Raw genomic sequence first — 71,349 nt, 5'->3', positions numbered from 1 at the left:
AGGGAACATCATCAGTGCTAGGAGGAAGAGGAAGGAAGGAAGGAAGGAAGGAAGGAAGGAAGGAAGGAAGGAAGGAAGGAAGGAAGGAAGGAAGGAAGGACTGTGGGGTCCTGGGTGCTGTCTGAGCTGGGTGGTTTTCTTCCTTCAGCACCCTGAAGGACAAAGGCCGAGGACAAAAGATCTGGAAAGAAGGAGAGCTAAAGTCGTGGGTGGGGGCAGCGGGGGCGGGGGGGGAATGAACCAAGATAGACCACTGATGTGGCTGCCGAGACTAAAAAAAAATTGCACCTGATGCCAACCCGGAACAATTTTCAAGCTCCACTCCGCAAGCAGGAAGCGACCGGCATCCGGTGGAGATGGGGAAATGGGTTGAGGCAGTTCAGATGAGGATAGGATAAAAATAAAGCCCCAAGGACAGCTGTCCATCAACCAAACCAAGAAGCCAGGGGGAAGAGAGCATGGAAATTTTATTCCGGTGAAGAAAAAAGGAAAATTAAGGGAGGCTTGCACAAAAGAGCTGGAGGAAGATAGGAAGGACACAGAAATGCCTTTTCAGCTGACTAATATCAAACCATAACGTTGGTTTCCCACCGCTTGAGAAACGGGCCCTGCAAGTTTTAAACTGTTAAACTACTAAGCCTGTTTACAAATTGTTATGCCTGTCATCTGTAAACTATATCAATAATAAAATAGTTAACAGAGAAAATTACCGTATATGTTGACACTCTAGAAAGAGTGCAGAGAAGAGCAAGAAAGATGATTAGGGGACTGGAGGCTCAAACGTGTAAGGAATGGTTGCTGGAATTGGGTCTGTCTAGTTTAATAAAGAGAAGGATGAGGGGGGACATGAGAGCAGTCTTCCAGTATCTGAGGGGCTGCCCCAAAGAAGAGGCAGTCAAGCTATTGTCCAGAGTGCCTGAAGGCAGGACAAGAAGCAACGGATGGAAACTCATCAAGGAGAGAAACAGCCTAGAACAGGGGTAGGCAACCTTGGCTCTTTTATGACTCATGGACTTCAACTCCCAGAATTCCTCAGTCAGCTGACTGAGGAATTCTGGGAGTTCAAGTCCATGAGTCATAAAAGAGCCGAGGTTGCCTACCCCTGGCCTAGAACTAAGGAGAAACTTCCTGACTTTTAGAACAATTAACCAGTGGAACCACCTGCCTCCAGAAGCTGTGAATGCTCCAATGCTGGAAGCTTTTAAGAAGAGACTGGACAACCAGTCTCTTCTGTCTGAAATGGTATAGGGTTTCCTGCCTGAGCAGGGGGTTGGACTAGATGACCTCCAAGGTCCCTTCCAACTTTTTTATTATTATTATTTTTTATTATTATTATTATTATTATTATTATTATTATTAAGCTTTTGACTAGGGAGGATCATATGTGTATGCGCGTTGATTTTTTTAAAAGACACTTTTAAAATGTCTTTTTTGCTGTGTGTTTTTTATTCCTTTGTCCTTTTTTAAAAAATATTTTGGTACTGTAGTTAGTATTTTAACCTTCTTTTAATAAAAATTCGAGCTCCCGTTTGCTGATCGTGGAATGCTTTAAATTGCAGAAGGCACAGTACATTAGATAGGAATGCAGAACAGCAGGAAATGAAACAAAAGGTCAAAGGAAGACCAAAGAGATTGCTGGGTTGCTGAATTAAATCTGTACCTTTTACTTAGCTTTTTTCTGCCAAGTTTATGCAGTGTGTACTGAAGGCGGTTACCCTTTGAGAGCTATAGGCATTTTAATGTATGCTGATTAGTGTACATTTAAAGTGACAATAAAGTTATTTTTATATTCTCTTCTCTTCTGTACTGTTCTACTCTATTCCATTCTGTCCTATTCTATTCTGTATTTCTATTTGTAATTCTATTCTGTATTTCTATTTATAATTCTATTCTATGCTATTCTGTATTTCTGTTCTGTAATTCTATTTATTTCTATTCTATTCTGTATTTCTGCTCTGTAATTCTATTCTATTCTATTCTATTCTATTCTATTCTATTCTATTCTATTCTATTCTATTCTATTCTATTCTATTCTATCCTATCCTATCCTATCCTATCCTATTCTATTCTATTCTATTCTATTCTATTCTATTCTATTCTATTCTATTCTATTTTTCCTAATTCTATTCTATTCTATTCTATTCTATTCTATTCTATTCTATTCTATTCTATTCTATTCTATTCTATTCTGTATTTCTGCTCTGTAATTCTATTCTATTCTATTCTATTCTATTCTATTCTATTCTATTCTATTCTATTCTATTCTATTCTATTCTATTCTATTCTATATTTTTCCTAATTCTATTCTATTCTATTCTATTCTATTCTGTATTTCTGCTCTGTAATTCTATTCTATTCTATTCTATTCTATTCTATTCTATTCTATTCTATTCTATCCTATCCTATCCTATCCTATCCTATCCTATCCTATTCTATTCTATTCTATTCTATTCTATTCTATTCTATTCTATTCTATTCTATTTTTCCTAATTCTATTCTATTCTATTCTATTCTATTCTGTATTTCTGTTCTGTAATTCTGTTCTGTTCTGTTCTGTTCTAGAACTTAAAAGGGAACTCAGAATGGGCGAAATCTTGATAATAAGCGTGCCAAATCCAGTCTGAACAGCTGGTTGACTTCAATGAATCATAATAATGATAAAGAATGAATTGGCTCCTGGAGTCAGCTGGAGTCCATCCATGAATTTTAAAACCTGAAATATGAAATTGCTCATTTTGATACCAAGCCTTCCTCTGAAGGCTTGGAAAATATCATCGGACGCTGCCTTTTTTTTGTAAATTACGTGCATGTTTTAATTTCCTGTGTTTCCAGATCCTCCTTTGACGGGCAGCTTTTCAAAAGAAAGGAATAAAGGTTCTCAAACGTATCCTCGTAAGCTGCCCAGAGTTGCTAAGAGTGGGTTGGGCAGCTATAAAAAAATTCTTTAAAAAGATATGGATATATAAATGGTCCTTGACTTTTACGACCACAATTGAGCCCAAAATTTTTGTTGTAAAGTGAGACACTCGTCAGGTGAGTTTTGCCCCATTTTACGACCTTCCTCGCCTCGGTGGTTAAGTGAATCACTGCAGTTGTTAAGTCAGTGACACGGTTGTTAATCTGGCTTCCCCTATTTGTGTTTGCTGGTCAGAAAGTCGCAAAAGGGAATCACAAGACCCTGGGATAGGGCGACCGTCATAAATGTGAACCGGTTGCCATGCGTCTGGATTTTGATCGCAGGGATGCTGCAACGGTCATAAGTGTGAAAAACAGGTCACAAGTCGCTTTTTCAGGGCTGTTGTATCTTCGGTCACTAAATAGAATAGAATAGAATAGAAAATGGAGTAGAATAGAGCTGGAAGGGACCTTGGAGGTCATCTAGTCCAACCCGCTGCTCAGGCAGGAAACCCTATACCATTTCAGACAAATACCTCTTCTTAAAAACTTCCAGTGTTGGAGCATTCACCACCTCTGGAGGCAGGTTGTTCCACGGGTGAATTGTCCTCACTGTCAGGAAGTTTCTCCTTAGTTCCAGGTTGCTTCTCTCCTTCATTAGTTTCCATCTGTTGCTTCTTGTCCTGCCTTCAGGGGCTTTGGAGAATAGAATAACAGAATAACAGAGTTGGAAGGGACCTTGGAGGTCATCTAGTCCAGTGTTTTTCAACCACTGTTCCGCGGCACACTAGTGTGCCGCGAGATGTTGCCTGGTGTGCCGTGGGAAAAATTGAAAAGTAATTATAAAATACTTTCTTTGTGTTTATTTGATTCCTATTCAAGAGAATTACTTTATATATAGTCAATATAGGCACAGAGTTAATTTTTTTAACATTTTCTAATGGTGGAGTGCCTCGTGATTTTTTTCATGAAACAAGTGTGCCTTTGCCCAAAAAAGGTTGAAAAACACTTCTAGTCCAACCCCCTGCTAAGGCAGGAAACCCTGCACCATCTCAGACAAATGGCTGTCCAGTCTCTTCTTAAAAACTTCCAGTGTTGGAGCATTCACCGCTTCTGGAGGCAGGTTGTTCCACTGGTTAGTTGTCCTCACTGTCAGGAAATTTCTCCTTAGTTCCAGGTTGCTTCTCTCCTTGGTGAGTTTCCCTCCGTTGTTTCTTGTCCTGCCTTCAGGTCCTTTGGAGAATAGCTTGACTCCCTCTTCTTTGGGGCAGCCCCTGAGATACTGGAAGACTGCTCTCCTTTCACCCCTCGTCCTTCTCTTCATTAGACTAGACTGTGGCGAGAAAGGTTGTAAAAATGGGGCAAAACTCACTTACCAAACGTCTCACTTAGCGACGTAAATTCTGGGCTCAACTCTAGCTGTAAGTTGAGGACCATCTCAACATAAGACGAGTTACAAAGAAGCAGGCTCAAGAGTGGCCATCAGCTGAGTCACCTGCACGGAGGCTGTTTGGTTGTAGTTCAAGGCCACAAACCCAACGGAGGAAAAGTGAAAGTAGAGCTTTGGGTACAAAGTTTAAGAAAGGTTTGTTTTGGCATTGCTGTTTTATTTCTTTAGAAACACACACACAAACACACACACACACACACACACAAAGCCTTGGTGGAGCAGTGGGCTAATGCCTCCTTAAGTAACACCAGCTGCCTGCCATTAGTGCAGGTTCGCATCCCACCAGGCTCAAGGTTGACTCAGCCTTCCATCCTTCCCAGGTAGGTAAAATGAGGACCCAGATTGTTGGGGGCAATAAGCTGACTTTGTAATAATGCTGCTTGGGGTGTGTGTGTGAAAGCCCTAATAAGCAGGCATAGACATAGAATGAAGGCTACTGCTAAGCACATCGATTTGTGCTTGGATTGTAAGCCGCCCTGAGTCTTCGGAGAAGGGTGGGATATAAATAGGATTTAAAATTAAAAAAAAAAAGCATGGATACAGAACACAGAATAAAAATCTCTTAAGGTAGCCAAACGTCTCATGCTACGGGTGGTACCTGATTTACGACCATTCGTTTAGTGACTTTGCGAAGTCACGTTGAAAGAAAGGGAGCAGCTACAGATGGTCCTCGATTTACGACAGTTCACTTTCAGTGACCATTCGGAGTTACAACGGCACTGAAAAAAAAGCAGCCTAGGATCCTTTTTTCACACTTACGACCGTCACAGCATCCCCATGTGGCTCATGTGATCAAAATTCAGATGCTTGGCAACTGACTCATATTTAGAATAGGGGTCACGTGATCCCCTTTTGCGACCACCTGACGAGCAGAGTCCATGGGGGACGCCCGATTTGCTTAACGACTGCGTTACTAACTTAATAGCTGCGGTGATTCACTTAACGACTGTGGCAAGGAAGGTGGTAAAATGGGGCAAAATTCACTTAACAACTTGTCTCACTTAACAACGGAAATTTTGGGCTTAATTGTGGTTGTGAGTCAAGGACTTCCTTCATTTAACTGAAAGGCAAGTGCGCCTGTATTATTTTTCAGGGTGGAAAGCTCGTAACGACAGAATGCTGGGAAAGCCGTAAACTTTTATACCTGAATTTCTTTATAAAGTTGATTAAACTTGGACAAACAGATCTGACTCGTCTTGTTTAAGTCCAGAAAGTCTGGGTGTCTCTTAGCACCAGGCAGATAAGGCAGCCAAGTTTTCACCCTGGTGTTTCTTTCTTTTTTTTCATTTTATCCATTTTTTTTTTATTAATTTGCTATTACTACATTTGATTATTGCTTAATAAACATCCTGTTGTCTGGGTTAATCTGTTTGCTTAACAAATACAAGTTACATTCTTAGTCTCTGCCCCTTTTTTCCCCCAACCCTTGATAAAATAAAAGTCCACGTTTGTAAATATTCTGTAGCTTCTTTCTCTTTGATCCTCAATGTTGAGGATTAATTTATTTTAATTGGGGTTTTATTTGTACAGGGACAAATTTAATCTTTTTTAAACTGGTTTTAACTTTTGTATTTTTTGGTTTTTAATTCCCTGTAAACCGCCCTGAGTCCTCCGGGAAAGGGCGGTATATAAATGTAATAAAATAAATAAATAAAATAAATAAATGTAAGTCTGTCCATTTCAGCCCAGCCCGGTATTTTCCTGATTATCTCTTCACCCAATGGTGCTTTTTCATTCTTCTGGTGCTGAGCAAATGCAATACAATCCCCGCTGCTGTTAGGACGTGCAATATTAAAATGTACACTTTGCTTATCAGTTTTTTGTTTTTTTTTGGCATTTGTGCCTAATAAGAAAAGTTCAGCTTTAAAATCTACATGTTTTTCCTAACCTCTTTTCTAACCCTGGTTGCGCGTATTTACAGCCACTCGTGAAGGAGAGGAAACCCCTTGCTCGGTTTAACATAAAATAATTGCTTGCCACGCAACCCGCAACCAAACGGTAAAGCTGCATCATCGGTGGTCAATGACTGTGATTTACGCTCCTTGCTGTTGTTAAATTTCCAATTACATTCAGCAGGGCGTATAATTCAAGTCACCCACGGTAGATTACAAAACAGAAGAATAAATGGCCAGGGACCGATTAAAACGGCAATCAAAATGCAGCATGCAGAAGCTTTCAGCTCTTTTAGATGCCGTGTCAGGAATCGGAATCAGAACGGAGCCGGGAGGGGCCCTGAAGGTCTTCTAGTCCAGCCCCCTGCTCAAGCAGCAGAGCCTTACAGAAGAACGGAGCCGGAAGGGGCCCTGAAGGTCTTCTAGTCCAGCCCCCTGCTCAAGCAGGAGAGCCTTACAGAAGAACGGAGCCGGAAGGGGCCCTGAAGGTCTTCTAGTCCAGCCCCCTGCTGAAGCAGGAGAGCCTTACAGAAGAACGGAGCCGGGAGGGGCCCTGAAGGTCTTCTAGTCCACACACCCCCTGCTCAAGCAGGAGAGCCTTACAGAAGAACGGAGCCGGAAGGAGCCCTGAAGGTCTTCTAGTCCAGCCCCCAGCTCAAGCAGGAGAGCCTTACAGAAGAACGGAGCCGGAAGGGGCCCTGAAGGTCTTCTAGTCCAGCCCCCTGCTCAAGCAGGAGAGCCTTACAGAAGAACGGAGCCGGAAGGGGCCCTGAAGGTCTTCTAGTCCAGTCCCCTGCTCAAGCAGGAGAGCCTTACAGAAGAACGGAGCCGGAAGGGGCCCTGAAGGTCTTCTAGTCCAGCCCCCTGCTCAAGCAGGAGAGCCTTACAGAAGAACGGAGCCGGAAGGGCCCCTGAAGGTCTTCTAGTCCAGCCCCCTGCTCAAGCAGGAGAGCCTTACAGAAGAACGGAGCCAGAAGGGGCCCTGAAGGTCATCTAGTCCACACACCCCCTGCTGAAGCAGGAGAGCCTTACAGAAGAACGGAGCCGGAAGGGGCCCTGAAGGTCTTCTAGTCCAGCCCCCTGCTCAAGCAGGAGAGCCTTACAGAAGAACGGAGCTGGAAGGGGCCCTGAAGGTCTTCTAGTCCAGCCCCCTGCTCAAGCAGGAGAGCCTTACAGAAGAACGGAGCCGGAAGGGCCCCTGAAGGTCTTCTAGTCCAGCCCCCTGCTCAAGCAGGAGAGCCTTACAGAAGAACGGAGCCGGGAGGGGCCCTGAAGGTCATCTAGTCCACACACCCCCTGCTCAAGCAGGAGAGCCTTACAGAAGAACGGAGCCGGAAGGGGCCCTGAAGGTCTTCTAGTCCAGCCCCCTGCTCAAGCAGGAGAGCCTTACAGAAGAACGGAGCCGGAAGGGGCCCTGAAGGTCTTCTAGTCCAGTCCCCTGCTCAAGCAGGAGAGCCTTACAGAAGAACGGAGCCGGAAGGGGCCCTGAAGGTCTTCTAGTCCAGCCCCCTGCTCAAGCAGGAGAGCCTTACAGAAGAACGGAGCCAGAAGGGGCCCTGAAGGTCATCTAGTCCACACACCCCCTGCTGAAGCAGGAGAGCCTTACAGAAGAACGGAGCCGGAAGGGGCCCTGAAGGTCTTCTAGTCCAGCCCCCTGCTCAAGCAGGAGAGCCTTACAGAAGAACGGAGCTGGAAGGGGCCCTGAAGGTCTTCTAGTCCAGCCCCCTGCTCAAGCAGGAGAGCCTTACAGAAGAACGGAGCCGGAAGGGCCCCTGAAGGTCTTCTAGTCCAGCCCCCTGCTCAAGCAGGAGAGCCTTACAGAAGAACGGAGCCGGAAGGGCCCCTGAAGGTCTTCTAGTCCAGCCCCCTGCTCAAGCAGGAGAGCCTTACAGAAGAACGGAGCCGGGAGGGGCCCTGAAGGTCTTCTAGTCCAGCCCCCTGCTCAAGCAGGAGAGCCTTACAGAAGAACGGAGCCGGAAGGGGCCCTGAAGGTCATCTAGTCCAGCCCCCTGCTCAAGCAAGAGACTATACCATTTCAACGCGTGGGTGTCCAGTCTTTTTTTTTAAACGCCTCTTGTTTTGCTGGCTTCAGGTGTGGCTTGGTATAAAGAAAAGCAGAGTCCAGGTGTTTACCTTGAGAAGCCTACGTGTTTAGTTACCTGAATAAGGACACCCCGCCCGCTTAGCAAGAAGAAACCTTGAACACATTTTGACACTCATATTACATTATCCACTTCACCCAGACAAGCTGGCACACTTCAGATAAGAGAAATAAGTACAGACATAAACCACCGCCGTCCTTGGAGGCCTTCCAAGGACTTTGGGAATAATAATAATAATGATGATGATGATGATGGGGGTGGGGACCTTGGAGGTCTTCTAGTAGTCTAATCCCTGTTCAGGCAGGAGACCGTGTAGCATCTCAAACAAATTATTATCCCATCTCTTCTTTAAAACGTCCAGTGATGGAGGCAAATCGTTCCACTGATTAATTGTTCTCACTGTCCAGGCTATTTCTTCTTATTTCTAGGTTGGATCTTTTCTGCCTGAGCAGGGGGTTGGATTAGAAGACCTCCAAGGTCCTATTCTAGTCTATTCTATTCTATTCTATTCTAGTCTAGTCTAGTCTATTCTCTATTTTATTCTGTAATACTAGTCTAGTTTAGTCTGTTCATATTCCATTCTGTTCATAATTCTATTCTATTCTATTCTATTATTCTATTCTATTCTATTCTATTCTATTCTATTCTATTCTATTCTATTCTATTCTATTCTATTCTATTCTATTCTATTCTACTCTACTCTACTCTACTCTACTCTACTCTATTCTACTCTACTCTACTCTACTCTACTCTACTCTACTCTACTCTACTCTACTCTACTCTACTCTACTCTAGAGCCTTGGTGGAGCAGTGGGCTAATGCCTCCTTAAGTAACACCAGCTGCCTGCAATTAGTGCAGGTTCGCATCCCACCAGGCTCAAGGTTGACTCAGCCTTCCATCCTTCCCAGGTAGGTAAAATGAGGACCCAGATTGTTGGGGGCAATAAGCTGACTTTGTAATAATGCCGCTTGGGGTGTGTGTGTGAAAGCCCTAATAAGCAGGCATATACATAGAATGAAGGCTACTGCTAAGCTTGTAAGCCGCCCTGAGTCTTCGGAGAAGAGCAGGATATAAATGGAATTAAAATAAAATAAATAAATAAAAAATACTCTACTCTTCTCCTTGATAAATAACAGAATAATAGAGTTGAAAGGGACCTTGGAGGTCTGCTAGCCCACCCCCCCTGCTCAAGTTAAGCGTCAAGTGAATTTTGCCCCATTTTACGACCTATCTTGCCACAGTTGTTCAGCGAATCACCGCAGCTGTTAAGCTAGTAACAAGGTTGTAAAATGAACCGGGTTTCCCCCCCCCCCCATTGTCAGAAGGTCACAAAAGGGGAAAACGCAACCCCGGGATGCTGCGACCGTCATAAACAGGAGTCAGTTGCCAAGCGTCTGAATTCTGATCACCTGACCCTGGGGATGCTGCAACGGTCGTAAGCGTGAAAAATGGTCATAAGTCATTTTCCCCCCCAGTGACATCGTAATTTCGAACAGTTGCTAAACGAACGGTTGTAAGTCAAGGACCTACCTGCAATTTAATGAAAAGCAACCACTTCCATCTGTTTGAGGTGTCTTCCCTGCACCGTGGGTGCAAATGCCATGTGTAGCTAAAGAGGGGAAAAATTGAGAGCGCTCCTTAAAACGTGGGAAAACTTTCTTGAAAAACACATTTTGCAAGAGTTTTCCTGCAGAGGTCCCCCCGTGACAGCGAGTAGGATGGATATAAAGGACTGGATATAAATTCCCATTTTCCATTTTGCTGCAAAGATGTGACCGCCATGCTTGAAGGGCACCATGCTCTGCCTCTCCAGCTGCCAGTCAAGCCCAAGCCCCTCCCCTTTGCAGAATTCCATTGAGACCTTGATCCACCGGGCGGGACCTCAAGCACAGCCGGATGGGGAATTCTGGGAATTGAAGTCCACCCTTCTGAAAGTTGCCCAGGTGGAGAAGCCCTGATCTAGAGGGAGAAAGGTGACTAGAGCAGTAGTTCTCTACCTCAGCAGCTTTTAAGATGGCTGGACTCCAACTCCCAGAATTCCCCAGCCAGCTATGCTGGGATAGAGTCTTCTTAGCCCGTTGTCCGTCTTGATTCTCGTCTTGATTTTGCTGTATTTATAAACTCGGTATAAATTTGTTTCAGCTTCCATGTTTAGACGGCCTAGGGTAGGCAACCTGGGCTCTTTTATGACTCGTGGACTTCAACTCCCAGAATTCCTGAGTCAGCTATGCTGACTCAGGAATTCTGGGAGTTGAAGTCCACGAGTCATAAAAGAGCCCAGGTTGCCCACCCTTGGCCTAGACATTGATATCTTTTTAACGTTCATATTTCTACAGATAGCCCTTGACTTATGACCACAATTGAGCCCAAAATTTATATTGCTAAGTGAGGAAGTCTTAAGTGAGTTTTGCCCCATGTTATGACCTGTCTTGCCGTAGTTGTTCAGCGAATCACTGCACTTGTTAAGCTAGAACTAAGGAGAAACTTCCTGACAGTCAGAACAATTAACCAGTGGAACAACCTGCCTCCAGAAGTGGTGAATACTCCAACACTGGAGGTTTTTAAGAAGAGACTGGACAGCCATTTGTCTGAAATGGTATAGGGTTTCCTGCCTGAGCAGGGGGTTGGACTAGATGACCTCCAAGGTCCCTTCCAACTTTATATTATTATTATTATTATTAGTAGTAGTAAGCTAAGGTTGTAAAATGAACCAGGCTTCCCCCCCCCCCGCCCCTTGTCAGAAGGTCGCAAGAGGGAAAAACGTGACCCTGCGACCGTCATAAACCCAAGTCAGTTGCCAAGGGTCCAAATTTTGATCACATGACTGTGGGGATGCTGCAATGGTCATAAGTATGAAAAAGGGTTGTAAGTCCCATTTTTCGGTGCTGTCGTAACTTCGAATGGTCACTAAATGAATTGTCGTAAGTCGAGGGACTACCCATGCTGTTTTTCCATCTAGGTGAAATGCTAAAGAGAGATGGCGAGGCCATGTACAACTTGCCATACGCCAAATAAATAAATAGACATTGTTTCTGAGATGGTGGCAGAAGCTTCACTGCCTTTCCGCAACCGGTGTGTGTGTGTGTGTGTGTTTGCGTGTGTGTGTGTGATGTAATATTTCCGCAAAAGGAAGAGTAATTTTGCAAGAAGCCGATGGGAATAGCTGAAGGAGATCAATTCTTCAAGAAGTTTGTTAAGCCCTTTCTGCTTGGTTGTCTATGAATGTCAGCTGCACATCAATAGGAAATGCAAATAATGGTCACAAAAAAGGGGGGGAAACATCATTTTATTTGAAGAATGGAGAGCCCAAGGGAAGAAACGGGATATTTTAACCTAACGGCGGAAGATTCCACTGAAAAATGTCTCTGTGTGTGTGTGTGTGTGTGTGTGTGATTAGATCTAGGTGGCGAAAGTGACGTCTAATCTGGATTTCCCAGCTCTGGAGGTAGACATGGCGCTTTTTAATTCGGGGCTTTTCACGTATGGGACACTTCTTTCATTTTGGACTGAAACGGTAGTTTTGGACTTTTGGAGCCTGACGGAGGACGTGCTTCTCAAACCGCTACGCGACCGCTTCATGCCGCTCTTTGAGGATTTGCCTCTCAGGGCTCTCTGGAAGAGACAAAGGGGGAAAAAATAGGGTTATTGTAACCTAGGTGGGCGACTAATTCAACTTTACGACCCGTGGACTTCAACTCCCACAATTCCTGAGCTGATTATGGCCCCTTTATGATCTCTGGACTTCAACTCCCAGAATTCCTGAGCCAACTATGGCACCTTTATGACCTTTGGACTTCAACTCCCAGAATTCCTGAGCCAACTATGACCCCATTATGACCTCTGGACTTCAACTCCCAGAATTCCTGAGGCAATTATGGCCCCATTATTATTATTATTTTTAATACCATTTATATCCCGCCTTTCTCTGAAGACTCAGGGGGGCTTACAATCTAAAGCACAAACCAATGTGCTTAGCAGTAGCCTTCATTCTATGTATATGCCTGCTTATTAGGGCTTTTGCACCCCCCCAAGCGGCATTATTACAAAGTCAGCTTAATTGCCCCCAACAATCTGGGTCCTCATTTTACCTACCTGGGAAGGATGGAAGGCTGAGTCAACCTTGAGCCTGGTGGGACTCAAACTAAGGCTCATAATTTACAGCCGTAATTGGGAATTTCCAAGGCGAAGGGGAGTGAAGCTTCTGCCGCCATCTCAGAAATAATATTTATTTATTTATTCAGTGTGTGGGACATCATATAGGACCTCTGGACTTCAACTCCCAGAATTCCTGAGGCAATTATGAGCCTTGGTGGAGCAGTGGGCTAATGCCTCCTTAAGTAACACCAGCTGCCTGCCATTAGTGCAGGTTCGAGTCCCACCAGGCTCAAGGTTGACTCAGCCTTCCATCCTTCCCAGGTAGGTAAAATGAGGACCCAGATTGTTGGGGGCAATAAGCTGACTTTGTAATAATGCCGTTTGGGGTGTGTGTGAAAGCCCTAATAAGCAGGCATATACAAAGAATGAAGGCTACTGCTAAGCTTGTAAGCCGCCCTGAGTCTTCGGAGAAGGGCAGGATATAAATGGGATTAAAATAAATAAAATAAATAAATAAATAAAAATTATGGCCCCCAGAATGACCTCTAGACTTCAACTCCCACAATTCCTGAGCCAGCCTTTTTTGTTTTTATTTTCAGTGAAATTCTAATATCTACTGCAAGTCCATATATGATGTCCCACACACTGAATAAAAATAAATAAATATTATTTCTGAGATGGCGGCAGAAGCTTCACTCCCCTTCGCCTTGGAAATTCCCAATTATGGCTGTAAATTATGGACCGCCTGTCAGAACATACAGGTGGTCTTCGCCTTATGACGACAATTGAGCCCAAAAAATTTCCACGAGAGCCTTGTTAACTGAGTTTTGCCCCATTTTACGACCCTTCTTGCCGCCGTTGTGAAGTGAATCACTGCAGTTGTTAAGTTAGTAACACCGTTGTTAAGTGAATCTGGCTTCCCCCCCCACTGACTTTGCTTGTCAGAAGGTCGCCAAAGGGGATCACATGACCCCGGGACAATGCAGCCGTCATAAGTATGAACCGGTTGCCGAGCATCTGAATGTTGATCACGTGACTTTGGGGAGGCTGCAATGGTCGTAAGTGTGAAAAGCAGTCATGTCCCTTTTTTCACTGCCGTTGTAACTTTCAATGGTCACTGAACGAATGGCTGTAACTCGAGGACTTCCTGTACAGGTGTACTCCAACATTTGCCTTCTAAAACAGGGCTGGGCAGTGTGTGCGCATGTACACCCTCACTTGCGTTAGGGCCGTGGCCCCAGGGCGCAAAAACGGGCTGCTGTGCTGCCGTGCTTCAGGGCGCGAAAATGGGACGCCGCCATGCATCGGGGTGCAAAAATGGCCGCCGCCATGCTGTGGGGTAGACAAACGGGCTGCTGCCACATTGCAGGTGCAAAAATGGCTGCTGCCGTGCCACGGGGCGCGGAATTGGGCCGCTGCTGCACTGTGGGACACAAAAATGGGGCACCACTGTGCCACGGGGCACAAAACTAGGCTGCTGCTGCATTGCAAAGTGCAAAAATGGCTGCTGCCACGCCACAGGGTGCAGAAACGAGGCGCTGCGCCACACAGGAACAAGGCAGGGCTGGGGAGTGTCACACGGGCGCTAGGCCCGCCCCCATTTGCAGGGCGTACGTGCTTGCGGCCCCGTGTGCGGGTGCACCCACGCGTGTAAAATGCTTTTCCCCTCCCTTGTCCTCCGGTCCGCCCACCGGCAAAGGTTGGTGACCTCTGTTCTGAAAGGCTGGTAGAATGGGAGGGGGGATTAGGGGTGAGCCACCCCCAACCACAAAAGGTGGGTCCTTTCCATCACTTACTTTACTGGCGGATTTTTGGGGACGCCGTTTGGGAATGGCTGCAATCAGTTTAAAGCTGGAAAGAAAAGAGAAGGGTGAAGCTTTTGCGGAGTCTCAGCAGGCACCCACCCCACCTTGTACGCCGAGGATTCGAACACGAGCCCCTCCAGCCACCACCACCTCCTCCTCCTCCTCCTCCTCCTCCTCCTCCTCCTCCTATATCCTGGCATCAGGAGGGCCATTGACTTACAAGACGTCCACGTGACGCGAGATGAAGACCCCTACTACCAGGAGGACCAGCCCGGTCAGGGTGAACAGTCCGACTATGACGATGGTGGGCACTGGGGACGAAAGAGAGATGGACCGTGATCAGCGGTTGTGAAAGGAAGACGTTCCCTTGGGTGTGTTGGTTCACAACCGCAGTTTGGGGGCAAGGGGTCAGGGGGTGAGGAAGCAAAGCTGGCAGCTGCCGAAGGGGCCCCGGCCATTGCACGACACCAGGACGTGGTGAGTGCTAGCCCAACTTGTCAGGAGAGTAATTTGGGGGTTCCCAACTGGAGCCGGGGCTGCGCAAGAGTGAGTAAAAATGAGATCCAGACGGCTGCGAGGAAAGAAGGAATATTTGCGCCTAAAAGCAAGGAGATTTTCTTTAGGGGCAGCGACAGAGAAACGGGGACCAGCGACAGAGTTTTATAAGGGGAGCTGGTGCTGGGTGTGGAAATGTCTAGGTGCTGATTCTAGGCTGACCCTTGAGGAGCGTGTGTGTGTGTGTGTGTGTGTGTGTGTGTGCGCGCGTGTATGTGTGTGTGTGTGTGTAAGTACGTATTCTTGTGAGCATGCAGTTCCTCTGGGAGACCCAATTTAATTGACTTTGGGCCAATCACCAGGAGACGGTGAGTTCTAGTCCCGCCTTAGCCATGAAACCCCACTGGGTGACTCTGGGCCAATCACCAGGAGACAGAGAGTTCTAGTCCCACCTTAGCCATAAAAGCCGACTGGGTGACTTTGGGCCAATCACCAGGGGATGGTGAGTTCTAGCTCCACCTTAGGCATGAAGGCCGACTGGGTGACTCTGGGCCAATCACCAGGTGACGGTGAGTTCTAGTCCCGCCTTAGCCATGAAAGCCGACTGGGTGACTGTAGGCCAGTCACCAGGTGACGGTGAGTTCTAGTCCCGCCGTAGGCAGGAAAGACGGCTGGTCTGAACGGGATGGGAGGCAAAGAAGCGGGAAAGAGGAGAGGGGAGGGCGGCGGCTTACGCTGGTAGGGGGGAGGGGGCCCACTGTCGATGCTCCCCCCAAAGCCTGGATCGGTGCATGAGGGAGGGGCCCATCCGTAAGAGCAATGGCAGTTCCGCTTGCTGTTGCAGACCTGAAAGCAAAGAAGGAGATGTCGTGGGTGGGCGAGGTCCACTGCCCCCCCCCCCGGACAGGCCCAGAAGGAAGAGCTTCACACTCCCAGAGCCAGGAAGCGGTGAAATCTCCCAGGATGGACAATTCAGGGAGAATTCCTTTGATTCACACTGTTGCGGCCGCCATCTTCATTTTTTTTGTCTGGGGGTGGGGGCACCCTTGGGCACGGGTTAGGCACCCGGCTTTGCCCCTTACCCCTCGGCTTCTACAGACGAAGGGATCGCAGTCGAAATCCAGCACAGCCACGTCCACACACGACCTATTTAAGCAGATCTAGAAAAGGAGAAAGATCTTTGCACCAAAGTCTGAACTCTTTTTTTTTCTAATGTAAAAGGTAAAGGTAAAGGTAAAGGTTCCCCCGCACATGCGTGCTAGTCGTTTCCGACTCTAGGGGCCGGTGCTCATCTCCGTTTCATAGCCGAAGAGCCAGCGTTTGTCCGAGGACGTCTCCGTGGTCATGTGGCCGGCATGACTAGACGCCAAAGGCGCACGGAACGCTGTTACCTTCCCACCGGAGTGGTCCCTATTTTTCTACTTGCATTTTTACATGCTTTCGAACTGCTAGGTTGGCAGAAGCTGGGACGAGTAACAGGCACTCACTCTGTTACGCGGCATTCGGGATTCGACCCGCCAAACTGCCAACCTTCTGATCGACAAGCTCAGCGTCCTAACCCACTGAGCCACCGCGTCCCTTTTCTAATGTATATTTTATTAATTTTTTTTTTAGGGCTGGGGTTAGGGTTAGGGTTTTTTTTAAAAAAAATAATAATAACATTCTTAATATTTGTCTGGGTTCATGTATTTTTTAAAAAACAATGAGTAATAATTAATTCCTGTATGATCACAATCAATACGTTAGTTACTCGCTCAATAGTCTTCTCCTGACTAATGTATGTTCAATGTTACACAGTACATATCACCTTCCTCTCTCTCTCTAACGCGTTTTTCTAGCCATTTTTAAAAGTCGTCCCGTGTTCTAAAGTACGCTGAGTCTTCTTTCTCTTTTGTCTTTAATGTCACTCTGTCCCTTTCTGCACAATCTTGAATTTTCTTAATTAGTTCTTTTTCCGTTGGTAAGTTTTCATTTTTAATTAATTAATTGATTGATTGATTTTATTTGTATACCGCCCTTCTCCCGAAGGACTCAGGGCGGTGAACAGGGCAATACATGTTAAAAAAAACAGAATACAAAAATTAAACAAAGATTAAACAAGTGCCCAGAACTCTTAGATAGATTAAAAAGCATTTAAAAGTAATAAAAACCCAACCCCCTCCCATCAGGCCAGGCCAGCTTGTTCAAAAAGATACGTCTTGAGATCGCGCCGGAAGGAGCGCAGGTCGGGCGCCATCCGGAGCTCAACCGGAAGACGGTTCCATAAATCCGGCGCGCCCACAGAGAACGTCCTCCCCCTGGGGGCCACCAGTCGGCATTCTTTGACAGGTGGCACCCTGAGGAGACCCTCTCTGTGGGAGCGTATTGGGCAGAGGGAAGTTGATGCCGGCCGCAGGTGCTCCCCAAGGTACTCCGGACCCATGCCATGTTGGGCTTTGTAGGTCAATACCAGCAACTTGAACCTCACCTGGAAGACAACTGGGAGCCAATGCAGCTCGCGGAGCAGAGGTGTAACATGGGAGTATCGGGAGACTCCCAACACAACTCTCGCGGCCGCATTCTGTACCAGTTGGAGCCTCCGAGTGGTCTTCAAGGGCAGCCCCATGTAGAGAGCGTTGCAGTAGTCTAAACGAGAGGTCACGAGCGCATGAGTGACCGTACGCAGGGCATACCGGTCTAGATAGGGCCGCAACTGGCGCACCAGGCAAACCTGGGTGAAGGCCCCCCAAGTCACGGCCACTATGTGGTCTTCCAAAGTAAGCTGTGAATCTAGGAGGACTCCCAAGTTGCGAGCCCTATCTACGGGGTGGTAATAACTCAATATTGGGCAAATGCAATTCTTGCTGCAGTTAGTACATGTAAAATTAAGTATATCCCTAATCTTTCTCGCAGTTTCCTCCTATTATGCCGGACAGAAACAGTCCTGGCTTAAAATCTGTACGTTCTTTTAGTCGTTTTTCTCCAACCGTACGTGTATTTTTGACCAAAATCTTTCAGCTTTAAGGCATGCCTGAAGTCTTACGACTTGCCCAAAAAAGTCATTTTTCTAGCAAGGACTTCTAGGGTACTTTGGAAAGAAAAGATGGACCTACAACTTCTGTTTCCCCCAGCCTTAGTTCAACAATCCCCTTGCCCGTCAAACTGGTAGCCCTTGAGCTACGACCCCAAAATTGAGCCCAAAATTTAAGTGAGTTTCCCCACCCTGGACTTACAACCGTAATTAAGTCCGGAGTTACTGTGGTCAGTTGTGCTGGCCATTAAGTGGACCACCGTGTAACCCTAAGCGTGATTTTACGACCTTTTTGGGAGCAGTCATTAAGCGAACGCCGTGGACATTAAGCAAACCCGTGGACCGCAACGGGCGTGTGTTAGCGAATTACGCACAATGACATTGCTCAGGGAGTGAGGGGTATAGAATCCGGGTGGTAAGTAACCTGGGAGAGATCTGTGGAAACTTTAAACGGTCCTTTAGATATTGAATTACCACACGTATCCCATCACATTTCCAGGGCTCCGTATTATGGTGGTTTTATTATGGTTTTACCTTAATTTAATATATTATCTCCTATATTGTAATGCAGCGGCCCCAACCTTTTGGGCACTAGGGACTGGTTCCGTGGACAGAGGTTTTTCCCTGGACTGGAGGGGATGGGGCTTGTCTTGTTTGCGTGGACTGGTTGCTGGCATGTCGTGGCCCAGTGGGTTGGGGACCCCTGTTGTAATATATAGTTAGTCTGTCTGTCTGTCTGTCTATCTACCATCTATTTATTATCTCTCTCTCTCTATCATCTACCTATCTTTGTCTGTCTGTCTGTCTGTCTGTCCGTCCATCCGTCCATCCATCATCTATCTATCATCTATCTATCTATCTATCATCTATCTATCTATCTATCTATCTATCTATCTATCTATCTATCTATCTATCTCATCTATTTATTCTCTATCTATCATCTACCTATCTTTGTCTGTCTGTCTGTCTATCTATCTACCATCTATTTATTATCTCTCTCTCTCTCTATCTATCTACCTATCTTTGTCTGTCTGTCTGTCTGTCTATCTATCTATCTATCTATCTATCTATCTATCTATCTATCTATCTATCATCCATCCATCCATCTATATTTATCATCCATCCATCCATCCATCCATCCATCCATCCATCCATCCATCCATCTCATCTATCTATCATCTATCTATCTATCTATCTATCTATCTGTCTGTCTGTCTGTCTGTCTGTCTGTCTGTCTGTCTGTCTCTCTATCTATCTATCTATCTATCTATCTATCTATATATCTATCTATCATCCATCCATCCATCTATATTTATCATCCATCCATCCATCCATCCATCCATCCATCCATCCATCCATCCATCTGTCAGTCACTGCCTGTTCTCTGCAGATTCATTTCAATGTGCCCGGCTGTTCCTTTCCCCCCCAGTCGCCGCTCTCTGATGCCTGAATGAAGCCGAGGGCTCCGTCTTCAGCCCGTTCCCAACCCGGCTGGGCCAGACGCATCCCAAAGGCCCCGTATTCGGAGGGAGCTTCCCCGTCTCTTGCAGAGGCAAAGAAGAACCCCAGAAAACCTCGGAGGAGGCAGGCGGCTGGGGCTACCTTGTTGGGGCCGCAGCTGGTCCCATCTTGCACAGCTCCCAGGTCATAGACGTCCTCCCCGAGGTCGAATTCGGTCCCCCAGCACGTGGCGCCCTCCACCGGGGTCTGCAGGACGTCTTGCCTGGTCACGACGCTCGAGATTTTCCCCACGTTGACACACTGCACTCTTCCGCAAAGGACATCCCTTTGTCGCAGAGCAAGACAGAAGAACAGGATACGGGGAACTGGCAGCTGTCGTGTCACATTTTTTTGTGTGCAGGCGGCCCTCGACTTATCACCACCAACGAGCCCAGATTTGATGTTGGTTGCTAAGCGAGAAATTTCTCAAAGCGAATTTTGCCCCGTTGTACGACGCCTCTTGCCACATTTGCTACGTGCGTCGCCGCAGCGGTTAAGCTGGCAAAAGGGTTGCTGAGCGAATCTGCCTTCCCCGTTGACAGGAGGTCGCGAAAGGGGATCGCGTGACACCCCACCCCGCCCGGGACACTGCAACCGTCATAGGTACAAGTCAGTTGCCAAGCCTCCGAGTGTAAACCACGTGACCCTGGGGATGCTGCAACGGTCGTAGCTTTTTCAGAGTCGTTCTAACTTTGAACGGTCGCTGAATGAACCGTTGTAAGTTGAGGACTACTGCATGCTTTTTAATCTTATGCCTCTAACCCGCTTGTGTGAGTTAATAATCAGGCTTAAACTTTCTTGATTCACTGGAGAGTTCTTTGTCTCTAGACCCCCGCGGCCCCCCCCCCAATTTCCTTAGCACTTTGTCGCTGCCCTGACAGTTGTGGCTGTCCTAAACAGTGTTGCTCTCTGCCTGTGGTTTTAGACCGTGGCTTGATGCTGGTCTCAGCATGGCGGTGGTTTTTCCAGTGTTCCCAGCCAGCCTGGGCAAGCTGCCATGGGCAAGGAAGCCCACCTACTTCTCAAGACACTTCCGGAAGACGGAGCCGTCCTTGCCGCAGTTGCCGAAGCGGTCTCCCCGCATGTTCATCTCCTTGAAACAGCTCAGAGGGGCTTCCCGCGCACCTGGAGGGAGAAGCACAAGCTCAAGTGAGGCACTGATGAGGTTCCCTAGTTGGGGTCATGAAACCTCTGCAAGAAAATCACCACGCACCAAGGACCTCACAGTCGTCCTCCTCCTCCTCCTCCTCCTCCTCCTCTTCCTAGCACTGATGATGTTACTTAGCTGGGTCATGAAACGTCTGCAAGAGAACCACCCAGCTCAGAGAGCACCAAGGACCCTACAGGCCTGCCTTCCTTCCTTCCTTCCTTCCTTCCTTCCTTCCTTCCTTCCTTCCTTCCTTCCTTCCTTCCTTCCTCTTTCTCCTCCTCTTCCTCCTCCCTTCTAGCACTGATGATGTTCCCTAGTTTGGTTATGAAACATCTGCAAGAAAACCACCCAGCTTAGAGAACACCAAGGATCCTACAGTCCCTTCTTCCTTCCTTCCTTCCTTCCTTCCTTCCTTCCTTCCTTCCTTCCTTCCTTCCTTCCTTCCTTCCTTCCTTCCTTCCTCCCTCCCTCCCTCCCTCCCTCCCTCCCTCCCTCCCTCCCTCCTCTTCCTCTTCCCTTCTAGCACTGATAATGTTTCCTAGTTGGGTCGTGAAACATCTGCAAGAAAACCACCCAGCTCAGAGGACACCAAGGATCCCACATTCCTCCTCCTCCTCCTCCTCTCCTCCCTCCTCCCTCTCCATAAACTGCTGTCCCTTCCAGCATTGAGGATGCTACCTAGCTGGATCATGAAACCTCCACCCAAGGTCTGCCCGTCCAGAGCTCAAGGACAGCAGAAGCGGCCTGGAGAGAGGAGAGGTTGGCCTTACCCGGCCCAAAAAGAGCCTTGCAGTGTGTGTGGAGATCCAGGCAACGTCCCAGGAAACAATGGTTGTGGTTGCCACACGGGGTCCCGTCTTGCTTGTAGACGTCCATCGGACAGTCGTAGGAGGTCCCGTTGCAGAATTCCGGGAGGTCGCACTCCGAAGTGGCTTCTCTGCACCTGGTTCCCGTTTCGGAAAACTAGTGGAGGCAAGAGTAGAAGGAGAAGTTCAGATGGCCCTCAAAATCAACTGTGAGAGGGATCTCGGAGTCCTAGTGGACCATTGTGTAACTATGAGCCAGTCGTGTGCTTCAACTGCCCCAAAAAGCAGTTGGTGGAGCAGTGGGCTAATGCCTCCTTAAGTAACACCAGCTTGCCTGCAATTAGTGCAGGTTCGCATCCCACCAGGCTCAAGGTTGACTCAGCCTTCCATCCTTCCCAGGTAGGTAAAATGAGGACCCAGATTGTTGGGGGCAATTAAGCTGAATTTTGTAATAATGCCACTGGGCGGTGTGTGTGTGAAAGCCCTAATAAGCAGGCATAAAACATAGAATGAAGGCTACTGCTAAGCTTGTAAGCCGCCCTGAGTCTTCGGAGAAGGGCGGGATATAAATGGAATTAAAATAAATAAAATAAAAAGCCAACACAGTGCTAGGCAGCATTAACAGAGGGATAGAATCAAGATCACGTGAAGTGTTAATACCACTTTACAATGCCTTGGTAAGGCCACACTTGGAATGCGGCATCCAGTTTTGGTCACCACGATGTAAAAAAAGATGTTGAGACTCTGGAAAGAGTGCAGAGAAGAGCAACAAAGAGGATCAGGGGACTGGAGGCTAAAACATATAAGGAACAGTTGCTGGAATTGAGGATGTCTAGTTTAATGAAGAGAAGGGTGAGGGGTGACATGATAGCAGCGTTCAGTATCTCAGGGGCTGCCGCAAAGAAGAGGGAAGTCAAGCTATTCTCCAAAGTGCCTGAAGGCAGGACAAGAAGCCACGGATGGAAACTAACCAAGGAGAGAAGCAACCTGGAATTAAGGAGAAATTTCCTGACAGGGAGGACAATTATCCAGTGGAACAACCTGCCACCAGAAGCTGTGAATGCTCCAACACTGGGAGTTTTTAAGAAGAGACTGGACAGCCATTTGCCTGAAATGGTATAGGGTTTCCTGCCTGAGCAGGGGGTTGGACTAGATGACCTCCAAGGTCCCTTCAAATTATTATTATTATTATTATTATTATTATTATTATTATTATTATTATTATTATTATTATTATTATTATTATTATTATTATTATTATTATTATTATTAGCCTGTGGCAACGTCCTGTGGGCCTTTTGTGGTTCAATTTTTCTAACTCACCACAATCCCAAAGGCCCTCTGTGGCTTACGGAGAATATATGACACAATAAAAACATCCACATGTGCAGGTGGTCCTCGACTTATGACTGCGACCGAGTCCAAAATTTCTGTTGGTCAGTGAGAGGGGTTGTTAAGTGAGTTTTGCTCCACGGAACATGTGACCACGAGGATGTGGCAGCAGTCGTAAGTGTGAAAAATGGTCGTAAGTCCCTTTTTTCAGTGCCGTCATAACTTTGAGTGGTCCCTAAATGAATCGTTCTAAGTCAGGGACTCTCTGTAAAGGACCTATCTGACCTTTTTCGTTTGACTTTATCAGCAAAGATCAGGAGCTGCAGTTCCCACTGAAATCCCTCTGGGCCAGGGAAGCTCCTGAATTCTCCCCCCACCATAAAGTGGGAGGGGTCTCTGGAGGGTCTCTGTTCATAACTATCTCCCAACAACAGAGAGGAATGATTAAATATCGGAAGGAAGGAAGGAAGGAAGGAAGGAAGGAAGGAAGGAAGGAAGGAAGGAAGGAGGGAGGGAGGGAGGGAGGGAAGAAGGAAGGAAGGAAGTAAGGAAGGAAGGAAAGAAGGAAGGAAGGAAAGAAGGAAGGAGGGAGGGAGGAAGGAAGGAAGGAAAGAAGGAAGGAAGGAAGGAAAGAAGGAAGGAAGGAGGGAGGGAGGAAGGAAGGAAGGAAGGAAGGAGGGAGGGAGGGAGGGAGGAAGGAAGGAAGGAAAGAAGGAAGGAAGGAAAGAAGGAAGGAGGGAGGGAGGGAGAAAGGGAAGGAAGGGGAAGAAGTAAGGCGAGAATGAGAGGAAGAATTTAGGAAAGAAGGAAGGGAAGAAGGAAGATAGAAAAGAAAAAGGGAGGAAGGAAGAAGAAGAGAATGAGACAAGGAAAGAAAGGAAGGAAAGAAGGAAGGAAGAAAGAAAGGGGAGAAGGGAAGGAAGAACACGAGGAAGAATTTAGGAAGGAAGGAGGGAGGGAAGGAGGGAAGGAAGAAAGGAGAAAGGGACAGAGGGTGGAAGGAGGAAGGAGAGAATGAGACAAAGAAGGAAGGAAAGAGAAAGGGAGGGAGGAGGAAGGAGAGAATGTGACAAGGAAGGAAGGGAGGAAGGAGAGAATGAGACAAAGAAAGAAGGAAAGAGAAAGGGAGGGAGGGAGGAGGAAGGAGAGAATGAGACAAGGAAGGAAGGGAGGAAAAAAGGAAGGAACAGAAGGCTGCCAACCGCAGCTGTCAGTGTCACTTTGGGAAATAACCCCACCAACATTTATATTAGCTAAACAACGCACGCGACGCAGGAGCGGCCGAGGGAAGAGCAGTCTCCGTCCCGCCTCTCCTCCTGAAGACATTTCCCCCTTCCTTCCTTCCTGCCCCTGGCCTGGAGACCTTTGACCTTACCTTACACTTCTCGCAGCAGAGCCCGTACAGGCAGTCGATGTCTTTTCTGAATTTGCAGTCCTTGCGGCAACACTCGTTCTTCTGGCATTCCTGCGACAAGAGGGATGGCAATCTCGTTCAGCCGCACCCCGATGCTACCCCTAAAATATCCACACACCCCCACAAAAAAAATATACATCTCTCATTAAAGGAATCCAAAACTTACACCGGGTCCTTTGAGGCTGGGGTATTTTTCATTCATGAGTACAATTCGGATGGCTGATGTCCCTTCTTCCTGTTCAAAGAGACAGAGAGAGATCAACAACCGGCGCTGATATTGTCGCTTTCTTAAATATCTCCGCCACAGAGATAGTACCGGTGTTCCTCGACTTACGACCGCGACAGCGCCCAAAACTTATCTTGCTAAGCGAAGAATTTGTTAAGCGAGACTCGCACCATCTCAGGACGTTTGCTCACCAAAGTTCTTAAGGGAATCGCTGCGGTTGATCAGTTAGTCACACGGTCGTTAAGTGAATCCGGCTTCCCCCCGCTGACTTTGCTCATCAGGAGGTCGCAAAAGGGGATCACGTGACCCCCGCCTGGGGACGCTGCAAGCGGCGTAAGTAGCTGCCAGTTGCCAAGGGCCTGAATTTTGATCGCGTGACTGTGGGGGATGCTGCAAGATTCGTCGGTGTGAAAAATGGTCCTAGGTCCCTTTTTGCCGTTGTAACTTGGAACAGTCACTAAACGAATAGTTGTTAAGTCGAGGACTAGCTGTAATGAACTGGAGGATGAGAGTTCAGCAGCAACAAACTCAAAGGTTCTGAGTCAGGGGTCTTCAAAATGTGGCCCTTTTAATGACTTGTGGACTTCAACTCCCAGAATTCCTCAGCCAGGCACGCTGGCTGAGGAATTCTGGGAGTTGAAGTCCACAAGTCATCAAAGGGCCAAGTTTGAAGACCCCTGCATTCCTCTGCTATGTCAAGAGGCACCGAGATAAATCAATTTCCTATCAAGGGCCCTGATCAGGGGATCACTTCTGATCATTCGTGGTTCTGTCTCCCTTTGAGAGGAATCCTCCCACAATATATTTTCTCTGGGAAAGACTGTATATATTTAATTTTACATGTACGAACTGCAGCAAGAATGGTATTTGCCCAACGTGAGAAAAATGAAAACTTATCAATTGCAGAAGAACGAATTAAGAAAATTCTAGAGTGTGCAGAAATGGATAGATTGACTTTAAAGGTAAAAGAGAAGGAAGACTCAGCGTACTTTGGAACATGGGATAATTTTTATCAATGGCTAGAAAAACAAGTTAGAGAGAAAGGAATGTGATATGTAAGGTTGAATATATACTAGTAAGGAAGACTATTGTGCATTAGTTGACATATTGTTTAGGATAATTACTATTCGTTGTTTTTTAAAAAAATATGTGAACCCAGACAACATTTATTTATTTATTTATTATTGGGACTTATATGCTGCCCTATCTCCCGAAGGACTCAGGGCGGCTAACAACAGTAACATATAATAAATACAGAAGTTAAGATAAAAATTAAAATTAAAGGCCTCTGTACAATAAATTAAAATTAAAATTAAAATAAATTAAAAGTTAGAGTTAAAAATTGTAAATATAATTAAAATGCCTGTCAGTCCAGGTCAGCCTGGTGGAACAGGAGTGTTTTGAGGCCGCGGCGAAAGGACCGGAGATCCGGGGCCATCCGAAGCTCAGGGGGGAGCTGGTTCCATAGGGCTGGCGCTCCCACAGAGAAGGCCCTCCCCCTGGGGTTCGCCAGTCGACATTGTCTGGCCGACGGTACCCTGAGGAGGCCTTCTCTGTGTGAGCGCACTGGGCGATGGGAATTTGTTCCCGGCAGCAGATGGTCCTGCAAGTATCCCGGGCCTAAGCCATGTAGGGCTTTAAAGGTAAGTACCAGCACCTTAAATCTCACCCGGAGGGCAACCGGTAGCCAATGCAGCTCACGCAGGAGGGGTGTAATATGGGAGTATTGGGGTGCTCCCATCACTACCTGCGCGGCCGCACTCTGCACCAGTTGAAGCCTCTGGGTGGTCTTCAAGGGCAGCCCCATGTAGAGAGCATTGCAGTAATCTATACGGGAGGTAACGAGTGCGTGGGTGACTATGCGTAGGGCATCTCGGTCCAGGAAGGGGTGTAACTGGCGTATCAGGCGAATCTGGGCAAATGCCCCCCTAGCCACGACTGTTGGCTAAATATTAAGGATGTTATTTTAAAAAATCCTAACCCCAACCCCGACCCCACCCTATTCCTAATCCTATAAATATATATTTTCTCTGGGAAATTTGTCTATTTGTGGCTTCTGCTTGAGATCAGACTTGGCTTTCCAGAGAGGACAATCTTCTGGGTGGAAGACCCGTGTCTCGCGAGACCCCCCACGTCTCCATCTCTCCATCAATCTGTCTTTCATGATAGTCAATAAGACCATCAGCCTCCAGAAGCTGTGAATGCTCCAACGCTGGAGGTTTTTAAGAAGAGCCTGGACAACCACTTGTCTGAAATGGTATCGGGTTCCCTGCCTGAGCAGGGGGTTGGACTAGAAGACCTCCAGTGTCCCTTTCAGCTCTGTTTATTCTGCATTCTAAGAGCCGCGGATCTTATTGAGGCCTTGTCAATTATCATCTTTGCAAACCAAGTAAAGGCAGGCCTTTAAGCAGCGGAGAAGACCCAAAGCAACATCCTTCGCTTCAAAGAAATAATCTCATTTTCACCATATTGATGGAGCAATAACTTACAGTGATGGTTTTGGGCTGTAGGTGGTGAGGAAATAAAAAACGATCACGAACTCTTTGCATCCACTGGTTAGGAGAGAAAGAGAGAATTACAAAGACTTTGATGAATAGCTTTTTATTATTATATTAACGTCATGTCTGTCTGTCTGTCTGTCTCTCTCTCTCTCTCTCACACACACACACAGACACACACAGAGACACACACACCTATATATTATCTGGTTATTAAATCCTGATTGGATACCAAGCAGTCTGTAACTACAATATGGGTTAGATTTATATATATATATATATATATATATATATATAAAAGAGCATTAGCATTTTCTACAATTGTACCCCGAACATTATTTTTAAGTTATTTTTTTTTCCTGGCAAGTACTTAATTTGTCAAACATCATTAAGAGCCTTGGTGGAGCAGTGGGCTGATGCCTCCTTAAGTAACACCAGCTGCCTGCCATGAGTGCAGGTTCGAGTCCCACCAGGCTCAAGGTTGACTCAGCCTTCCATCCTTCCCAGGTAGGTAAAATGAGGACCCAGATTGTTTGGGGCAATTAAGCTGACTTTGTAATAATGCCGCTTGGGGTGTGTGTGAAAGCCCTAACAAGCAGGCATATACATAGAATGAAGGCTATTGCTAAGCACATTGGTTTGTGCTTTAGATTGTAAGCCGCCCTGAGTCTTCGGAGAAGGGCGGGATATAAATGGGATTAAAAATAAAATAAAATAAATAAATCATGGATGTCATTCAGTCTTCCTACCTCACCAAGTTTTATTTGACCCACTCACGTGAAGCTGTCGCTGTTTTCCACCTTCTTTCAGAAAGGTGCTTTGGATCCAGGTTCCTCCTATGTCCTAAGAATGGAAGACAAAGACCCTCACTGCTTTAGGGACCCTTACCACTCCTTTTCTCGACTTGCAAAAGACGGTGACCCTGTCTTGTGAAGTTGAAAAAAATAAAATAAAATAAAAATCCATCAGGACAAAACAGAAACCCCCTCAAAAAACCCAGCGGGCTTTTCTTGTCTAGGGCAGGACTGGAACTCATGGCCTTCTGGCGATTGGCCCAAAGTCACCCCGTTGGCATTTATTTCTTTTATTTGATTTCAATTGTGTTCATTAAGTTGAAGGCTACCTGGATATCTGGTGGTGTTTTGTTTTTGTTTCTTTGAACCGCCGAAAAAGGAACATTTCCTCTAAATTCAGCCTATCTACATTTTATTTATTTATTTAATTTCCATTTATATCCCGCCCTTCTCTGAAGACTCAGGGCGGCTTACAAGCTTAGCAGTATTTAATAAATAAATAATGCAATATGATTTGGACTGGGCTTATTGCCGGCCCCAGCAGGAAATGTCCAATTCAAAGTAAAATTTTGAAAGTTTTATTCCAATTTTAGCCTGATTTGTATAAACGGCTTGTCTTCTGACGGATGGGGGGGGGGAATCACACCTTTTGCCAAGCGCAGGGGTCTTCAAACATGGCCGTTTCATGACTTGTGGACTTCAACTCCCAGAATTCCTCAGCCAGGCATCTTCCCTCCCAGCAGGCTGGGAGTTGAAGTCCACCCTTTAAAACAGGGGTTTTCAAACTTGGCCCTTTCATGAGTTGTGGACTTCAACTCCCAGAATTCCTCAGCCAGGCACTTTGGCTGAGGAATTCTGGGAGTTGAAGTCCACAAATCATGAAAGGGCCAAGTTTGATGACGCCCTAGCCAAGGGTGACTTAATGTCTAACCCAGGAGTCCTCAAACGTGGCCACTTTAAGACTTGTGGACGTCAACTCCCAGAGTACCCCAGCCAGCCATGCTGGCCGAGGAGTTCTGGGGGTTGAAGCCACAAGTCTTAAAATGCACACGTTTGGCTGGCAGGGGAATTCTGGGAGTTGAAGTCCACAAGTCATGAAACGGCCATGTTTGAGGACCCCTAGTCTAACCTCTTCAATTCCGCAGTCGCATTGTTCATCCTGGTTATCCACGACGCCGTTTCCACACTCCTTCATGCTAAACACCTGGGCAGGTTTGTTAAGCAAACAGGTTTTTTCAGGTTTTTGGATCACTTTCAAATATTCCAGCCTGCTGCAGTTACTCAGTCTGGAGCAGTTCCTGTAAGACAATCCGTGGTTATCCTGTAAGCTGTCATTATTTATAACGCATTTCTTGTACCTTGTCTTCTATACTATTGTATTCTGTTCTGTTCCTTTCTGTTCCATAATTGATTTTATAATTGGGTCTGCATCTATAAATTCTGTTCTGTCCTGTCCTGTCCTGTCATATCCCCTATTCCATTCCATTCCATTCCATTCTTATTCTGTAATTCTATTCTATTCCATTCCATTCCATTCTTATTCTGTAATTCTATTCTTATTCTGTAATTCTATTCTATTCCATTCCATTCCATTCTGCTCTATTCCATTCCATTCTTATTCTGTAATTCTATTCTTATTCTGTAATTCTATTCTTATTCTGTAATTCTATTCTTATTCTGTAATTCTATTCTATTCTATTCTATTCTATTCTATTCTATTCTATTCTATTCTATTCTATTCTATTCTATTCTATTCTATTCTATTCTTATTCTGTAATTCTATTCTATTCCATTCCATTCCATTCTGCTCTATTCCATTCCATTCTTATTCTGTAATTCCATTCCATTCCATTCCATTCTTATTCTGTAATTCTATTCTTATTCTGTAATTCTATTCTTATTCTGTAATTCTATTCTATTCTATTCTATTCTATTCTATTCTATTCTATTCTATTCTATTCTATTCTATTCTATTCTATTCTATTCTATTCTATTCTATTCTATTCTATTCTATTCTATTCTATTCTATTCTATTCTATTCCATTCCATTCCATTCCATTCCATTCCATTCCATTCTATTCTATTCTATTCTATTCTATTCTATTCTATTCTATTCTGTTCTATTCCACTGTATTTTCAAAACTAAGAACGAGGCGCCCGGTGCAACTTACGCTGGGCCCGAAGTCAGCATCAAACAGCTGCCAAACACTGTGCAGTTACAGTCGCATTTTCTGGCTACGTTTGTGGGTGCGTCATCGTGCGTGAAGCCGAGAGAATGACCCAGCTGGTGGGCGATGGCTTCGGCGTCAAATTGAGGCCTTTTATGCATCTGTAGACCATGAGACAAGAGTTAGACAAGAGGCCAGAAAAGAAACGTGCTGGTAAATACAGGCACTCCTCGACCGACCGCAATTGACTCTGACCAGCTGTCTGCAAGGAGCATAAATCCTGTCTATCCTCTTCTTAAAAACTTCCAGTGATGGAGCATCCACGATTTCTGGTGGCAGGTTGTTCCACTGGTTAATTGTCCTCACTGTCAGGAAGTTTCTCCTTAATTCCAAGTTGCTTCTCTCTTTGGTCAGTTTCCAACCGTTGTTTCTTGTCCTTCCCATCTGGTGCTTTGGTGAATAATGTGACCCCCCTCATCTCCTTTGTGGCAGCCCCTCAAATACTGGAACGCTGCTATCGTGTCTCCCCTATTTCTTCTTTTCTTTAGACACTAGCCAGACACAAGTCCTGCATGGGTTTTTTTTGTGTATTTTAGTCTCCCGGCCTTGGATCATCTTAGTTCCTCTTCTCTGAACGTTTTCCAAACTCTCAACGTCTTTTTTGTGATATGGCGACCAAAACTGGCCACAGTATTCCAGGGGTGGTCCTATTAGGGTTTTACAAAGCGGTAATAACACTCCGCGTGGTCTTGATTTTACGCCTCTGTTTATACAACCCAGGATTGTGTTAGCTTTTTTGGCTGCCACCCCGCACGGCTGGCTCACGGTCAAGCGATCGTCCACTGGGACTCCGAGGTCCCTCTCGCAGTGGCAGTCTTTGAGCCGTCTGTTCCTTCTTGTCACACTCCTGACCGCTGCAGGATCCCCATGGTCAAGCGATTTAAATTCCCATGCTTGGCAACTGGTTCACGTTTATGACGGTCGCAGTGTCCCAAGGTCAGGTGACCCCCTTTGGGGACTTTCCGACAAGCGAGGTCAAGGGGGAAAGCCAGATTCATTTCACAACCGTGTTGCTAACTTAGCCAATGCAGGCATTCGCTTAACAACGGGGGCAAGGAAGGTTGTGTGAAAGGAGGCAAAACTCACGGAAGAAATGTCTCGCTTAGCAACGGAAAGTCCCTGTCGTTCAGATTCTTCAAGGCGATAAACTTGTCTTCATTCGATCTGCTCTGGCTCCCGGTTTCTTGCACTCCCCACCGACCCCCACATTAAGGGAAGCAGCCCCCCACTGACCCCCCAAGGTGCAAAAGGCATCGGAGACGGAGAACCCCGCTACCTGGATGACGCTGACGGACACATGAGAGGGATGACAAAATCGTTCCCCCCACGAAAGTCCAGGAAGATTCCCGGTTGCCCTGAAAAAAGCACAGAAAGTAGGACGCAGGTTATTCTTCCCAAAAACGAAATAAAACACACGGCCATTGCTAATTCCCTCGATCACCTTTCCAGGTGATGCTCAATCAAGCCCAACGGGTGGGTCATTTTCCCAAAGGGAGGAGAGAGGGAAGGCTTACGTCATCAAACCAGCGTGGTCAAAATGCTCGCGATGCCGAAGGTGGTACCGGACGTACTTATAAAAGGCGTTCAAGTTCAGAGACGGCTCGTGAGGATGGAGGGTCACGTAGTCTTTCTCCGTCCAGATCTCCAGGCCGACCAGGTAAACGTGGAGGCCCAGCGGGAGGAAGATCTGAGGAACGGAAAAGAGAAACTTCTCAACGCCGGGTGGAACAAGGGGGACAGGATAGCAGTCTTCCAGTCTCTCAGTACATTGAAAGCATCCTAGCTGAGGAATTCTGGGAGTTGAAGTCCGCAAGTCATAAGAGAGCCAAATTGGAAGACCCCTGATTTAGATTTGATTTGATTTGATTTGATTTGATTTGATTAAATTTATATGCCGCCCTTCTCCCTGAGGACTCAGGGCGGCTCACAACAATAAAAAATTAAAAAACATAGAGTAAAAAATTTAAATTTTTTTTAAAAAGAGAATTAATTTAGAGGGTTGTTGAGGCCACCTGGAGGCTTACCTGTGTCTTCAGGGTCACCTGAGAGGTGCAAATGGGGGTGGAGCCTCGTTGGGTCTGCCGAAAGGACTGTGTTGTGTAGCTGTGCTTTCTGCAGGGTATTTCAGCCGTTCCAAGAAGGCATTTGCACCACTCAGCTGATCCTGAGGAAACAGACAAACCTCCAAGTGGCCTCAACGACTCTCTAAAAAGTACAAATGACCAGCCGGTCGTAGTGACCGGTCATAAGTGACGACCGGTCCCCACACTTATGACCATCACACGATTGCCATTTGCAACCTTCCCAACCGGCTTCCGATAATCAAAGAGTGGGGATTAAGTCAGATTCGCTGAACGACCTTAGCAGAAAAGGTCGTAAAGTGAGGCGTCATCGCTATCTGCGACCTTCCCAGGTGTCTTCTGACAAACAAAAGTCAGTGGGAGGGGAAGTTGGATTCACTTAACGACCAATGCGATTCACCTAACAGCTACAGTGATTCACTTAACAACCAGGACAATCATGATTTACTTAACAGCCGCCTTGCTTAGCAACGGAAATTTGGGACCCAAATGTACCCATAGGTCGAGGACTACCAGTATCTGGAATGTCTCTCTCTCTCTCTCTCCCTCTCTTTCTCTCTCACTCTTTCTCTCTCTCCCCTTCTCTCTCCCCTTCTCTCTTTCTCCCTCTCTCTCTTTCTCTCCCTCTCTCTGTCTCTCCCTCTCTTGCTCTCTTTCTTTCTCTCTCTTTCTTTCTCTCTCTTTCTTTCTGTTTCTCTCCCTCTCTCCCTCTCTCCTTCTCTTTTTCTCTCTCCCCCTCTCTCTTTCTCTCTCTCCCTCTCTTTCTCTCTCACTCTTTCTCTCTCTCCCCTTCTCTCTCCTTCTCTCTTTCTCTCTCTTTCACTCTCTCTCCTTCTCCCTCTCTCTCTCCTTCTCTCTTTCTCTCTCCTTCTCTTTCTCTCCCTCTCTGTCTCTCCCTCTCTTGCTCTCTTTCTTTCTTTCTTTCTTTCTCTCTTTCTGTTTCTCTCCCTCTCTCCCTCTCTCCTTCTCTTTCTCTCTCTCCCCCTCTCTCTTTCTCTCTCTCCCTCTCTTTCTCTCTCACTTTCTCTCTCTCCCCTTCTCTCTCCTTCTTTCTCTCTCTCTCTCCTTCTCTCTCTTTCTCCCTCTCTCTTTCTCTCTCTCCTTCTCTCTCCCTCTCCTTCTCTTTCTCTCCCTCTCTCTGTCTCTCCCTCTCTTGCTCTCTTTCTTTCTCTCTCTTTCTCTCTCTCTCTCTCTCTCTCTCTCCCTCACACAAACAAATGGCTGCCATCAGAGGAACATGGTTATTCAGCGTTTGCCCTTAATGTGGTTTTAAGTCTCAGTTTACTTACTGTGTAAATGTGGTGCATCATATGGAACACTACGGACACCAAAGCGGTTTCATTACTACCGTAAAGGAGAAACTTAAAGGGAAGGAGAAAGAGAAGAGAAGCAGCTTAACCCCACATAGTTACACAGTGCATCCATTCATGCTGTTGCCCGCAGGCGTTTGGGTCCAGCGACGTGTGGTTAAAATGAGATGGCGGCTTTCAGCTCAGAGGGTGGCGAGCTGCATTGGGGTATGGCAGCTGTTCCTGACGTGTACAATGGCCAGAGCAGGGATTCTCAACCTCCGCTGCTCGAAGGCCGGTGGACTTCCATTCCCAGATTTCCCCGGCCGGCCTCGCACTTCCCTCCACACATCTTTAAGTTGCCAGGAGGGAGAAACCCTGGCCTACAGTCACCGATGGCCACGTAACTCCTAGGAATGAATTTATTTATTTATTTATTTATTATTACATTTATATACCGCCCTTTCCCGAAGGACTCAGGGCGGTTTACAGGGTGATTAAAAAACCAAGATACAAAAGTTGAAAACAAATTTTGTAAAAAATTATATTTGTCCCTGCATAAATAAAACCCCAGTTAAAGTAAGATTAATCCTCAGCCTGGGCCAGAGAGCTCGAAGAGCCAGGTCTTCAGGTCCCGGCGGAATGAACGGAGGTCTGGGGCAGTCCTCAGCTCCACTGGCAGCTGGTTCCACAGGGCAGGCGCGCCCACTGAGAAGGCCCTATCCCTGGGTGTCGTCCGCCAGCAGTCTCTTACCGGTGGCACCCTGAGGAGACCCTCCCTGTGGGAGCGCACTGGATGAAGGGAGCTTGATGCCGGCAGCAGGTGTTCCCTCAAATATCCCGGACCCAAGCCATTCAGGGCTTTATAGGTCATCACCAGCACCTTGAATCTCACCCGGAGGGCAACTGGAAGCCAATGCAGCTCGCGGAGTAGAGGTGTTACATGGGAGTATCAGGAAACCCCCATCACGACTCGCGCGGCCGCATTCTGCACCAGCTGAAGCCTCCGAGTGGTCCTCAAGGGCAGCCCCATGTAGAGAGCGTTGCAGTAGTCTAAGCGGGAGGTCACGAGCGCATGAGTGACTGTGCGTAGGGCATCTCGGTCCAGATAGGGTCGCAACTGCCGCACCAGGCGAACCTGGGCAAAAGCCCCCCTGAATGAATAACAAACAAACAAACGAATAAAAAAATCCCTGCACATCTAAGACTTTGTATTTGGGTAGACTGTCTACAATTTTCTGGACTTAAGACCTGTCTCAATCAAATGAATGAATGAATGAATGAATAAATAAATAAATAAATAAATAAATAAATCAATCCCCTGCACATCTAAGACTTTGCATTTGGATAGACTGTCCAATGTTTAATGGACTTAAGACTTGTCTCCATCCAGATCACCTTCCTGACTCCACAAGTGGACCCCAATCTAAAAATAAAAAATCTCCACATCTTTTTATATTGCCACAATATATATAAAAAAAAAGATGTTGAGACTCTGGAAAGAGTGCAGAGAAGAGCAACGAAGATGATCAGGGGACTGGAGGCTAAAATATCACAAGGAATGGTTGCTGGAATTGGGAATGCCTAGTTTTAATGAAGAGAAGGACCAGGCGCGACATGACAGCAGACTTCCAGTATCTCAGGGGCTGCCCCAAAGAAGAGGGAGTCAAGCGATTCTCGGAAGCGCCTGAAGGCAGGACAAGAAGCAATGGATTGATTAAGGAGAGAAGCAACCTGGAACTAAGGAGAAACTTCCTGACAGTGCGGACAATTAACCAGTGGAACAACTTTGCCTTCAGAAGTTGTAAATGCTTCAACATTTTTTAAGAAGAGACTGGACAGTCATTTGTCTGAAATGGTATAGGTCAGGTCTCCTGCCTCCAAGATCCCTTCCAACACTGTTATTCTGCTATTCTGCTATTCCATTATTCTGTTATCCTTCCTTCCTTCCTTCCTTCCTTCCTTCCTTCCTTCCTTCCTTCCTTCCTTCCTTCCTTCCTTCCTTCCTTCCTTCCTTCCTTCCTTCTCCATAACTGGAGGTTTTCAAGAAGAGACAGGACAGTCCCCTGTCTGAAATGGGATAGAGTCTCCTGCTCGAGTGGGGGGGCTGGACTAGAAGACCTCTGAGGTCCCTCCCACCTCTGTGATTCTGTGATTTCCAGATCTTCTCTAAGCTACCGTGTCCAGAGGCAAACTTACCATGCTTTTGTCGGCAACGGCATAATATTCTAGGTATCGGCTGACTGTCCAGTTGAGGCCAGCGTGCTGGAATGAAAATGTCGGAAGCGGTTAGGGAGGCAACCCTCAGGGGGTCTCCACAAGGGCGGTCAAAAAATGTTGCAAAAATGAAGCGTCAACCCCATGTGGGCACCATCTTGACTCTTTTGACCTGCAGGTTGCATTGGGCACCAGGGAGCTTTTTAAAATGAGAGTCCTAAAAGGTTTCAGGTACAAAAATCAAAAGCTGCACAGATAGCTTACGACTTTAGGGACTGTTCAAAGGTACAACGGCAATAAAAACTGCGACCTACGGCCGTTTTTCACACTTACGACCGTCGCAGCATCCCCAGGATCGTGTGATCAAAATTCGGACGCTTGGCAAGTCGCATAGGATAGTTGCAGCGTCCCGTGTGTGTGTGTGGTGTGTGTGTGTGTGTCCCGTGATCCCCTTTTGCGACCTTCTGACAAGCAAAGTCATTGGGGGAAGCCAGATTCACTTAACAACTGGGTTACGAACTTAACCACTGCTTAAGTGATTCGCTTAATAACTGTGGCGAGGAAGTTCGTGAAATGGGGCAAAACTGGATTTGGGTTTGGCCAGTCTAGAGAAAAGGAGGAGGGGGGGGGACATGATAGCAGCCTTCCAGTATCTCAGGGGCTGCCCCAAAGAAGAGGCAGTCAAGCTATTCTCCAAAGCGCTCGAAGGCAGGACGAGAATCAACGGATGGGAACTCATCAAGGAGAGAAGCAACCTAGAATTAAAGAGAAACTTCCTGACAGTGAGAACAATTAACCAGTGGAACTCCTTGCCTCCAGAAGTTGTGGGAGCTTCATCAATGGAGGTTTTTAAGAAGAGATTGGATAGCCATTTCTCTGGATTGGTATAGGTTCTCCTCCTGCTTGAGCAGGGGGATAATAATAATAATAATAATAATAATAATAATAATAATAATAATAATAATAATAATAATAATAATAATAATAATGTTGGAAGGGACCTTGGAGGTCATCTAGTCCAACCCCCTGGTTAGTTGTTCTAACTGGAACAACTCCAAGGTCCCTTCCAACTCTGTTATTCTGTTATCTTTCCTTCCTTCCTTCCTTCCTTCCTTCCTTCCTTCCTTCCTTCCTTCCTTCCTTCCTTCCTTCTTTCCTTCCTTCCACATCACTGGAGGCTTTTAAGAAGAGACTGCACAGCCATTTGTCTGAAATGGTACAGGATCTCCTGCTTGAGCAGGGGGTTGGACTAGATGACCTCCAATGTCCCTTCAAACTCTGTTATTCTTCCTTCCTTCCTTCCTTCCTTCCTTCCTTCCTTCCTTCCTTCCTTCCTTCCTTCCTTCCTTCCTTCCTTCCTTCCTTCTCCATCCCTGGAGGCTTTTAAGAAGAGACTGGACAGCCCCTTGTCTGGAATGGTACAGGGTCTCCTGCTTGAGCAGGGGGCTGGACTAGATGTCCTCCAAGGTCCCTTCCCGCTGTATTCTGATTCTGGGCAAAAAGCAGCAGGTGTGTGTGCCTGCCCTTCGCACAAACAGAGTTGGTGTGTGAACGCCTGCGCCCGCTCAAATAAAGCTGCGTGCATACGCCCGCTCGCCTGCCACTTGCACAGCCCGGGGATTCAGGGACCCCTGCTGTGGAGCACGCAGGGAACTCCACCATGTCCAGTGTTTAAGCTGGCCTACCTCAAAGGGTTGTCAGGGGCGACGTTCTTAGCGCGACAAGGTTTGCATTCCCCTCAACAAAATCTCAGTTTTCCGGTGGGACGGAGACCAAGAGGCCAACTTACCTGCCTGGTGGAAACATCTGGATCTTCGTCAGTCCTCACCATTCTCACCTCTCTACCTGGCCCGCCTGCGCCGTCTTCGGCAATTCCCGCGCAGGGTACTTGTGGCTGAGGATCCCGTCGGTAAATGAAGTGCTGGAACGTGGAGGAATTTTCCACCGGCTGAATTTCGTAGGTTAAGGAGCCAAACTGTATATGTCCCCTGCAAGGAGGGAATAAAATGAAGATTGGGGGACAATGATTGTCAACCGCGGTTGGTTCAAGTTGATTAAAATACAGGTAGTCCTTGACTTACAACAGCTCATTTAGTGACCGTTCAAAGTTACATCGGCATTGAAAAAAGGGAGTTAGGGCTATGTTTCGCGACCTTTGCAGCATCCCCCCCCGTGGTCAAACGATCAAAATTCGGATCTTGGCAACTGACTCGCCTTTGTGACGGTCGCAGTGTCCCAAGGTCACGTGATCCACTTTTGCGACCTTCTGACAAGCAAAGCCAATGGGGGAAGCGAGATTCACTTAACAACCGGGTTGCTAACTTACTGGCCGCAATGATTCACTTAACAACGGTGGTAAGAAAGGTCGGAAAAGGGGGCTTAACTCACTAAATAGATGCTTCGCTTAACCACAGAAATTTTGAGCTCAGCCGTGCTCGTACGTTGAAGACCGCAGGTAAGTCCTCGACTTAGGACCACGGCGGAGCCCAAAATTTCTGTGGCTAAGCGAGACAGGAGTTAAGCATTTTACGACCTTCCTTGCCACGGTTGTTAAGTGAATCACTGCGGTTGTTAAGCGATATACACGGTCGGGAAGTGAATCTGGGTTCGCTCATTGACGTTGCTTGCCAAAAAGGTAGCAAAAGGGGATCACATGATCCCAGGATGCTGCGACCGTCATAACTATGAGTCAGTTGCCAAGCGTCCAAATTTTGATTACGTGACCCTGGGGACACTGCAACCATTATAAGTGTGAAAAATGGTCATAAGTCACTTTTTTCAGTTCCATTGTAACTGTTGTGATTCCTCACCAGCCCGTGGATCCGGCAGCTGAGTCTGAGGAATCAGAGGAGGAAGAGGAGGAGTGGCCTGGAGTGACATTAGAGTCAGAGGAAGGCTCTGAGGAGCTCCAAGACTTATAGTCGGACGAGGAGCCCGGCCCCTCTACTTGTTGTGATTCAGGGTCAGCCTGTGGGTTCGGCAGTTGGGTCGGACGACTCAGAGGAGGAGGAGGGGGGTGTTGAAGAGCTTGCTGAGGGGGTTGGACAGCTTGATGAGAGCCCCCAGCCAGGCCCCTCTCATCTGGTCACGATGCAGACCCAGCTGTGTGAGCCTGACAGCGTGGATGAAGATGACCCACAGCTGGCCCTGTTCAAGGACGCCCGACGCAGGAGGCAGTCAATCAGGAGTAAACAGAGGAAGGCAATGGGGCACCTCGGAAGGAGGCAGAGAGAAGCCACGCCCTGAACTGTATAAAAGGGGAATGCGTGGGAGGGCTGGTTTGCTGAAGGCAACCGCTTGAATAGCTCCTTTTTCATGGTTGGTGTCTTGTCTTGCTCTGTTTTATGTTAATAAATTTGGCAGGCTTTATTCCAGCCTCTTGCCGTTTGTAAAGGGGTTGTCCCTGCTTTTGCTGCAGGGCCGGTAGCAGGCTGGTACAGAACACTACTTGCCCTCAGGCTGAGACACAGCTGTGCTGGGAGTCTGAGTTGGACAGCGACGAAGCACAGCTGGGACAAATCGAGGATGCACGAAAGCGCCGGCAAGAGAAGCGAGTAGGACAGAGGAAGGCAATGGGGCGGCTCCAAAGGCCAAGGAGAAGGCCTTAGGAAGCCAGGCCTGGGCAGAATTATAAAAGGGAAGGTGTGGGAGGTGCTGGTTGCCGAAGGCCGCCGTGCATGTTGAGGATGGAGTTTCTGTGGACTGGGTTTGTTTGCCTTGGAGATTGACTCAGGTCTGTGAGAATAAAAGGGGTTGTTTTTTTTTCTTGCGGTTCCTGCCTGTTTCTTGGAAGAGGGCTTTCCCCTTGCGAGCATAACCAGGACTCACCTAGGCTGGGATAGAACAGTAACTTCGAACGGCCACTGTGAACTGACATGACATCTGAACTGCCCCGAAGACAAATTCATTTACGTAAAAGATGATGATGATGATTGTTGTTGTTATCATTATCATCATCATTATTATTATTACCAAAGCCCATTGCAGGTAGAGAGGACGACTTGAGAATCTGGGACTCCATCCACATAGCCGCTGTAATAGCAATTGTCCTGTAAAATCCAGGAATGGGTGGGGGTGGGGGGAAGGAAAGGAGAAAAAAAACAACCAATACATTTTCAGAATAAATTCAAACTGAACATTTGGCTCAGTCGATATATTTCCAAGATGGGATTCTTGCGAGGAAAAATAGCTTAGGACTTTCGTCACGCCTGACTTGGATTTTCGGAGATTAAGAGCTGCTTTTCGGAGACAAGAAATACTACGGAAGAATATGTCTCCCCCAGGGGCGGTGGGGTGGGTTGTCGTTTGGGATTCTGGTTGTGAAGCTCAAGGAGATTCACGCTGTTCACCAAAGCACCAGAGGGCAGGACGAGAAACAATGGTTGGAAACTAGTCAAGGAGAGAAGCAACCTGGAATTAAGGAGAAACTTCCTGACAGGGAGGACAATCAACCAGTGGAACAGCTTGCCACCAGAAATCGTGAGCGCTCCATCACTGGAGGTTTTTTTTAAAAAAAAGGCTGGACAGTCACTTGTCTGAGATGGTATAGGTTCTTCTGCTTGACCGGGGGGGTTGGACTAGAAGACCTCCAAGGTCCCTTCCAGCTCTATTCTGTTCTAGGGGGGAAATGATAGCAGGCTTCCAATATCTCAGGGGCTGCCCCAAAGAAGAGGGAGTCAAGCTATTCTCCAAAGCGCCTGAAGGCAGGAGAAGAAGCAACGGATGGAAACTAGTCAAGGAGAGAAGCAACCTGGAACTAAGGAGAAACTTCCTGACAGTGAGGACAATTAACCAGTGGAACTCCTTGCCTCCAGAAGCGGTGAATGCTCCAAGACTGGACTTTTTAAGAAGAGACTGGACAGCCACTTGTCTGAAATGGTATAGGGCCGTGGTGGCGAACCTATGGCACGCGTGCCATAGGTGGCATGCAGAGCCCTCTCTGTGGGCACACATGCTGTCGCCCCAGTCCTAAGCCTTCAGCTGGGTTTTATAAAACCTTTTCGCTTTAGGCCTCCGCCGCTGTGTGCAAAAAAAAAAAAAAAAGGTTAATCAATCTATCAATTTCAACTTCTCGCAGGAAAAAAAAAAGTTCTCGCAAAGTTGGGATTGATTGATTGAACCTTTTAGTCCCACCTAGTCTGCCGTTACCACCGCAGCGACACCCACCCAATGGGCCACGCCCACCCGGCACCCCACGATACATAAGTGGGTTTTGGGTTGCAGTTTGGGCACTCAATCTCTAAAAGGTTCGCTATTACTGGTATAGGGTTTCCTGCCTGAGCAGGGGGTTGGACTAGATGACCTCCAAGGTCCCTTCCAACATTATTATTATTAATAATAATGTTGGGGTGGCGGGGTATAAATGGAATATAAATAAAATAAATAAAATAAATTATTATTATTATTATTATTATTATTATTATTATTATTATTATTATTATTATTATTATTATTATTACGCAATGGACAGCCTGAAAGAGTATGGGGTCTCCTGCTTAAGCAGGGGGATGGACTAGAAGACCTCTGAGGTCTCTTCCAACTCTGTAATTCTGAAAAGAAAACCAGCCTTTTGATCGGAGCCCAGAAATGGGCAAGAAGACTTACCACAATTCGCTTAGTTAATTTCGTTGTGAGTTACACAACGACAACAAAGGTATTCTGTTCTATACTATTAGTTACAAACGGTACTGAAAAGGTGACTTATGACCGTTTCCCACACTTACGACTGCCACGCCAACCCCTTGGATTTACACTAGGATGCTTGATAACTGACTCACATTTACGACGGTCACGTGATCCCCTTTTGCAACCTTCTGACAAGCCAAGTCAACGGGGGGGAACCCGGATTCGCTTAACGACCGTGTTGCTAACTGAACAACTGCAGTGATTCGCTTACCGAAAATGTGGCAAGCCAGGTCGTAAAATGGGGCAAAACCCGCTTAACAAACTTCTCAGTTAGCAACATACATTTTGGGCTCCACTGTGGTCATCGGTTGAGGTGGGTCCCTGTACTAGATTTATGGACCATCAAAGACGCCAATAAAATTATACGCAGCCATGCATCACATTTACCTGAATATATGGATATTCTGCAACCAGCTCGCCCTTCACATTGTAGGTATAAACTGGCATATTTTCCCTGGCAAAGAATCTGAAAATGTAAAAAAAAAAAAGGTATTAACGTGGCGATCTCCTCAGACATTTGGGCCCCAAAGTTGAGCAAACTTTGCAGACTGATGGGTTGTATTGCTCCTAGTCCTTCCTGCAGATTGGGGGTGAACGGTTGCAGGAATTGGCTATATCTGATTTAACGAAGAGAAGGACCAGGGGGGACATGATAGCAGTCTTCCAGTATCTCAGGGGCTGCCCCAAAGAAGAGGGAGTCAAGCTATTCTCCAAAGTATCTGAAGGCAGGACAAGAAGCAACGGATGGAAACTCATCAAGGAGAGAAGCAACCTAGAACTAAGAAGAAACTTCCTGTCAGTTAGAACAATTAACCAGTGGAACAACCTGCCTCCAGAAGTGGTGAATGCTCCAACACTGGAAGTTTTTAAGAAGAGACTGGACAGCCACTTGTCTGAAATGGTATAGGGTTTCCTGCCTGAGCAGGGGGTTGGATTAGATGACCTCGAAGGTCCCTTCCAACATTATTATTATTATTATTATTATTATTATTATTATTATTATTATTCGCCAAAGCACCAGAGGGCAGGATGAGAAACAACGGATGGAAACTTATGAAGGAGAGAAGCAACCTGGAATTAAGGAGAAACTTCCTGACAGTGAGGACGACAATCAATCGGTGGAACAGGGTTGCCACCAGAAATCGTGGGCGCTCCATCACTGGAGGCTTTTAAGAAGAGACTGGACAACCATTTGTCTGGAGTGGTATAGCGTCTCCTGCTTGAGCAGGGGGCTGGACTAGATGACCTCCAGGGTCCCTCCCAGCCCTATGATTCTATGCATTGTCTTCATTACGTTTACATTTTCCACTTATGGTTATTTATGAGATATTTTTTTTAAAAAAAGTTTGAGTTTGTTGTTATGTTTTCTCACATAAAACCCCTGGGAGTTGCTTTTGTTAAATCTAGGAGGATATAAACACAATTCATCAGGCAGTCCACACGGTCCATTAAAACAAAGCAGCCACTTACTGTTGTTTCAGATGCACAATTTTGTATTGCTCTTCCATCTTAATCATGTAACTCAAATGTGCCTGAAGGTAGATGGAGAAAATGAAAAAAAGCGTTCATTAATATTTTGATTCTCCCGTTCTTTTCAATGTCACTGCGAATAACGATCTGTGTTCATTTGCAGGGTGTTTATCTATGAAAGGTCTGGAGAAAATATATATGTATGTATGTACACAAATATAAGCTGCCACTGCTGTGGCTACTGCCTGTAGATGGTCTTGGGTTAGGCTGAAACAGGAAATAAGATTTGTCCCATGTTTGGGGCCTAAGCAAGTGTATTCTAAATACTTAACAAACATTTAACACACACACACACACACACACACACACACAGAGAGAGAGAGAGAGAGAGAGAGAGAGAGAGAGAGAGAGAGAGAGAAAGAGAGAGATGTATAGATGTATAGATATTTATTTATTTATTTATTTATTTTAATTCCATTTATATCCCGCCCTTCTCTGAAGACTCAGGGCGGCTTACAAGCTTAGCAGTAGCCTTCATTCTATAATAAAATAAAATAAAAGTAAGAAAGTAAAATAAAATATAAAATAAACATAACAAAGTAAAATAAAGTAAATAAAAATAAATAATAAAAAACAGAAACTAAACTAAACTACCATAGTTAACGAAGAGCTAGACAGGAATTTTCACTCAGTTCTGCTCCAAGAGTTCTCAATCACTCAGTTCGCCGCATTTTTGGATTCTTAGAAGTGGGAGCAAGTTCTCAAGAAACCAAGTCCTGTATATCCATCTTTTGACAGGAACGAAAGAGATTGGTTGGCCTATTAGAGCAAAACCTAAACCATGGTTTATAAATGGCATATACCTAAGATTTTTCCAAAACCAACTCCTGGAACAAAGAATGTCCTGTGAAGTCAGTTATTTTTTTGCTATCCCCTTGGTGAGTCATTTCTTGTTTTGCCTGAACTTAGTACAGGAACGCAACTGTTGTGTGGCTTATGATTTATGTGCAAATCAGGCAGCGAGGGGCAGGATGAGGTGCACAGTAATGAATCAAAACAAAACTGACTTTGCGGTTGTAAAGAGAATTTGTTTCCAGCTGCAGCGGTTCTATGATTTCTGAGTAAAGATATGTCGAAGCTGTGCGGACGAAACCTATAAAGAAATGTAGAGGAAAAAAGAAATTAATATTTGCAGGATTTGCAGGGTTTTGTCGGTTGGACTGGTGCCCCGAGGAGCAACTCACTGCTTGAGGCGGTGATGAGATAAGAAAACCTCATTCCCCATCCAGTCCATCTCTTAGTTCCGTTTTCAGTATAGTTTTTAACACCTTAATCTGTGTAGTTCTAATGCTTTAATATTTTAATTATTTTTCTGCCTTAACGGAAGCCTTACGGAATAACAGAGTTGGAAGGGACCTCGGAGGTCTTCTAGTCCAACCCCCTGCTCAGGCAGGAAACCCTAGATCATTCCAGAGAAATGGCTGTCTAGTTTCTTCTTGAAAGCCTCCAGTGATGAAGCACCTACAACTTCTGGTGGCAAGCAGTTCCACTGGTTAATTGTCCTCACTGTTAGGAAATTCCTCCTTAATTCCAGGTGGGTTCTCTACTTGATTACTTTCCATCAGTTGCTTCTTGTCCTGCCTTCAGGGCTGGAGAATAAGTTGACCCCCCTCTTCTTTGGGGCAGCCCCTCAAATATTGGAAGACTTGCTATCATGTCAACCCTGGTCCTTCTCTTCATTAAACTAGGCCAGAGGTAGGCCACCTCGGCTCTTTTACGACTGGTGGACTTCAACTCCCAGAATTCCTGAGCCAGCCACGCTGAGGGGAAAGGGAGAGGTTTCCAAGCTGAGTCATACTGGCTCAGGAATTCTGGGAGTTGAAGTCTACAAGACATGAAGGGGCCAAAGTTTCCCCCATGCTGGCTCAGGAATTCTGGGAGTTGAAGTCCACGAGTCATGAGGAGGCCATAGTTCCCCCATGTTGGCTCAGGAATTCTGGGAGTTGAAGTCCGCAAGTCATGAGGGGGCCACAGTTCCTCCCATGCTGGCTGAGGAATTCTGGGAGTTGAAGTCCACCAGTCATGAAGGGGCCAAAGTTTCCCCCATGCTGGCTCAGGAATTCTGGGAGTTGAAGTCCACGAGTCATAAAAGAGCCAAGGTTGCCTACCCCTGAACTAGACACACCCAATGCCCGTTTTATAGGTAGTCCTCGACTTACAATAATTTGTTTAGTGACCCAAGGCTACAGTGGCATTGACTTATGACCGTTTTTCACACTTCCGACCGTCGCAGCATCTCCAAGGTCACGTGATAAAAACTCAGTCGCTGGCAGTGGCGTAGCGTGGGGGGTGCAGGGGGGGCCGGTCGCACCGGGCGCAACATCTGGGGGGGCGCATTAGATGCATTTTACTTTAATTACATCAGTATTTTCATAACAAACAATACATGTGCTTAGGGGGTAAGGGTTTCTTTAACTAATCTAGTGGAAGAGACTCGAGTGCTAAAATCCACGGGTTAGGGGGCGCAAATTACTTGCCTTGCCCTGGGTGCTGACAACCCACGCTACGCCACTGGTCGCTGGGCAACTGACTCCTAGCTATGACGGTGGCAGCGTCCCCGGGGGGGTCACGTGATCCCCTTTTGTGACCTTCCGACCAGCAAAGTCAATGGGGGAAGCCGGATTCGCTTAACAGCCAGGTTGCTAACTTAATAACGCCGGTGATTCACCTAACGACTGTGGCCAAAAAGGTCGTAAAATGGGGCAAAACTCACTGAACAACTCTCTCGCTTAGCAACGTAAAGGTTGGGCTCAGATGTGGTCGTAGGTTGAGGGCTACCTGTACAATAGAGTATCCGTTCGAGCATTTACACATATGTAATTGGCATGTGGGTGCACACGCATGTGCAGCCCCCTGAGGGGGGGTAAACTGACATGTGGGGGGGTCGTTTCTCCCACTCTTTGCACCCACCAGGCCTGAGGAAGAGGAGGAGCAGCAGCATCGCCCCCGAATGTGGCGCCCCCAGCCTCCACCAGGAAAAGAGGTGCTCCCCTTCCGCCATTTTGCTTAGGCTCCTCCCTCCTCAGGGTGCCAACTGTCACCTGCCCTGAAGCCCCACCCCTCAGCAGCCCAGGTGAGAAAAGCCCCGCCTCCTCGGATTCCAAATTTCAATGGCCACTCAGGAACAAACCCCACTCCTTTTGGATCCGCCCCCCCTCTCCCATTGGCTCCTTAACTTGGCTGCTTCTCAAGGGAGGCCCCGCCTCCTTCATGCTTTTGAGAAGGAGCCACATCCCGCCTCCCTCATGCCCCGCCTCTTCAACTGCCACTCACGTCCAAGCCCCACCTCTTCCCAGGCTTCCAATGACAGCTGCGTGCATCTCCCGGTAGACAGGAAAGCAGGCAGAGCTGCAGAGCCTTCTGGGTAATTTTTAGTCCCCAGGTCCTCCGCTTCCCACCTCGCAGGGTTGTTGTGATGACAAAATTTAGAGGAAATAGCCAGGAAGCTGCCTGGAGCCCTGAAAGAGAAGAACAGATGTAAGAGCTAATCATAAAAATAGGATAAAAAATCAGGTGGTGGGTGTTGTTATTTTTTTATTTGAAAACTCTGGCCATTAAAACGCATAGTAGTGCAATTTCAAAAGCCTTTCTAAGGAAGGTTGCATTTTTGAGAGAAATCGGCCAGTGCCTTGATTCTTTTGATATAATTTTGCTGAAATTGTATTAGAGTCAGTTCAGGATTAGACAGTGCCTAAACTGAACAAGCTGCATTAATTATAATTTAGCCCCAATTCCCAGGCTTGGTTTGTGGATAAAACTGGAGAAGGGTTTTACTTACTTACTTTTTCTATTTGCATAATACCAAATCTATTTGCTTACTTGATCTATTTGCGTACTGCCAACCTTACTTGCTCACTTATCTATTTGCATATTGTCAATTTATTTGCTTACTTATTTTATCTGTGTATTGCTAAATTTATTTGCTTATTTATTCTGTTTGCATATTGCCAGATCAATTGATTAGAGAAAGCCAGGATGTAAATTTCTCAAACCTTAAATAAACTCAATGAGCCACTAACTAAGAGCAGCATGCAAACAATACACTATTAATAAGTAAAAAGTGTGTGTGTGTGTGGGGGGGGAAATGACAAAAAGGAGAATAGTTAACAGTAACTCTGGAAAAAAGATCAAAGGGCATGTGGAATCTTTGTTGATCCGGCAGAAAGCACATAGTCTGAAAACAAAAAAGCAATCCAATTAAATTAACTAAAATCTCCACAGCAGGAATGCTTAAGATCAAAATTGTAAACAGATTGGTCATAATAGTTAACACAACCAATTAGCAGTAATACTGTAGGGTAATAGTACTGGTGCAGTAGTAGTAGTGTAGTTGTGTTATAATACTAATAGGATTGATAATAATATGGAAATAAAGGTAACAACTTAGATGTAAGTAGTAATAATCATCATATGGAAAAAATAGATAAGACACTCAAATTGCAAGGCGACAATAGAACCCAGTAGTGTAATTAAACTGGTGTTTTTTTTTTTTAAAAAGGAATTCTGGGAGTCGAAGTCCGCCTGTACTGGCTGAGGAATTCTGGGAGTCGAAGTTCACCTGTGCTGGCTGGGGAAGTCTGGGAATTGAAATCTGCTGGGAAAAGGACTAAGAGCATCCACCTGCCCCAGGTGGAGGCCCCACCCCCTCTGCTCTAGCCCCGCCCACAGTGGTCCTCTGCCCGGCCTTCCTCTCACTGTGGGCCGTTGCCCATGGCAACCAAGCAGCAGCCGGAGGGATGAAGGCAACTGCTAGGCCGCTGGCAGGAGCATCCAGGCCTCTGTGACCCCTCGATTAAGTGGGTTCAGAGCCCTCTGGGGCACCAGCCCCCCCCAGCGTTGGGGTCTCTGGAGCTGCAGCTCCTCTCCAACGGCAGCCACTTCCTTCCCCTCCAGGTGACCCCCCCACAAAAGGGCCTGCTGAGCCATTTCCTCAGGGCATGTGCAGAGTGCTACTAGCCCTTCTGAAGAGAAAAGCAAGGGCTGGCCTGTCCAAAGGGAGAAGAGCAAAGTTGGGTAGAATGGGGGGGGAGGAGGGTCAAAAAAGTCAAGATGGCGGCTGGGGCCACCCAACCGAAGCGAAATGGGCAGTGCTGTCAATTTAGCAAATATATATATATTTAATTAAGACTTGCTCAGCACGGGGAACACATGTCCTTTATTTTCAAGGACAGTCTTTATTTTATCTTACTTCATTTTCTCTCTCTTTTTTTTTTGAAAGCTGCCCATTAGATTTATTTCATTTCATGATGGATTTCCTTGCTTCAGCTCTGGAATTTTCCTCCGTCAAGTTATAAACATAAAGAATTGACATCTTTATTATTTCCTTCAGATTTGTCCAAACCTTTTGAGGCCTAGCCTTTATTTGCTGGCAAGAAAACACTGTGGCTGTAATGAAGGGCAGCCCATCTAGGATATGAACTCTGGGCCTGCCTTGACTGTTTTTTTTTTTGGACAGCCCTGTAAACAATCCACTGAGAGTGTCTCTGATCATGCGCAGAGCGCCTTCCCTTGTTGAAAAGCTGGCTCCACAAGGTCCTCCTCATGCAATGGGGTACCTTCTTGGCATCCCCGTCCTTCGTGGGGTTCTGCAAAGATGGTCTCCACGGTGCCTTTTGTGCTTGCCCTTGCCTGGGGCTATGTATTTTATATTTTATTTTATTTTTTATTTTATTATTTTATTTTATTATTTTATTTTATTTTATTTTATTTTATTTTATTTTATTTTATTTTATTTTATTTTTTATTTTATTATTTTATTTTATTTTATTATTTTATTTTATTTTATTATTTTATTTTATTTTATTATTTTATTTTATTTTATTTTATTTTATTTTATTTTATTTTATTTTTTATTTTATTTTATTATTTTATTTTATTTTATTTTATTTTATTATTTTATTTTATTTTATTTTATATTTTTTAATTTTATTTTTTATTATTTTATTTTATTTTTTATTATTTTATTTTATTTTATTACTTTATTTTATTTTATTATTTTTCTATTTCTTTTCTTTTATTCTTTTCTTTTCTTTTTCTATTATTTTTCTATTTCTTTTCTTTCTATTTTGTTTTATTTTATTATTTTTTCTATTTATTTTATTTTATTTTTTTCTTTTCTTTTCTTTTTGCTTTTCTTTTATTATTTTTCTATTTCTTTTCTTTTCTTTTTCTATTTTATTTTATTATTTTTCTATTTCTTTTCTTTTTCTATTTTCTTTTATTATTTTTTCTATTTTCTTTTCTTTTCTTTTATATATATTTTTATTTTATTTGAATCCCGCCTTCATTATTTTCACAAGTAACTCAAGGAGGTGAACATATCCACCTTACCTTCCCTCCTCCTATTTTCCTCACCACAACAACCCTGTGAGGTGGGTTGGGCTGAGAGAACGGGGCAGGCCCAAGATCACCCAGCTGGCTTTCATACCGGTAGGAATTTCCTTCTGCAGTTTGGCTTCCTCAAAACAGTCATCATCACATTTTTTTTAAGTCTGCAAGGGTGTTATGTTTTATCTACAAGTAGTCCTCTACTTACGACCCACAACCGAGACCCAAATTTCCACTGCTAAGTGAGATACTTGTTAAGTGAATTTTGCCCCATTTTATGCCACAGTTGTTAAGGGAATCGCTGCGGTTGTGGAGTTAGTCACACGGTCGTTAAGTGAATCCGGGCTGCCCCCATGAACTTTGCTTGCCAGAAAGTCGCAAAAGGGGGTCACGTGACACACACACACACACACAGCCCTGGGACCCAGCAACGGTCGTAAATATGAACCAGTTTGACAAGCGTCTCAATTTTGATCACTTTTTTTTTTAATCCCATTTATACCCCGCCCTTCTCCGAAGACTCAGGGCGGCTTACAATTTAAGCACAAACCAATGTGCTTAGCAATAGCCTTCATTCTATGTATATGCCTGCTTATTGGGGCTTATTAGGGCCCCCCCAAGCGGCATTATACACTTGACTCCCACAGGGATGCAGAAACGGTCGTCAGTGTGAGAAACAGTCATAAGTCGCTTTTTTTCAGTGATCTTTGTAATTTGGTCCCTAAGCGAAACCGTTGTAAGCCGAGGACTACCTTTGCAGCTTCTTCATTCCTAGTGAACTTTTAGGAATTTTGAGAAAAAGATTGTCATTGTAATTTTTTTCCCCCTTTTGAATTTTCTTTTTCAAGCCCGCTCTTGGTCTCTGTCATCTTAAGGAAGCGAAGACGCTGAATGGGAAAAATTCAAATTCCTGAGATCCACGGTTAGTAGGACTTGTTCTGCACTGCCACAAAAGGAGCCCTTTCTCAAATCTTTCGAAGAGCGGGACTCTTCCGTTCATCGATGGTCTCTGGAGAAGTTGAAAATTAAAGGACTGAGATGAGAGCAATGCTTGAAGCCCGGGGAAAAACAGCTGCTGCATGCTTGTCAGTTGGAAGTGCTTCACTACCAAAACTCCAGATGTGAGTAGTGACAACATTAGAAGCTACACAGAGCTCCTGATAGGTGAGTAGGCTTCCTTTTTTCCAGTCGTTATACATAGTGAATTGCGATAAAGGAGAATATTTGTATGGGTTTGGAAAAAGGAGGAGGAGGAGGAGGAGGAGGGCTGTGGGGTCCTTGGTGCTCTCTGAGCTGGGTTGTTTTCTGGCAGACATTTCATGACCCAACTAGGGGACATCATCAGTGCTAGAAGGGAGTGGGTTGAGGAGGAGGAGGAGGAGGAGGAGGAGAGTGGGGTCCTTGGTGCTCTCTGAGCTGGGTTGTTTTCTTGCAGACATTTCATGACCCAACTAGGGGACATCATCAGTGCTAGACGGGAGTGGGTTGAGGAGGATTTCTTGCAGACATTTCATGACCCAACTAGGGGACATCATCAGTGCTAGAAGGGAGTGGGTTGAGGAGGAGGAGGAGGACTGTGGGGTCCTTGGTGCTCTCTGAGCTGGGTTGTTTTCTTGCAGACATTTCATGACCCAACTAGGGGACATCATCAGTGCTAGAAGGGGGAGGAGGAGGAGGAGGAAGAGGAGGAAGAGGCGGAGGCGGAGGAGGAGGAGGAGGAGGAGGAGGAGGAGGAGGAGGAGGAAGACTGTGGGGTCCTTGGTGCTCTCTGAGCTGGGTTGTTTTCTTGCAGACATTTCATGACCCAAGTGGGTCACATCATCAGTGCTAGAAGGGGGAGGAGGAGGAGGAGGAAGAGGAGGAGGAGGCGGAGGAGGAGGAGGAGGAGGAGGAGGAGGAGGAGGAGGAGGAAGACTGTGGGGTCCTTGGTGCTCTCTGAGCTGGGTTGTTTTCTGGCAGACATTTCATGACCCAACTAGGGAACGTCATGAGGGCTAGAAGGGGGAGGAGGAGGAGGAGGAAGAGGAAGAGGAGGAGGAGGAAGAGGAGGACTGTGGTGTCCTTGGTACTCTTTGAATCCCTTCCAAACATTTCATGATTCAACTAGGTAACAACATCAGTGCTAGAAGCGAGTGGGGTTTGCTCTCAATTTATATTCTAGTGACTTGCCCGGTCAATGTTGATGGTCTTAGAGGTTCTTTGGTTATGCTGTTCAATGTTAGCTTGTTTAGCAGTTCCTCGATTGTGGTATTGTTTTTTTAACCCTGGTGTTCACCTATATGCTCATCTGGGTGCTGATTACTGTCAAAGAAGTGTGGTGGTTCTTTAGCATTTTGATTGTCTTTTTTTCCATGGTATGCTGATGTTGTTCTGTTCCAGTCTATGACCAGCCCTGTTTGTGTGTCAGGGACAACCCCTTTTTCCTTTTAACAATCAATAGGCTGGGGAAAAAAACCCAACCCAAATTTATTCCAAATAATAAAATCTTTCAAACAAAAAAGCAGCAGAATATTTTCTTCAAGCAAAAATACATGATTCAAAACATCCAACAAGAGTCAAACAAGAGTCAAACAGATTAGCCAGAACAGACCAGGATTCTCTTTGAATGTCTCCGAACGGTTGCCTTCAGCAACCAGCACCGCCCACACCTTCCCCTTTTATTATCTGTCCCAAAGCGTGGCTTCTCACTGCCTTCTCCTCCTCTCACTGAGTTGCCTCATTGCTCTGCTCTGCTCTGCTGGATTGCCTTCTGCTTCTAGCATCTCTGAACAGATTCAGCTGTGACTCTTCTGAGTCCGACATCTCCTCCTCACACAGCTGAGCCTCGTGAGGAACACAACTGAAGGGGCCAGGCTGAGAGTCCTGCAGTGCATCAGAGCCTCCCTCTGACACCAAAGGCTCTCCAAACCCCTCCTCCTCCTCCTCCTCAGATTTCTCAGACTCAGCTGCTGGGAGCACAGGCTGACACTGAATCACAACAGTTGTGTATCTCTATGTGCCTGTCCATGGATGATCCGTCTGAGTGCCAGGAATTCTCTGGCATTCTGGGATCTGGGCTTGGCCCAGGATGCTCATACTTTCTCAGCTGGAGCTATGGTTACGTCTGCACGGATGTGATGAAATTCTTCCTTCTATTCAGGGCAGAGCATGTCAGCCTTGCTTGAGCAGGGTCCACAGGATTGTCTGGGACACTACACATCCTCTTCACAACCTGTTTTCCTTGTTCCCTTCTGGGAAGGGGGCGGCGGCTCTGTGCTATCCGAAGCAGAACATCCAGATTCAGTCACAGTTTTGTTCCATACGGCATCAACCTTGTCGACTGTCTGGTTTCCTCTTTTCGCCAGGTGTACTAAATGGACAGTGAGAAGATAAGATAAGATAAGATCACCTTTATTGCCATTTTTTTTTTACTGCGGGCACAACGGCACACATAAAAAATGAAATTTAGTTGCCCGCTCTCAAAGTGGAACACGTACATGACACACACCTAAAACATACTATATACAACATATGTATAGACCCACGCCCCTACATATATACATAACAAATAAATATTACACACTGTCCGTCTTGAACATATAACCGAAGGAGGAAGCTTAAGAGTTCACAAAGTTAATGCTGCGTGGAATGAAACTATGGCTGAATCTGGATGTTCTGCTGCGGATACCACGAAGCCCCCTCCTCCCAGAAGGGAGGCAAGGAAAACGGGTCGTGAAGAGGAGGTGTGTAGTGTCCCAGAAAATCTTGCGGACCCTGCTCAAGCAACGCTTCTGTGCCACGTCCTGGATGGGAGGGAGGGAGCTGCCAAGGATCTTTTCTGCCGTCCTCACCACTCTCTGCACCGCCTTCCTGTCTCCGCTCCTCACCAAGGAAAGAAGCAACCTGGAACTAAGGAGAAATTTCCCGAGACAGTGAGAACAACTTGCCTCCGGAAGTTGCGAATGCTTCAACACTGGAAGTTTTAAAGAAGAGACTGGACAGCCGTTAATCTAGAATTGAATAAGGTGTCCTGTTCAAGTGGGGGGGTTGGACTGGAAGACCCCTGAGGTCCCTTCCAACTCTATTATTCTATGATTCTTTGGATGCATTCTTTATTAATTTTTAATTTGCCCATGCTTGATGTTGTCTAACTGCAAAATGCCCAGAGTCTTGTAGCCTTCTTCAACACCTTCTAGGCTTATCTGGGGGAAATTACAATTCCCTATGAGGAGAATAGACATAGAAATAGAAATAGAATAATTGTAGAATAGAATAGAATAGAATAGAATAGAATAGAATAGAATAGAATAGAATAGAATAGAATAGAATAGAATAGAATAGAATAGAATAGAATAGAATAGAATAGAATAGAATAGAATAGAATAGAATAGAATAGAAAATACAGAATAGAACGGAACGGAACAGAACAGAACAGAACAGAATAGAATAGAATAGAATAGAATAGAATAGAATAGAATGATTGTAGAATAGAACAGAACAGAACAGAATAGAATAGAAAATGGAATGGAATAGAATGGAATGGAGGATAGGATAGGATAGGATAGGATAGGATAGGATAGGATAGGATAGGATAGGATAGGATAGGATAGAGCTGGAAGGGACCTTGGAGGTCTTCTAGTCCAGCCCCCTGCTCAAGCAGGAGAACCTATACTATCTGAGACAAGTGACCGTCCAGTCTCTTCTTAATACAGTGCAATAGGCACAGAATAAAACGCCAAATGTTTGAATGCTTTTTTTTGACAAACCGCATCTCCAAAGTATACAACAGTTTAGTGGCTTCTAGTCAAAGAAGACTTAATACGTCCTGGAGCGAATGTAATTAGGCACACAGAAACCTAATCTCCGTCAAAGGGTTCCACTCATAGAAAACCCACATTAATGAAAAGCCCGGTTTTCACTCTCTTTGGTCTCCACCTGGTCCAAACGGAGCCTCTCCTTCTGCGTGGAGAATTAATTTTAATTTAATTTAATTTAATAATATTTCTATACCGCCCTTCTCCCTGAGGACTCAGGGCGGTTCACAGGGCAAGAATAAAATACAAAGTTACAAATATTAAAAGGAAATTAAATAATTGCCCGATTTTAAAACAATTGATATATTACAATTATAAAACCCCAAAGATAATATTAAGAATACAAGAATAAAAAACCCCACCAATCCCCCATCAGGCTAGGCCGGCTTGTACAAACAAAAACGTCTTGAGATCGCGACGAAAGGAGCGAAGATCGGGCGCCATCCGGAGCTCTACCGGTAACTGATTCCATAGTTCCAGAGCGCCCACAGAGAAGGATCTCCCCCTGGGGGCCACCAATCGACATTCTCTGATCGGTGGCACCCTGAGGAGACCCCCTCTGTGGGAACGCACAGGGCGCAGGGAGATTGATGACCTTGGAGGTGGACAGCTGTCTCACCGCCCTCTTGATGTCCCTGTTCCTCAGCGTGTAAATGAGAGGGTTCACCAGAGGGGTCAAAATGGCAAAAGTCATGTCGCTCAGCACGTGGACATCGCTGGACATCTTGACTCGGTAGGAGAGGAAGGCCAGAGCGATGGAAGAGTAATAAGTGATGACCACCACCAGGTGGGAGAAGCACGTGGAGAAGGCCTTCCTGCGCCCTTCTTTGAAGCGGATCTGCAAGACCGACACCATTGATGCAGGCGTAGGAGATGACCACGAGCAGCAGCGGGACGAAGGCCACGGTCATGGAAATGGTGAAGCCCATAAAACTCTGGAACGTGGTGTAGGCGTTCTGGCAAGCGGCCTGGACCACTGCCAGGTGGTCGCAGAAGCAGTGGTTGACCCTGGGCATCTGGCGGAAGGTCAGCTGCGAGGACTGGACCACCGGCGGGATGGGGACCAGCAGGGCGGAGAACCACGCGCCGGCCACCAGCTGCGCGTTCTTCTGCCTGGTCATCCGGACCACGTAGTTCAAGGGGTGGCAGATGGCCTCGTAGCGGTCGTAGAACATCACCACCAGGAGGAAGGTCTCCGTCACCGCCAGTCCATGGAAGAAGTACATCTGCAGGAAGCAGCCCATGGAGGAGATGGACCTGGCGTTGACCGAGAACATGGCCAGCATTTGGGGGATGGTGATGGTGGTCAGCAGGATGTCCAGGATGGAAAGGTTGGTCAGGAAAAAGTACATGGGCTTGTGGAGCTTGGGGTCGGTGGCCACCGCCGCGATGATGGTGACGTTGCTGGAGAGGATGAGCAGGTAGAAGACGAGGAAGATGAAAAAGAGGGGGAACTGGTGGTCCTGAAGGCTGGGGAAGCCCACAAGCCAGAAGTTGGGAACGGAACCACCCGTGAAGTTGCAGGAATCCATTTGGCAAAAGGTTCAAGGTGAGGGTCTAGTGAAGAAAAAAAAAAGAGAGAGACCACAGGAGAGGAGAGTGTCGCCTTTGCCCATCGTACCTCTGCAAAGTCCTCTTAAGCCTTAGGCTACCTGAGTTTATTCAAGAACAGAATGGAATGGAACGGAACAGGACCATATCAGACCAGAACAGAACAGAATAGAATATGGGATATAGAATGGAATGGAATGGAATGGAATGGAATAGAATAGAATAGAATAGAATAGAATAGAATAGAATAGAATAGAATAGAACAGAATAGAACAGAACAGAACAGAACAGAACAGAACAGAATAGAATGGAACTGGAACAGGACCAGGACCAGAACAGAACAGAACAGAACAGAACAGAATAGAATAGAATAGAATAGAATAGAATAGAATAGAATAGAATAGAACAGGACCAGGACCAGGACCAGAACAGAACAGAACAGAACAGAACAGAACAGAATAGAATATGGGATATAGAATAGAATAGAATAGAATAGAATAGAATAGAATAGAATAGAATAGAATAGAATAGAATAGAATAGAATAGAATAGAATAGAATAGAATAGAATAGAATAGAATAGAATAGAATAGAATAGAATAGAATAGAATAGAATAGAATAGAATAGAATAGGAACAGGAACAGGAACAGGAACGGAATGGAACGGAACACGACCAGGACCAGAACAGAACAGAACAGAACAGAATAGAATATGGGGTATAGAATAGAATAGAATAGAACAGGACCAGAACAGAGCAGAGCAGAACGGAACAGAACAGAACAGAACAGAACAGAATAGAATAGAATAATAGAGTTGGAAGGGACCTTGCAGGTCATCTAGTCCAGGGGTCCCCAACTTCCGGTCCGTGGACCAGTACCGGACTGTGGCATGCCAGCAACCGGTCCACACAAACAAGCAAAACCCATCCGCAAGATGCAGGCAGCACTCAAAACCACCCACTCTCCAATCCGTGGAAAAACCTCTCTCCACGTAACTGGACCCTGGTGCCCAAAAGGTTGGGGACCTCTGATCTAGTCCCCCCGCCCTGTCCAAGCAGGGCCTACACCATTCCTGACAGACGGCAGTCCAGCCTCTTCTTGAAAGCCTCCAGTGATGAAGCGCCCACAACTTCTGGAGGCAACTTCTGTCCCATTCTAATTTATCATATTCAGAATATGGCTGCCAACAGCAGAAACAACATTCTGCAAAAACTATGCGGAACACCTTGGGGAGCTTCAGCTCCAACTCTTCGATGCGCAGCCCTTGGGCTTTGCTACTCTGTAGCGAAATACTGCACACCTGTATGGATAAACAGCTCACATACAAGACTTGTTGATGTTCAACTCAACCATACGATGAGATTAATTACTGGGTGCATAAAATCTACACCTATTCGCTGGCTACCAGTTCTTAGCCACATACTTCCCCCGCACTTATGACGACAAGAAGCTCTCATTCGGGAGTATAGTAAGATCCTGCTAAACTGCTCTCTACCCATTCATGCCTATTAGGGAGACCTTATGTCCGCGGGAGACCACCGTTCCTCAGATAGTCGGGTGTGAGTCTCTCTTTTTGAGGTTTGGTTCGGGGGCGCAGTTGGGCTTGCTGCTGGTGTACGTTTCGCCTAGTCACACAGCGGCAGCCCTGCCCGTGCTACTCGATGTCCTCTCCGGTTTGGTGATTGAGTTCCCCAAACTTCTAGTTTTGGGTGACTTCAATCTACCATCCCTGGGAGGGTCATCTGAGTTAGCCCGGGAGTTCATGGCTTCCATGACGGCCATGGACCTGACGCAGGTAATTTCTGAACCAACTCATGAGGGAGGCCACACCCTTGACTTGGTTTTTTTATCTGGACGGTGGTTGGATGATCTTGGTGGGGGCTCTCCATTTATTATGCCCCTGTCATGGACCGATCATCACCTCCTGCGGCTGGTCTTCCGTCTTGCCACCCCCCACCGTGGGGATGCGGAACCAACTAGATGGTACCGCCCCAGACGCTTAATGGACCCTCTCGGGTTCTAGGCAGCGCTGGGATCCCCACCTGCCTCCGTCGCTCACAGCTCGGCGGATGCCTTAGTGGAAGCCTGGGAAAGGGCAGCCACTGAGGCACTGGACCGAGTTGTACCCCTGCGGCCCCTGACCCGGTGCAGATCCCATCGAGCTCCATGGTTCTCCGCGGAGCTCCGGGAGATGAAGCGTCGGAAACGGGGCCTAGAGAGCTGCTGGAGGTCCAGCCAATCCGAATCCGACCGGTTGCGGTTAAGAACCTATATTAGGTCTTATCTCGCAGCGATGAGGGCAGCGAGGTGCAATTACTTCTCTGCGCTCATCGCGTGCGCAGATAATCGCCCGGCCGCCCTGTTTAGGGTGACTCGCTCCCTCCTTAATCAGGAGGTGAGGGAGGATCCCTTGCAGGGTCGTGCCGAGGAGTTTGGTCAACATCTGTCGGATAAAATCGCTCGGATTCGGACAGGTTTGGACCCCAGCTGGGCAGAGTCTGACGATCAGGACACGGGCGGTCTTGTCAATGTTATCTGGGAGGAGTTTGATTCTGTGACCCCTGATGAAGTGGACAGGATTATGGGGAGGTTGAGCTCCACCACATGTTTATTGGATCCGTGCCCTTCCTGGCTGGTTTATGCAGCCAGGGAGAGGACACGAGGCTGGTTCCAGGCGGTGATATCTGCTTCTTTGAGTGAGGGTAATTTCCCCACCGTCTTGAAGGAGGCGGTGGTGAGACCTCTCCTCAAGAAGCCTGCCTTGGATCCAGCTGTCTTGGAACAACTTTCGTCCAGTCTCCAACCTTCGCTTTCTTGCGAAGGTTGTTGAGAGTGTGGTGGCGCATCAGCTCCCTCTGGTCCTGGATGAAGCGGATTATCTGGACCCGTACCAATCGGGTTTCAGGCCCGGGCACAGCACGGAGACGGCATTGGTCGCTCTGGTGAATGATCTCTGGAGGGCCCGGGATAGGGGATATTCCTCTGTCCTGGTCCTATTAGACCTCTCGGCGGCTTTCGATACCATCGACCATGGTATCCTGCTGCGGCATCTCAGGGGAGTGGGAGTGGGAGGCACAGTTCTTCGGTGGTTCTCCTCCTATCTCCTGGGACGTTCGCAGTCGGTGTTGGCAGGGGGGCAGAGATCGGCCCCTAGGTCTCTTGTTTGTGGAGTTCCTCAGGGTTCGGTTCTCTCGCCTCTCCTGTTCAACATCTACATGAAACCGCTGGGTGAGATCATTCGTGGTTTTGGAGTTGGGTATCATCAATATGCTGATGATACCCAACTTTTCATTTCGACCCCAAACCACCCCAGTGATGCCCTCGCTGTGATGTCCCGTTGCCTGGAGGCGGTTCGGGTCTGGATGGGGAGGAACAGACTTCAACTCAACCCTGACAAGACTGAGTGGCTGTACATTCCGGCATCCCGGGACATTCAAAATGTTCCATCTCTCTTTATGGGGGGTGAGTCTTTACCCCCCGTGGATAGGGCTCGCAACTTGGGAGTCCTCCTGGATGCACAGCTTACCTTAGAAGATCATGTAGTAGCCGTGACCAGGGGGGCTTTCGCACAGGTTCGCCTGGTGCGGCAGTTGCGGCCCTATCTAGACCGGGATGCCCTGTGTACGGTCACTCATGCGCTCGTGACCTCTCGTCTTGACTATTGCAATGCTCTCTACATGGGGCTTCCCTTGAAGACCACTCGGAGGCTCCAACTGGTACAGAATGCGGCCGCGAGAGTTGTCTTGGGAGTTTCCCGGTACTCCCATGTTACACCTTTGCTCCGCGAGCTGCATTGGTTACCAGTTGTCTTCCGGGTGAGGTTCAAGGTCTTAGTGATGGTTTTTAAGTCCTTACATGGCATGGGTCCGGAATACCTCGGGGACCACCTGCTGCCGGCGTCGACTCCCCTCCGCCCTGTGCGTTCCCACAGAGAGGGCCTCCTCAGGGTGCCTCCGGTCAGAGAATGTCGGGTGGTGGCCCCCAGGGGGAGGGCCTTCTCTGTGGGCGCTCCGGCTTTGTGGAATCAGCTGCCGGTTGAGCTCCGGATGGCACCGGATGTCCGCTCCTTCCGGCGTGGGTTAAAGACCCATTTATTTGAACAAGCTGGCCTGGCCTGATGGGGAATTACTTAGGGTTTTAATATTTATATATATTTTTTATTGTTTTTATTGTGGGCAATAATATAATTCTTTTTTAACTTTTGTACTTTTGTAGTTTTAAGATATGCCCTGTTCACCGCCCTGAGTCCTTCGGGAGAAGGGCGGTATAAAAATTTAATTAAATAAATAAATAAATAAATAATACCTCTGATCTCTTAAGATGTCGATTAAAGTCAAGAAATCCACCACTCCTCACAGCGCTTAAGCTGCTGCCCGAACATCAGAGCACTATACAAAAGTGGATGGAAGCATGGAGTAGCTATACCTCCCAAGATATTTCTGAGCATATTAATCCTAATAGTATACCTCCAGGATTTAATCTACCCCGACACATATGGGTGACATACAATAGAATTAGAACGACTCATGGGGTGTGTGCCGATTCTCTGCATAAATGGGGAAAGACACCTTCAGCACAATGTGATTGCGGAGCTCCCTGACAGACTATCCAACATATAGTGAGGGAATGCACTAATAGAAGATACCCAGGAGATTTTAAGGACTTCTTCTGCGTAACAAGGGCAGCTACTGACTGGATCTCCAAACTCGACATTAAACTCTGAAATGTTATTTTTTTAAAAAAAATTTTATTACATTTATATCCCGCCCTTCTCCGAAGACTCAGGGCGGCTTACAAGCTTAGCAGTAGCCTTCATTCTAAGTATATGCCTGCTTATTAGGGCTTTCACACACACCCCCCCAAGCGGCATTATTACAAAGTCAGCTTAATTGCCCCCAACAATCTGGGTCCTCATTTTTGTTTTCCTCTTAGGTTTTATAATTGCTTCTTTTTTAAAAAAAATTGTTTTAACTGTTCTAACTTGTAAATATGAAGTGCTTTTAATTCTGTGTGTGACCAGCCATACGCTAAATAAATAAATTATCAGATCCAATGGTGGGATTCAAATATGTGAATGGATGCCACTTCCGGAAGTCCGTTCTGGACCTGGGCAACAAAAAATTAGCTACCGGTCCTGCCAAAGTGGTGCGAACTGGCTGAATCCCACCACTGGATCTGATCCCAGTTTCTTTTCCAGAATCTTGAGAAACCGTAAGATATATTTTGCACCTTGGTTACTCTAGATGTTCTGGACACGAATGCATTCCTGTGTATTTTTTAAACAGAATGACAGAGTTGGAAGGGACTGTAGTCATAAGTCGAGAACCTCACCTGGAGTACTGAAGCCAGTTTAGGTCACCATATCACAAAAAAGATGTTGAAAAAAAATTCAGAGAAGAGCAACTAAGATGATCTAAGGCTGGAGACTAAAACGTACAAAGAATGGCTGCGGGACTTAGGTTTGACTAGTTTAAACCAAAATAAGAAATAGGGGAGACATGATAACAGCGTTCCAGTATCTGAGGGGCTGCCATAAAGAAAAGGGGGCCACGTTATTCTCCAAAGCACCAGAGGGCAGGATGAGAAACAATGGTTGGAAACTGACCAAAGAGAGAAGCAACCTGGAATTAAGGAGAAACTTCCTGACAGTGAGGACGATTAGCCAGTGGAACAGCTGGCCACCAGAAATCGTGGGCGCTCCATCACTGGAGGTTTTTAAGAAGAGGCTGGACAATCACCTGTGTGAGATGGTATTGGTTCTCCTGCTTAAACAGGGGGCTGGACTAGAAGACCTCCAAGGTCCCTTACAGATTCTATTCTATTCTATTCTATTCTATTCTATTCTATTCTATTCTATTCTATTCTATTCTATTCTATTCTATTCTATTCTATTCTATTCTATTCTATTCTATTCTATTCTCTGTTCTATTCTATTCTATTCTATTTTCTGTTCTATTCTATTCTATTCTATTCTATTCTATTCTATTCTATTCTATTCTATTCTATTCTATTCTATTCTATTCTATTCTATTCTATTCTATTCTATTCTATTCTATTCTATTCTGTATTTCACTGCTTCCAGAATTTACATGACTTTGAAGGCATCTAGAAGAATAACAGAGTTGGAAGGGACCTTGGCGGTCTTCTAGTCCAGCCCCCCTGCTCAAGCAGGAGACCGTATACCAGGAGTGTGCAACCTTGCAACTTTAAGACTTGTGGACCTCAACTCCCAGAATTCCCCAGCCAGGAATTCTAGGAGTTGAAGTCTACAAGTCTTAAAAATTCCTAAGTTTAGACACCTTTCTTCCATCCCATCCCAGACAAATGACTGTCCACTTTTTCCTTGAAAACTTCCAGTGTTGGAGCATTCACCACTTCTGGAGGCAGGCTGTTCCACCGGTTAATTGTTCTCCCTGTCAGGAAATTCCTCCTTAGTTCTAGATTGCTTCTCTCCTTGATGAGTTCCCATCCGCTGCTCTTTGGTGTTTTGGAGATGTGTATGGAGATTAACAGAATAACAGAGTTGGAAGGGTCCTTGGAGGTCTTATAGTCCAACCCTCTGCTCAGGCAGGAAGCCTTATACCATTTCAGACAAATGGTTGTCCAGTCTCTTTTTGAAAGCCTCCAGTGATTTCCGGTGGCAAGTCGTTCCACTGGTTAATTGTTCCAAGTGTCAGGAAATTTCTCTCTTAGTTCCAGGTTGCTTCTCTCCTTGATTAGTTCCCATCCGTTGCTTCTTGTCCTGCCTTCAGACACCTTGGAGATGTTTATGAGTTAAGATAAACATAACATACTAGCTGTAGGTTCCAGAATCCAAAGCAACATAAAATATCATAGGCCACCTTATTTTAAAATAAAATCCACTGTCTAGAGTCACATATCAGAGAATGCGGTTTTTGGTGGGTCGTGTGTTAACGTATTTTACCAACCCAGGGCAATTCTGATTAAATTAAGCACGCTGTGGTTTTGTACAATCATCTCCTTGATCAATTTTCCTCCAGAGCCATTAAAGCCGAAAATAGCTCTGCAATAAGATTTGTGACTTAGAAAAAAATGCCAGGAGGCTCCTTTCGACTTTTTAATTTTAGAAGCAAGGTCTGCTTCTTCTTCTCCTTCTTCTTTTTCCCCTAAGCTGTATCTCAAAATTAACTAATAATACACAGCCGTTTGCTCGTCCCCAACTTTACGACTTGTGGACTTCAAGTCCCAGAATTCCCCAGTCAGCACGAGGGAACTATGACCCTTTTACAACTTGTGGACTTCAAGTCCCAGAATTCCCCAGTCAGCATGAGGGAATTATGACCCTTTTACGACTTGTGGACTTCAAGTCCCAGAATTCCCCAGTCAGCATGAGGGAATTATGACCCTTTTATGACTTGTGGACTTCAAGTCCCAGAATTCCTCAGCCAGCATGAGGGAACTATGACCCTTTTATAACTTGTGGACTTCAAGTCCCAGAATTCCTCAGCCAGCATGAGGGAACTATGACCCTTTTATAACTTGTGGACTTCAAGTCCCAGAATTCCTCAGCCAGCATGAGGGAACTATGACCCTTTTATAACTTGTGGACTTCAAGTCCCAGAATTCCTCAGCCAGCATGAGGGAACTATGATCCTTTTATAACTTGTGGACTTCAAGTGCCAGAATTCCCCAGTCAGCACGAGGGAACTATGACCCTTTTATGACTTGTGGACTTCAAGTGCCAGAATTCCCCAGTCAGCACGAGGCAACTATGACCCTTTTATGACTTGTGGACTTCAAGTCCCAGAATTCCTCAGCCAGCATGAGGGAACTATGACCCTTTTTTAACTTGTGGACTTCAAGTCCCAGAATTCCCCAGCCAGCTTGCCTGGCTGAGGAATTCTGGGAGTTGAAGTCCATAAGTCATAAACAGGCCACGTTTCAGGACCCCTGAAGGGTTCTGAAAAGGTTTTGCAGTCCTTTAACAGAGGGATCACAACAAACTGTGGCAAGTCCTTAAAGAGATGGGCGTACCAGACCATCTTATTTGTCTCTTGAGAAACCTATATGCGGGTCAAGAAACAACAGTGAGAACTGGACATGGAACCATTGATTGGTTCAAAATCAGGAAAGGAGTCCGGCAAGGCTGTATACTCTCACCCTGCCTATTTAACTTATATGCAGAGCACATCATGAGAAAGGCAGGGCTAGATGAATCAAAAGTTGGAATTAAGATTGCCGGAAGAAATATCAACAACCTAAGATATGCAGATGATACCACTCTAATGGCAGAAAGAGAAGAACTAAAGAGCCTCTTGTTGCGGGTGAAGAAGGCGAGTGCAATATTTGGGTTGAAACTTACCATTAAGAAAACCAAGATCATGGCATCCGGCCCTCTCAATTCCTGGCAAATAGATGGGGAAGAAATGGAGGTAGGGACAGATTTTATTTCCCTGGGCTCCAAGATCACTGCAGATGGGGACTGTAGCCAAGAAATTAAAAGACGCTTGCTCCTGGGGAGGAAAGCCATGGCAAATCTAGACAGCACACTAAAAAGCAGAGACATCACCCTGTCAACAAAAGTACGTATAGTCAAGGCTCTGGTCTTCCCAGTTGCAATGTATGGCTGTGAAAGTTGGACCGTAAGAAAGGCCGAGCGCCAAAGAATGGAGGCCTTTGAACTCTGGTGCTGGAGAAGACTCCTGCGAGTCCCTCGGACTGCAAGGCAATCAAACCGGTCGGTCCTAGAGGAGATCAACCCTGACTGCTCTTTAGAAGGCCAGATCCTGAAGGTGAAACTCAAATACTTTGGCCACCTCATGAGAAGGAAGGACTCACTGGAGAAGAGCCTCATGCTGGGGAAGGTTGAGGGCAAGAGAAGAAGGGGACGACAGAGAAGGAGGTGGCTGGATGGAGTCACTGAAGCAGGAGGCGTGAGCTTCAATGGACTCCAGAAGATGGTAGAGGACAGGAAGGCCTGGAGGAACATTGTCCATGGGGTTGCAATGGGTCAGACACGACTTCGCAACTAACAATAAGAACAGAGGGATAGAATCCGGATCACCTGAAGTGTTAATACCACTTTATAAGGCCACCCTTGGAATCCTGCATCCAGTTTTGGTCGCCACAATATGAAACAGATGTTGAGACTCTGGAAAGAGTGCCGAGAAAAGCAAGAAAGATCATCAGAGGGCTGGAAGCTAAAACATGCGAACAGTTGCAGGAATTGGGCATGTCTAGTTTAATGAAGAGAAGGACACGATTTGGATGAGGGGATAGATGGGGAACTCATCAAATTTGCAGACGACACCAAGCTGGCAGGAATAGCCAATACTCCAGAAGATAGGCTTAAGATACAGGAGGATCTGGACAGACTCGAACACTGGGTGCTATCTAACAAAATGAAATTCAATTGTGAAAAAAGTAAGGTTCTACATTTAGGCAGGAAAAATCAAATGCACAGGTATAGTATAGGTGGTACCTTGCTCGATAGTAGTAACTGTGAGAGGGATCTCGGAGTCCTAGTAGACAATCACTTCAATATGAGCCAGCCGTGTGCTGCAGCTGCCAAAAAAGCCAACACAGTGCTAGGCTGCATTAACAGAGGGAGAGAATCAAGATCACGTGAAGGGTTAATACTACTTTACAAGCCATTGGTAAGGCCACACCTGGAATACTGCATCCAGTTTTGGTCACCACGATGTAAAAAAGATGTCGAGACTCTAGAAAGGGTACAGAGAAGAGCAACAAAGATGATTGGGGGGCTGGAGGCTAAAACATATAGGGAACGGTTGCTGGAATTGGATATGTGTAGTTTAAGGAAGAGAAGGGTGAGGGGTGACATGATAGCAGGGTTCCAATATCTCAGGGGCTGCCCCAAAGAAGAGGGAGTCAAGCTATTCTCCAAAGCACCTGAAGGCAGGACAAGAAGCAACGGATAGAAACTAGTCAAGGAGAGAAGCAACCTAGAACTAAGGAGAAACTTCCTGACAGGGAGAACAATTAACCAGTGGAACCACCTGCCTCCAGAAGCTGTGGATGCTCCAACACTGGAAGTTTTTAAGAAGAGACTGGCCAGCCATTTGTCTGAAATGGTATAGGCTTTCCTGCCTGAGCAGGGGGTTGGACTAGATGACCTCCAAGGTCCCTTCCAACTTCTTATTATTATTATTATGATAGCAGTCTTCCAATATTTGAGGGGCTGCCCCAAACAAGAGGGGATCAACCTATTCTCCAAAGCACCTGTGATATCTCCCTTGAACAATTCCCCAGATACTTCCTCAGATGTCAGCTTAGGGAAGGATGAGCCAATTCCCGGCATGTCAGGAACTGAGCTGGCTGATGGTTCTGAACGGCATTGCCGGAGGTGAGTAGGCCAGGCTTCCCGCTGCAGAAAGCTTGCAGTGGCAGGCAGCCAGCGAAGAGGAGGAAGAACTGCCTTCCGTACCTGATCTGAGAACAGTTTTTGACCCCTTGCTAGGCGGTACTCGCATGTTGCCTAAAAGCGGTGCAATGGGTGAAAAGGTTGAAAAGCCCTGTTCTAAAAGCAGTCTCCATTTTGTTTATTCCCGGCTTGGACTGGAGCCTGGTGAAGATTTTTCCTTCCACGTAGCTGTGTGATTTGGTCGGCGTGATTCCTGTTCTTGAAACGAGCCAGCTCGGAGAGCACCCAGCATCCCACAATTGCTTAATTGAAAGAGCAGGATTGTGCCACTTGGGCCAAACCAGATTGGCTGGACAGAATCTGTGGGAGACAGGCAGTTCCCCTGAGTAACTGGGCCCTATGCCATGTAGGTTTTTATGTGGCCCTAGATCTGTATGCAGTCTCTAGTAGCAACAACCTATCCACAGAACGGCTTCTCTTAGAGCTGGGGTCTCCAAACGCGGCCACTTTAAGGCTTGTGGACTTCAACTCCCAGAATTCCACAGCTGGCCAAGGAATTCTGGGAATCAAAGTCCACAAAACTTAAAAGTGGCCACGTTTGGAGGCCCCAGTGGTGTTTCTCCTCCCAATGAAGGTTTTCCTAACTAAGTTGCAAAAGTTTGGTAGAACTTGCGTTGAAGACTTTTTTTTTTTTGCTGTGGGGGGGGGATATCAATCTACAAAAAACACAAAAGCCACCCACCCCAAAACAAAACCATGAAGCACTTTCTCTGCAGTTCAGCACTTAATTACTCCGGATAACTTTGAAACCCCCCGAGAGAGGCGTCTGCATGAAGAAAGCAATCAAATTGTTGAAAACATTGCATAATTGGCTTATTTCTAAAGCTTCTTTGCGTCGGGGACTTTGGCTGGCCACCCTGGGACGCAAAACCTGTGCCAAGTGGCACGGGGGGGCCTTGGGACTTGCCCGACAATGTTGCAGCCCTAATGAACTCCCAGGGACGGCCATCGTTGCTTCACAAGAAGAGGTTAGCGTTGATTACTCTGATGGCTGGAAATAACGGAGAGTAATTCTGGCCTGCTACGTGGGGAGTTTAAGAAAACATTTGTTCTCCTGGGAGTCCCGTAGGACGTAGGAAGGCAAGGCGGTGAGGTTAGGAAACTTTCATGGGTTAATTGCCCAGGCGTGGATAATGACGCCAGGATTGTGATGTTGAGGTCCAACGTTCAAGCAGTGCAAAGGAAACTTGAGTCTTTGTTGCTCCAGCCTTAAAGAGGGAAGACCTTTCCCTACAAGCAACAAGGGGCTAAATTGCAAAGTGCAAACCCCAGTTCCTTCTAGCACTGATGACGTTACCTAGTTGGGTCATGAAAAGTCTGCAAGGAAACCACCCAGCTCAGAAAGCACAAAGGACCCCACAGCTCTCTTCCTCCTCCTCCTCCTCTTCCTCCTCCTCCTCCTCCTCCTCCTCCTCCTCCTCCCTTCTAGCACTGATGATGTTCCCTAGTTGGGTCATGAAACGTCTGCAAGGAAACAACCAAGCTCAGAGAGCACCAAGGACCCCACTGTCTGTCTTTCTTTCTTTCTTTCTTTCTTTCTTTCTTTCTTTCTTTCTTTCTTTCTTTCTTTCTTTCTTTCTTTCTTTCTTTCTTTCTTTCTTTCTTTCTTCTTCCTTCCTTCCTTCCTTCCTTCCTTTCCTTCCTTCCTTCCTTCCTTCCTTCCTTCCTTCCTTCCTTCCTTCCTTCCTTCCTCCTAGCACTGATGACGTTACCTAGTTGGGTCATGAAACGTCTGCAAGGAAACAACCAAGCTCAGAGAGCACCAAGGACCCCACTGTCTTTCTTTCTTTCTTTCTTTCTTTCTTTCTTTCTTTCTTTCTTTCTTTCTTTCTTTCTTTCTTTCTTTCTTTCTTTCTTTCTTCCTTCCTTCCTTCCTTCCTTCCTTCCTTCCTTCCTTCCTTCCTTCCTCCTAGCGCTGATGATGTTGTCTAGTTGGGTCATGAAACTTCTGTAAGAAAACCACCCAGCTCAGAGGGCACCAAGGACCCCACAGCTCTCTTCCTCCTCCTCCTCTTCCTCCTCCTCCTCCTCTTCCTCCTCCTCCTCCCTTCTAGCACTCATGATGTTTCCTGGTTGGTCATGAAACTTCTGCAAGGAAACTACCAACCTCAGAGAGTGCTAATGACCTCACAGTAATTTTCCTCCTCCCCCTCCTCCTCCTCCTCCTCTTCCTCCTCTTCCTCCTCCTCCCTGCAAACACCACTCCCTTTAGCATTGATGATATTACCTAGTCGGTTCATGAAATGTCTGCAGGAAAACCACCCAGCTCAGAGAACTCTAAGGACCCCACAATTCAACAGTGAGCTATAAATACTCTCTTCTCTGGTATTCTGGGAAGTACTGGGGAGCAGCTGCCTCAACTCTCTTCCTCCTTACCAGACTGTCTAGATTTCACTGTCTCATGGTCCTCTGGAATACACCCCTTCCATCCTGGGAACCAATGATATTCTACCCCCAGTAAAAGGCATTTAAACTGGAAAATCGAAGCCCTCTCTCCCAAATCTGAGAGCGCATCGCATTATTTTCCAATTTCCACTGGGCATTTTTCATCGCTTCCCGGAACCGTTTTCAGCCAGTCACCTAAATTAAGAGGAGAGATGAATGGAGAGATGTCTAATAATACAGGAGCGGTCTAATATGTTGCCTGAATTATACATGTACAACTTTGAACCTGGAGTTCATAAAAATTACATTGGACATCTTAATGGCCGAAATGGATCAGCTATTATCCGCGTGCAATAAAAATTAATTCTGAGAGATGCAGGTGGAGGCCCACTGGAAGAGATTTAAGGCTTGAAAGCCGAGAACAGGCAGAATTAACAAGCTTCCTAGTGGGGAATTATGGTTTCATCTCCAGGGCTTAGCGGGAGGCAGGCCGGGAGCCAATTTGCCACGCAAGGCTCAGTCCTAAAATAGTCAGGGGTTTGTTTTGCATGGCTCTCCAGCTCCTGACTTTTGCTTTGGGGGGAGTGAGATCAATGGATCCACGGGGCCCTTAATTGGACGAAGAGGTGACTGTGGGATAATAACAAGAGGTTGTAACCAAGGGAGAGTAATGAATTGTATTGGTAAACATGCCTATCGTTCTTGCACTGGCAAGATAAATTTTCTGAAAAATCAGTAACCGAGGACTCTTACCTTAATCTTCATATGCAAGGGAATAAAAGTATCTGGAGAGATAGAAGATAATTAGATAGATAGATAGATAGATAGATAGATAGATAGATAGACAGACAGACAGACAGACAGACAGACAGACAGACAGACAGACAGACAGATAGATAGATAGATAGATAGATAGTAGGATGGGTGGGTGGGTGGATGGATAGATTAGAGGTAAATAGATATGTATGTATGTATGTGTGTATGTATGGATAGATAGATAGATAGATAGATAGATAGATAGATAGATAGATAGATAGATAGATAGATAGATAGATAGATAGAAAGATAGAGATATGAATGGATGGATGGATGAACAGATGAGAGGTAAATAAATATGGATAGATAGATGGATGGATGGGTGGGTGAGTGAGTGGATGGATAGATGGACAGAGAAGGATCAAGCACGCATAACTGTAAGTGGGGGGAAAAAGCATGGAAAGTAAGAAAAAAAAGAGAGAGTATTCCAGATGCCGGGCTTAATTAGAGAAGTGAAACCAAGCATTAACAACAAAACCCACGAATTATTGGTTAAAAATCTACAGGGTAGTGCAATTCATACATATTACAATTAGCAGAGCCACGTTGGATTTAGAAGAAAAATTCTGTTTTAGGAGCGGAATCGATTAATAGGTGCTACAGCGAATCTGTTGGTGTAGGAGACAAAAAATTAATAGTTTTTACCCCTACTGCGGATGGTGGTGCTGAAGATGGCAAATATCTGTAATTCTCTCCATCAGCAGCTCCTAACAAACAGCTGCACAGAAAACTCTTGGTCTTTAGAGGGCAGCATGAGTGAAAAATAAAGATAATTTGGAGCATTCCTTTAGCCTGGAGTTCTCTGCAAGGTTTTTTCCCCCCCTTTTCTTTAGATCTGTGTAAGAAATATCTTTTTTTCAACCCTCAGCCCTTCCTTCTCCCTCCCTCCTTCCTCCTACCTGTGAGAAAGAAAAGGAAGGAAGAAAACGAAGGAAGGAAGGAAGGAAGGAAGGAAGGAAGGAAGGAAGGAAAAGCATTAGAAAGAAAAGGGAAGGAGGAAAGGAAGGAGGTAGGAAGGAAAATGTGAGGAAGGAAGGAAAGAAGAAAAGAAGGAAGGAAGGGAGGGAGGGAGGAGGGAGGAAGGAAGGAAAAAAGGGAGGGAGAGAGGGAGGAAGGAAGGAAACGAGGGAGAAAGTATGGAAATTGTTAGGAAGAAAAAAGAAGGAAGGAAAATGTGAGGAAGAAAAGGAAGGAAGGAAAATGTGAGGAAGAAAAGGAAGGAAGGAAAATGTGAGGAAGAAAAAGGAAGGAAGGAAGGAAAATGTGAGGAAGAAAAGGAAGGAAGGAAAATGTGAGGAAAAAAGGAATGAAGAAAAATGTGAGGAAGAAAAAGGAAGGAAGGAAAATGTGAGGAAGAAAAAGGAAGGAAGGAAAATGTGAGGAAGAAAAAGGAAGGAAGGAAAATGTGAGGAAGAAAAGGAAGGAAGGAAAATGTGAGGAAGAAAAGGAAGGAAGGAAAATGTGAGGTAGAAGAAGGAAAATGGGAGAAGAAAAGGAAGGAAGGAAAATGTGAGGAAGAAAAAGGAAGGAAGGAAACTATTAGGAAGAAAAAGGAAGGAAGGAAAATGTGAGGAAGAAAAAGGAAGGAAGGAAATGTGAGGAAGAAAAGGAAGGAAGGAAAATGTGAGGAAGAAAAGGAAGGAAGGAAAATGTGAGGAAGAAAAAGGAAGGAAGGAAAATGTGAGGAAGAAAAAGAAGGAAGGAAAATGTGAGGAAGAAAAGGAAGGAAGGAAAATGTGAGGAAGAAAAAGAAGGAAGGAAAATGGGAGGAAGAAAAGGAAGGAAGGAAAATGTGAGGAAGAAAAAGAAGGAAGGAAAATGTGAGGAAGAAAAGGAAGGAAGGAAAATGTAAGGAAGAAAAAGAAGGAAGGAAAATGGGAGGAAGAAAAGGAAGGAAGGAAAATGTGAGGAAGAAAAAGAAGGAAGGAAAATGGGAGGAAGAAAAGGAAGGAAGGAAAATGTGAGGAAGAAAAGGAAGGAAGGAAAATGTGAGGAAGAAAAAGGAAGGAAGGAAAATGTGAGGAAGAAAAAGAAGGAAGGAAAATGTGAGGAAGAAAAGGAAGGAAGGAAAATGTGAGGAAGAAAAAGAAGGAAGGAAAATGTGAGGAAGAAAAGAAAGGAAGGAAAATGTGAGGAAGAAAAAGAAGGAAGGAAAATGTGAGGAAGAAAAGGAAGGAAGGAAAATGTAAGGAAGAAAAAGAAGGAAGGAAAATGGGAGGAAGAAAAGGAAGGAAGGAAAATGTGAGGAAGAAAAAGAAGGAAGGAAAATGGGAGGAAGAAAAGGAAGGAAGGAAAATGTGAGGAAGAAAAAGAAGGAAGGAAAATGTGAGGAAGGAAGGAGCTGGTGGTTCTTCAGTGTAAAGAATGAAAGTCAGCGCATCTCATCCATAATATGATTACGGACGGGCAAGAACCTTCCCACAATCCCCCTCGTCCTGCTTTATTTGTAACATCGAAGAGAGGGATAAAAACGTAACTTCAAATGGGATAAAATGGGACAGAACAAGACCTGCCACTGCAGATTTACCCAATTATAAGATGGAGCCAAAAGAAAATTGGTTTTCTGTGTATCGGGTGAG

General features: G+C 46.0%; 2 protein-coding genes across 2 annotated transcripts; both read right to left on the bottom strand.

The window, feature by feature from the left end:
* Positions 1-13,658: 13,658 nt before the first annotated feature.
* On the bottom strand, positions 13,659-41,412 carry LOC310640306 (disintegrin and metalloproteinase domain-containing protein 21-like; the record flags this gene model as incomplete). Its single annotated transcript, XM_083362521.1, has 20 exons — positions 13,659-13,858; positions 14,237-14,286; positions 14,461-14,551; positions 15,470-15,581; positions 15,818-15,895; positions 19,192-19,531; positions 20,265-20,370; positions 21,166-21,358; positions 23,909-23,998; positions 24,114-24,182; positions 27,449-27,514; positions 28,595-28,763; positions 29,637-29,794; positions 30,970-31,048; positions 31,208-31,380; positions 33,064-33,135; positions 35,263-35,328; positions 37,070-37,268; positions 39,253-39,329; positions 41,353-41,412. The coding sequence occupies 20 exons, from the start codon at positions 41,410-41,412 to the stop codon at positions 13,659-13,661; spliced, it is 2,448 nt and encodes an 815-aa protein (XP_083218647.1).
* An 11,504-nt stretch (positions 41,413-52,916) lies between these two features.
* OR2AT4 (olfactory receptor family 2 subfamily AT member 4) lies at positions 52,917-55,147 on the bottom strand (the record flags this gene model as incomplete). The annotated part of the gene is given in 3 exon segments (XM_083362520.1): positions 52,917-53,003; positions 54,235-54,471; positions 54,473-55,147. Coding segments are annotated over 3 exon segments (999 nt in total).
* Positions 55,148-71,349: the final 16,202 nt, after the last annotated feature.

Source organism: Vipera ursinii (genome assembly GCF_947247035.1).
Source record: "Vipera ursinii genome assembly, chromosome: 4".
Lineage (NCBI taxonomy): Eukaryota > Metazoa > Chordata > Lepidosauria > Squamata > Viperidae > Vipera > Vipera ursinii.
This window is presented reverse-complemented; position numbering and strand designations above follow the sequence as displayed.